Here is a 72089-nt window from a genome sequence, read left to right on the forward strand (position 1 = left end):
TTATTCTATTTTGTATAATTTCAGAATAAAGAAAACGGTAAAGTTATTATTCATTGAATAATTTATTGACCACCTGAGCAATCCATTGACGACGAAATAGTTTTTATAGTAACAACGAATACGCGTTTCTCAGGAACGTCAGAAGATTCTTATTTTTTAATTTTCAATAGCAAGTGGCCCATAGTTGTAGTGTTTCCTCTTTGATAGAAAATCCACTCAAAAAAATTTGAAAGAAAATCCACCCAATAATGTTGTTACTGGATAGCAAATTGACTGTTACGGCCACCGCGTATGAAGTTTGACAGTTACCATCAGTCGCCCGGTTCCCATGAGCTCATCACATTTGCTGACGTTTGTTCATGTTTTATTTTAATCGGATTATTATGAATTATCATAAATATTTTCAAATTTATGCTCGTACAGAAAGAAATTTGAATGTTATTGATTCAATATTTTTGACAATGGATAATTCGGATTTTAAATTTTTATTTGTATTTATTGTACATATGCTAATAACGCTTTTAGGGGGAAAGAGTTAGTTGAGAATGGTGCCAAGAAAAACAGCATTGCTTTGCCGGGTAAGGGACAGAAACAAATTATTGCCAGCGGTTCTTGGCTAGAAAAAAAGCAAATTGAAAATGGCTTAGATGTCAAGAAAGGATTATTACAAGATCAACGAATCGAAAAAAGGTTTTAAAATTTACATACGTATATATTTTTTTTTTCTTCAAATTAATATATTCAATTTTTATGTTTTATTTCAGAAATATCCTCTCACACGCTGATTGGATAGAAGAGTTACAAAAAGCAATCGTGACAGAAAGAAAAGGTCCACATTGGATACAACTTGGTCATGTTCAGGATAACAATCTATATATACTTCCCGAAGAAACGCTATATTTAATGGAAATTGTAAAGTTTTTCTATATTATTCTTTCTTATGTGAGCCGTCATAATTGAAAGTGGCGTAATTCCACCAGAAAACATTAAATATAATGTTTTGCATTTAACAATATTTAAAATACGTTCATTCTGGCTTTCCAAGATTCTGGACATATCGAATTAAAAGAAGTGATAACAATTTGTGAATTAAGCTAAATAGAAATAGTGTTTTTGGAACTGAAAATTGGACTTCCTCCACTATCAAATATAACGGCTCATATGTATGTGCAATATACTTTCAAATACTGATTTTCAATTGAATATTCTTTTAGAATGCACTGTTTCTCAAATATGGTGGTGTACCAGTGTCAATTCAGCAAGCGTATAATTTGCTATTAGGAAAATCCGTTTCGTTGACTGAATATAGAGTTTACTCAGCTCTTTCTAAAGAGGGATATAAGCTAATGCGACATGATGATAACAGAATTTATTCAGATTCCGTTGCTGAAAAATTTCCTGATAAAGGGTGCCCTCTTAAAACAAAATTGTCTAATTCTGAAGATGTTAAAGAACCTACTCAGGAAATTAATACAAATTTAAATAATGGATTATCTGATAAAGAACTTACTCAGGAAATGACTACAAATCCAAATAATGGATTATCTACAAAAGTGCCTAATCTGGTGTCAAAACAGCTACCTGTAGCAAGTTTGAATGACGATGAATCCGTTCTTAACGATGAGAGTAATAATCTCACTGAAAGTAATAATTTAAATCAATCAGTTGGACCGACAATCACTAAGTCTGACGATAGTGATGATTGCATGGTAATACACATAGATGTTGAAAATCGCAATGATAATAATGAAATGAAGAGAAAAAGGGTAGATGATGTTGATTGCAACACTAAAAGAATGGCTTTAGAACAAATTGAAAATGCGTCAGATATCATTGAGGTTGAAGATTTGCCTATATTCAATAGATTGAATATATTGGATACCATAGTAAATTGTTATAAAAGAAATATTATCATTGTTCCTGCTCCAAAGAGCGTATTTATACCATCGCGTATTTCTTTACTGAAGAAAATTTATGTGGTCAATCTAGAAAAAGTATCTCAAGCTGTAAAAAATTTGAGTGCACCGCAGTTTGTAAATAATTATATTGGAAATAGTGATTCCAATGTAATCAATACTATACAACGTTTTGGTGGAAATTCAAGGTATAGTAATAATCACCGTGGCGATGTTTATCAACACAATAATCACTTTCTGAACAACACTTTGTTTTTTAATCACATATATCAACAAATATCAATAAGACATTTCAATTGTAACATGCACTTTGAGAGATTCAGCTGTTTTGGAAATTTTATTAATATGAATTTCCATGATGAATTTGTATTTCCGAGATTCCAAAATCAATTCAATACCCCTAGATTATTTCATCCATTTCTATCGAACAGAAATTTGATGTATCAAAATCATAACGTCAATCCAGACAGTCAAAATTTGGTATCACAGTCGAATAGACGTCCATCAACGCTAAATCCGAATCCATTTTCTGCAGCTTTTCATAGACGGCGACATAAAAAGAATCGTAGATCCTCCCAAGGAACCCATCAGGTAAAACCTACTGAACCGGTTGAAACCGCTGTTGAAAGCAATGAAACAATACCGGATAGCACCTCCAGTCCAAATTCTAGTGATGAGAAGTATACGTGTTTATTACTGAAAGCTAAAAACATATTACCACAATGTGATTTTAATACTGTGAGACAAAACGACGCAGTAAGAAATACTTTAGTCGATATAATAGTTAAATATAATTCATATTTTGATTCTAATTACGTATTAAATGACAATTTAAAACGGAATAAAAGTATTAATGACAATGTAGTTTTACCGAGCGTGGAATCTACATTGGAAGATCATGTAGATAATGAAAGAGTAGTTCAACTTAGCTCCGATTCTGAATTATCTATCGATTCTGTCTCGGAGCCTGTCACCTATGACAAAAATTCAAAGAAACCGGGGAGATCCAACTATGTCAGCGGTCAATCAGTTTCTTGTTCACACACTGTATCAAGTTCAGATGATTCTGATAATGATAGAGTACAGAATCAAACTAATGTAGAGGCAATTGTATCAGAAAACGTGATGAATTCTACGGAAAAAGACAAAATGAATACTATATTTGGTGGATGGTATAAAGAAAACAGTTGGAATAAACCAGAGATCACTAGTCTTAAACCGAAAAGAAATTTTCAAATACTTAAATTAACTACTGCGTTTCTTAATAGTGTTAAGAAATTTAGTCGCGATCGCGAAAGCAATGTTCAAAGCTGGAAGCAAGCCAAGCAACTGTACGATACGAAGAATTTGCAAGACGCGGTTGCAATTAGTGATGATGATGATATGACAAGCTCGGATATTAGATTACCTACAGATTTGGTCAATAATGATGTGACCATTAAGATTGACAAAGTGGAACCGCTCATTAGGCCGCAAGATTGTAAATGTGTTCAGTCCGTGTTGAAGAAATTGCAAATCGTAAAACCTTATACGATTGACGGTTCTACTAGTAGTCTTTGCCGAGAGGAGATAAAAATTTTGTACGATGTCTATATGCCTACACATAAGAATTTAAAAAAATCTTCACCACCTTCTCCAGCGTACTGTGTAATCGTTTATAGGTAAGTTCTTCAAACAAATATTTAGATTTAGTTATTAGCTTTGGTACAAAAAAAAAATATTTTTATTTTATGTTTTTCTTACAGCCACCAGACACCCATTCCATCTGCGGAAAAACTTGATTTAATTCGATTGAATATACCAAAAAATGTAAAAATACTATTTGCTGTCGTTTCTTTTGACTCTGTGTTTTTCTTGCAAATGGAAAATGTACAATTGCCAATAATTTGAAATGATTGAAACAAAATTTGAGATTAATTTCAATTACATATTGTATTTATTATGTATGTTTGTGCAATGTGAATTTGTTATGTATATTTTTAATTAATACAAAATCTATGCTGTTTGTAGATAATGTTTTTCTTTCAAAATTGATATTTATATTTTAATGACCTGTGAGAATATTTGAATGAGGTTTTAAAACAAATTTGTATGTATAAAAGGTTTTTATTACAATTTAACTCCACTACATTGTATTAAAAAATACTTGATTTTTTTTTCTTCTGCACATTAAAAAAGGAACTTAAAATATAATTTAAATATATCAAATTCTGGAATGTATGCAAAACAGTTAGGAACGGAATAAATATTTATTCGCAAGATAGTTTTAATTTATCACACTTCATTTGTTGAATATAAATCTTACGAGTACATCAACAATATCAAAATTGATTCTTTAACATGACTTTTTTTTTTAATTAAAATCTGTTTCTTCATACATACATACAAGAACAAGGTATGATAAAGCTGATACTTGACTGGTGATGGGTAAATATGTATGTAGAGACTTAAAAAAATGTCACTCAACTCGATAACAGTCTAATGGTGGACGAACAGACGCCGCTGTTTATCAAAAGCAAAGCCCAGATTACGAAGACTTGAACTTCTTCCAGAGTAATAAAGAGAAAGGATGAAGATAGTTTCTCTGATATTGTCTAAAAATGGTTGCTGACTGATTAATAAATGGAGAATCTAATCTGTTGAATTGACTAATATATACATATGTATAATCCTAAAGCTCAATTATTGTTTAGCGTTTATTACTAATGGACTAGTTCTGATAATATAAGCAACTATTACAATAGTAATTTATTGATGAGTTGATATTATTTCAGTAAAATATTACCAATTCAAAAAAACAAACATCTAAAAAAGAATAAACAATGTATTCAACAAAAACATGAAACAGGAGAAAATAAATAAATAGTTATATAAATTAACTTATAAAACGAATATAAATAGAAACATTGGTTATTTTGTACGATTATAGTATTATTGACTATATGGTTAGAATAAAAAAGTTATTTTTACAACTAAAAAAACTTGAATTGAGAAGCATTTTGTTAATCTAATGAAGCTTTTATTTAACAAGCTTTTTGTAATTTTTTTATCATATTTAATTTTATAAAAATTGTAAAATGTTATTGATCATTCCATATATATTATATTATATGTATATATATATATATATAATCATTGTATAATTAGTAATTGCACTATTCTGGCATGCAGGTTTGCACTAATTTCTTATTAATTTTATCACTTCTTAGCTTACACTGTTAAATATTAACTTATTGCTATATCAATATGGCCTACATACAAAATCATGCAGAACTCTCATGAGATTTGAGATTCAATATCTGCAAAATTGGCATTCATTGAAAGTAAATACATTTTTGAAAAACAAATTCCATTTAATGACATTTTGTAAGAAATTCAGTATATTAATTATGTTCTGGTTATTTGGGTCAATTATTTGAAGTGATTTTACATATTAAAAAAAATGAATGAATGTACATAAATATACAATACATTTGAAATATTGTTCTAACAAAAAAAAAACCAAAAACATTTTGCCATTATATGCATCATGATATGCGCAATACTAAGTGCATTTACGATATGTCTTGCATGTACAAAAAATTAAAATAAATTGTTATTACATATATACATATGTATGTAAATGTTATATGGAATTACACACCATGTATTAACAGTAATAAATCAGCATTAAATAAACTGAAGCTGCTAAATTTATTTTATAAAAAAATGTAAGTATATCACAGAATTATGCATATGCGCTTATATATTAGAATAATAATTTGCTTTCTTCTAAATTGGAAATTTTAAGTACACTTCAAACCTTGCGTAAATCTTAGTAAATAATAATGAAACGAAACGTGGGATTTAAGTACTTAGAAAGATTAGAATAAATAATAAAATCTGAATTTGACTAACTTTTTAAAATCAACAACCAAATATGTAATAGGAAAAAGAGTCAACAATTGGAACATTAAAACTATATCAAATTTATAATATGTAACATTCGATAAATAGGGTTTATACGCTTGATACATTTCAATGCGTACTAGTAAGCCAAATAATACGTTTTCAAAAAGTGTTAACATTGGCAAACATAAGGTTAAACATTCTTTATAGGTGTATATATTTTTAAATTATCTATGTATTTATTGAGATGAAGTATAGTTATTGCGAGTATTCTATATTTATATATTACGATTGAGTATTTTTAGATTTAATTATTTGTATCCCTGTATTTTGAACAAACTTTCTTAGTTCATCAAACTTTGAACGGCTTACGGGGAAAATAAATTATTTTGTACTTCTGCAGATTGCAAGCCTATGTTAAATTTTACAGACTATAATATAGGTAAAAAAAACATTAAGAGTAAATCTCAGACTGAATTATTGATATGAAGAATGCAGTGAAAATATTCTATAGTAAAAATAAACAGTTTAAAGCGAAATGTTTTGGATTACAAAAAATTTAGATCTACTTACGAGTCTAAACTTTTATCATTATGTGTAAACAAAATGTGAACATTCAATATAGAATAATCAAATCGTGAAATTGAAAAAAATATGGAGGGAAAAATTGAATTCGTTGTATTGCAAGTATTAAGAATAAAATGCGAGGATTGAGAATTTAGAATTTGATGAACTCAACTGAGGAATACATTAAATTTAGCTTCAATTCGACAATTACATGCGTCATCTGAGGTACATATATACATATTTAAAAAAAAATTACGGCCAACCAAAGTTAATACCGGTGATTTGATAAAACCTCTGATTAAATGGTCTGTAAAATTCTCTTAGTCTCTCTAAGGCAGTTGGATTTATATAAGGATGACTTCGGCCTTTAGTTTTCCCTAAACAGTGAGGAAAAGATCTACCTTCCGATTTAAAAAGACATGGAAATCCTTTAGTAGAATTAAAGTAGAAATGTTTTTCAGTTACAACTCGTTTTAGTCCCAAAAAATCCTGTAAATAAATATTCATATTGTTTATATGTATGTATGTATGTATATGTAGTAGTAGGTAAATATGTTTACGTATGTAAAGTGCATAAGAACCTGAACTCTGGCCATTTCTATAGCTGGGTCTACAATAAGTCTCTCTCCAGAAATGAAAAGAAGTTGCGAAAGTGGGAAGCTTTTTAGCCAACGTTGCAATGGACGCACATAGACTCCTAAACGAACAGGACCCCAGGCTGTATCGACGGTTCCCGATAAAGATCCATTAATAAATGCCAATTCTTCAAATTTTTTCATTGATCTTTTACTACAATTTATTAAAAACAAATTTACACAAAATTAAAATTATAATTTGAATTTAATTATAAAATTGGTTGTGGCTATTTGTAGGTAGTGTATCTGCGAATTTTCCGTCACTTTACGAGTTCGAACAAAATTTTAAGAGGTTTAAAACAAAATTCGAACAGTTTAACAAATTTGACAGTTCACGCGCATGCGCAGAAAGCTTTGCGCCTGTCGCAGATATAGTACCTGCAAATAGCCAATAATTCGCAGATACAGTACCTGCAAATAGCCAATAATTCGCAGATACAGTACCTGCAAATAGCCACAATCTATAAAATTTAGATACCTAGCAGCTTGAGCATAATCGCTGATGGCTCTTGTGACAGGATCTCGAACGACTACGAGTAATTTCATTGATGGATTCATATGTTGTACTCTTTTGGGCACTCCTTTTGTGACGAAATAGCTTGGTGTTTTTTCCATAGTCAGTTGTCCTTCTAAAGTTGGGGGCATTTGCTGTCTAAAATAGAAATTACTTACTAAATTAAACCAGAAGTAGATGGACACAGATCATATTACAATATATAAAGGGTAATTTACCTGTACCACTGAAATCCTTTTTCATAGTACCTATCAAAAAAATGAATTTCCGAACCAGCTGCTCTTATATCAGGATGAAGTCTGAAAATTGAAATAAATCCACTTATAATATTACGAATATTTATGAATAAATATGATCAATATAAGTAAACTAGTGTTGTGCCCGTTGATTTCAACGGGTGGTTTCGAAAAGGAATTGAAACACGAATAAAAATAAAGTTATTTGTAGTATATTGTATAATGTAAGGTAATTTATAGGGGCACGCGCACGTAATATTAATCGTAATAAAAGTGGCACATTATACACTTAGCAAATCAACCCGTTCGAAATGATGAATGAATGTGTGTGTGTGTGTGTGTGTGTGTGTGTGTGTGTGTGTGTGCCCTAGGGGCTTCGCCCCCCCTCCCCCACTACCACGCTTCTCGGCGTCTTGATTACTCCGCTGTGATTGGTTCCCCATACTGGTTGATCGTCCGTCACAAACATACAAACATACATACATATTTAGCGACAGTCGGTTTTCATATTTATTATATTATCTTTACTTACCTACTGAACTCAATTAAAGCACGAGTACCGCCCTTTTTTACCCCAATAATAAGGACATCTGGAAACTTTCTACTGGGTTTGAGTCCTTGCTGTCTCAAAAATCTGTACTTCGGAGCTCCGTCAGATTCAATTAAATTTATATCACCGATCAACGGAACCACTCTGACTATAGTTCTTGAATTTTGTAGGTTGAGGTGAGGTGATTTGGTCACCTTATAATTTATAAACGTGTGTATCGGATGCTATTTTTAGAAAACAAAGAAATTAATAATAATACTTATGAGAAAAAGGTACAAATTGGTTTTGAATATCAAAATAATCACCCTTTTTAAAACTTTGCCAAGATTTGACACCAGACAAGAGTTGAACGAAAATGATAGATATAGCATGATGAAGCATAGCGATAATGTCACCATGATGGAGCGTCGTGAAACTTGAGACTGCCATAGCATTTCTGAATGTTTCAGGAATTTCAATATCCATCTGAAACACAAAATTTATTCAAATTAAGAAAAATGGTACTTTCCTGTCATCGCAGTTCAAAAATATTATTTTCATTTGTTAAAATGAAAGGCATTTTATTCAATTATAAATGACATGACGGAGACCAGAACACTCTTATACAATTCAAAAGTGATTTGAAAACGTCATCATAAAGAGGCGCTTATTTGATATTTGACATGTGTTTTACATCTGTTTTATCATCTGTTTTAGCTTAAAGCTACAAACAACTTGACGAACCATTGCACATTTCCGAAATGAATTCATCAGAAACAACAAACAACGTATTCAATAAACATCGTATTCAAATAAGCTTTTAACTCTCGTAAAGGGTAGGTATAATTAGCTGAAATCACTATCGTCGGGTTTCGGCTTCTGTTTCAAAGTCAAAGTCAAAAGTTCAGAGTTAAAAATATCTACAGTAGAAAAAAATACTTGCATGAATGGGTACCCACTTAATAACGATCCTTTTAAGTTCAAGCTTTTAAATGAAACCTTTAATAAATGTATTTTTCGATGTAAGAAAGTTTTGCTTCATGCTCAGTAAATGTTCCATTGCCAATGTCTTGGTACGGTTCTGGTCGTAATTATAAGAGTATATAATCGAACCAGTTTCTATATTATCCTAAATTGCCACCATCAACGTTTTTGAACTTTGACCAAAAAACACTTGCACATCTCCCGATATAGTCTGCCAAAGATCCACTATGGAGGAGGCACTCGGCTGGCGTGGATTGCGCTTGGTGAATAAGCTCTCGTCGATTTCGACGACGACACCTTTGCTGCCGATCTTCTGTTTTGGCTGCTGTTTGCGCAAACTTCCAGCATGTAATTATTTCAGTCAATGGTCGTGTTTTTGTTCATGCCCGATTCCACGTTGCACAGTTTGCCTGACGTCAATTCCTTGGACCAGAAAAAAAAACCGAATGGTTGCGATCAGTTTGCAATGCAGACTTTCCGCAATTCCATGAAATACCCAAAACATGGTAGAGCTTCATCTCGTGACCGTCTCGTTAAGAAGGACGCCTCGTTCTTGTAATAATTGTACAGCTTCTTTTTCGGTGCGAAGCAAATTGAAGACATTCATTTTGATAAATGAAGAAAAATTAATTTTGTATGAAAATATTAAATCAAATGAAAAAAATAATTTTAACCCGCGATAACAGGAAAGTAGCAGTAAAATTTATATTCAGTACAATACAGAAAAAATGTATAAAAAATATAAAACTTTATGGTTGGATAAAAATATAAATAACAATGTCTAAGTTTAACATTGATGACTGAAAGTCAGCACTGAAAATGTATTTGATTATAAGAAACTAATAATCGAAAATCTGGAAAATCAATCGAGTATGAAATGAGATCGTATTCGTAAACAACAACACTCGTATAACCTATAAACGTAAAGTTGAGCAAAGTGTAAGGATGCCGTGGGCGCCTCAAATGTGTTCCGAGGATGAAGGGTCGTCTGCGATCAGGTTTCCTGACGCAGAACGCATGATGGCGGTCGAATCGACGGCCATCCACAGCTTCCTACCACCCACCTCCCACCTCCACCCACCCAAAACACCCACACTTGTTTTGTCGATAATGACAGCTGCAGTGCCGCACTCGCGACATGGCAACATTACAATAATGCTACCATTGGGAAAAAACAAATTAAAAAATAATACAGAGAATCATCAATTTTCGTCACTGAATTCAATATGGCAACAAATTAAATGGTCAGTATTTTAAGCAATTTCGGTAAGTATATAAATCAGTTTTGAGCCAGTATTGTTAGAATTATATAATTAAAAATGTCAGTATAAATAACAAATAAAATTCGTCAAATAAAACTTACCAATTAAACATTAATACTGACCATTTATGTCTAAATACTGGCCATTTAATAAAAATACTGACCATTAATATAAATATTGACCTTTTTTATTATTTATATTGACCACTTGTATAACGAACGATGGATACTGGCCATTTAAAATAAAATCTATACTTTTTAATACTGACAAAAAAAATTTAAATACTCGAATTTGAATAATTCGAATTTTCATAATAAAATATTCTCGAGAAATGAGAATCTCGAAATTTCACAATAAAATATTCTCGAGAAACGAGAATCAAAATTTCTCGAGAAATCTTGAGAGAAGATTTCTCGATCACAACCTCTAGTTGCAACTACGTTTGCATTCTAACAGATTGTGTGATAACATTTAATTTTCAAATTTATTCTTACCTCATATCGAAACAAAAATATAACTTGAAGAATAGTCTTCAAGTGGTTGCGTTCGTCCAGATTCATTTATCAGATAAACTCGACCAGATATATGTATAAAGTCCTGGTTTGTTCCTCGTTTCCACTTATTTCCCCATTTGACAAAACCCAATATTCATTTTATCTGTTGGAGTTTTTCGAGATTAGTGGATGCCACTATTTTTAAGCCTTATATTTTAGAAATTGTGGTCTTTTAACAAATATGTTGATTTTGTACAGCAAAGAGATTAAATATACGGGTATTTTTGCGTTCTCAAACCAAAATTGGCATTTTTGTACTTATGGTCCTTTTGCCATGGTCGATATGTTATGTAATAAGTTTCGTGAATTTTTAAATAAGTAAAAGACGTACGAACCTATTGAGAAATTAGGGTTCGGTGATTACTAGTCAAATGTGAACCGGTCACAGGACAACCGGTCGCTCTAGATCGGTCACACGTGATCACCCGTCACACTAAAACTGGTCACGAGAAAACTGGTCACACCCTAAAATCGGTCAACCAGTTTTCTCGTGACCGATTTTAGGGTGTGACCAGTTTTCTCGTGACCAGTTTTAGGGTGTGACCAGTTTTCTCGTGACCAGTTTTAGTGTGACGGGTGATCACGTATGACCGATCTAGAGCGATCTAGTTGTCCTGTGACTGGTTTACATATGACTAGTAGTCCGTTTACCGAAATTAGATCCAAACTTATACAGGGTTGACAAATGTTTGTTTAGACCAAATTTTCATTGGCGTTTGACAGTTTCAGTGTCACATTGACATTTCTCACTTTTGACAGTTGACTTGAACCGTCATACCGTCGAGATGACGGTTCCGCCGCTGTGGTCTGGGGGAGGTGGGGGTGGGGGAGGAGCTGGTGAAGTGGAAAGCAGTGGAGGACCTGATGAATCTCGTTATCGTCGCCAAGCACGGTTGTTAGCTCTCCGTTGTCGCCAAATTGCACAACACAACACACGACTCGTCAATAGGTTTATATTCGTTTTCAATATGCTCTATTTTATTTTCCATCATTTAAAAAATGCCTTCGTATTTCAGGATATATCAAGTTAAAAAGTTATCGAAGCGGTATAAGAAAGAAATAAAATTCCTTATGGCGAGATTAGATACTCACGGAGATGCATTCAGAACCGTCGTAGCCGAAGAAGACGTCAAGCCGAATATATCCAATTTACAATATTCAATGGGACTGAACGTTGTAAAAACGGACAAGCATTTGTCTAATAAGTCTGCAGTTGGCGATAAAAGTATTCCTCCAAAGAAAACTCAAAAAAAGAAGTCTTCGAGATCTGATAAGGTGGGTGGATTTGAATGCTTTCAAGATACATATTTTTCATGTACATAACTAAGTGATGCAATAATTCCAGAGTGACAAAGATCGCGCCGCTTCCAAGAAGCAATTTAATCCACTGCTTCAATTTAGTCAAGAGCAACGGCCTCTGGTGATAGCTGAGAGTAGTTCAGATTTAGCTTTCAGTGATGCTTCCAAACAAGACAAAACTCGTCTATTGACAGCTAAGTGGAAAGCTCTATCGAACGAAGATAAAAAAATGAAAAGCAAAAATAGTTGAAACAAATTAGTCTCATCATATTTTGTACCCATTAACTGACCTAATTATATTTAAATTGTGTCTCATTAAATTTTATTTAATTTAAGATGTGTATTTTAGCTCGATTATATTGATTAACATCTAAATAGGTTAAAACCAAACAAAGAGTGTATTAACTAAATTTATCTCTTTAATATTTTATTTGAAATGAAAATAAATTTTAAACGGTAGTTATATATTTATTCCGACCAAAGTACATACATGTATAATTTTTCATTTATGAAACCCAAAGTACGACCATACTTTTCCCTTAAAAAAATAATATGAAATCATAATGTGCGCTCATTTGAAGTTATCCTTTACTTGGCGAAGGTTTCCCATTGTAGCAACACCTTCAGTGCATCCAGCAAATTTTTGAACATCTGGATGGTTGACTCTCATAAATGGATTTATCTTCTTTTCTTCTTCTATTGTAGATGGAACCTAAAATAATTAAAAAATATTTATTACTGTTATCTAAAATTATGATGTAACATGTCTATATAAAACATTATTATTTATTAGCACATACCGTGGGAAGACTTTCTTCACGTTTCAATTTTGCCCATGAAATTTTATCTTGAATATCTTGATTGTTCGGTTCTACATGATTGCCAAATTTAAGATTTTGCAAGGTATATTCGTGGCCACAGTATACCTGCGTCGAGTCTGGTAGTTTTCCTAATATTTCAATAAGGGCGGTATACATTTGTTGTGCTGTACCTTCAAAGAATCTTCCACATCCACCAAGAAATAAGGTGTCACCTGTATAAACAAACGTCTATTATTCCATTTACACAAAAGTATACATTTTTTTATTATGTTTATATTAATTTACCAGTAAAAACAACAGCTTGGTCATCGGCAGAAGATGTTACATAATAGCAGATGTGACCTGACGTATGGCACGGAGTTGCTAAACATTTGATGTTTAAGTTTCCAATATTGAATGTGTCTCCATGTTTGACCATGTTCGTTAAAGAACCGATACGATCATCGCCTCCGTAGACATTAAGAGACTTCATTTTTGCGACTAAATTCGTATTACCACCAGCGTGATCCCTATTTCCAATCGAATTAGTAAAGGAAATATTTAAACATAATAATGTAGCATTTTTGTAATCACCAATGATGATGAGTGGTCAGAATGGTCTTGAGAGTTACGCCTTCTTCTTGAACGGCAGCGATAACTTTATCAGGTTCAACAGGATCGACTACAGCTGCATCCTTGGTGACAGGATCGATCAGTAGATACATGTAATTGTCTTGCAGAGCTGGTAGTACGCGAATTTTCATCATGCCGAGTTCTTGCACAATTTGACTACTGTGAGTACCACGGCCAAAGTTCTGAGCTATTGGGACGTCACGATTTAAAGCAATATATTACAAAATAAATAACGTAATGATGTTATTATAAAAATTGAATGTCTTATTTGATTCTTGTTATGTATTCGAGTGTAGTCTTATCAGTTGTTGGATATGGTTGATGAATTACCTTTGAAGTAGATAGCGGTCAACTGTTGAGAAACCGAGTTTGGTAGACTTCTAAATATTGAGGCAAACATTGAAAATAATATTTATTCCAAATAAATCATAGGAGGATTTATAATATATAAAAGTAAAGAGATATCGAACAAAACACAACTGCACAGAAAGAGCCGGCTAGACGTCACCTCGTTTATTATTGCTGATCAGTGTTGCCATAGAGTAAAATTATATGTAAAAAAAAAACTAAAAACTTAAAAGAAAATCTCTATTGTGTAGATTCTATTCATTTCAGTCAAGTAATTGGCTTGGTTTATATTAAGAAATAAGTTTATTTTTATAAATAGAATTGAAGTTATACATATACATACATATATACATATGTATATAATGCAAACATATGTATATATGTGATTGGTCTCCGTGACGAGCCGGAATGTGAAATTACCGAAAACGCAAATATCGGAAGGCAAAGATCGAAAATCGAAAGATCTTAAGTCGAAAGATCAAAAAAAAGGGTACATGGTAAACGGTACATACTCACGTACATACTCACTTAATTTGCGCGAGCAGGATACAACAGGAACAAGAGGAACAGGCTTTTCCTCCCGTATTAATGTGCGCGCGCAGAATACGGGAGGAAAAGCCTGTTCCTCTTGTTCCTGTTGTATCCTGCTCGCGCAAATTAAGTGAGTATGTACCGTTTACCATGCACCATTTTTTTTTTGATCTTTCGACTTAAGATCTTTCGATTTTCGATCTTTGCCTTCCGATATTTGCGTTTTCGGTCATTTCACATTCCGGCCCGTGAGGTAGACCCATATGTAATATATTAGTCATCCTAAAACCATTGGTTCTTATTTTTTTACGATAAAAAAATCAAATGGCCAATAACCATACAGTGACCTATAATGTTTCCCTTCGCCTTTATAATTGTTATAATAAATGTTTTATAATATATATCAATACCGGAAATAAAAAAAAGTATTTAAGTGCCATTTTTAAGATTTTGAAATACGTCGGTTTTTACATACCTCTTAAGGTCTGTTCATACCTATCCAGCACGACCCGTATCCTGCAGGTGTCCTGCAGTGCGGACAGTATTCTTTGGTACATTATATGGACGTATTCATACTCCATTCGCGCATGCGCATTTACGCATTCATAAGCGTCCATATAGAATGTACTAAAGAATACTGTCCGTACTTGCAGGATTCGGGTCGTGCTGGATAGGTATGAACAGACCTTTATTGTCAATGCAGTTTACAACTATTGTATGAAAAATACAAACTTGCTTTTGACATATGTGCACTGTTAAAAAACGGTTTTGGGGACTTGGACTATATTTTAAAAACGTATTTTTTAGCATAAAACTGATTTTGGATTTTTTGGCACTTCGGTTCTTTTTTATTTACGGTATTCATATATTGAGAATCATTGACGTGAATGATTCTCAATATATGAATGTTTGTGCCATGAATGTTTATCTTGTAATGCCTCCAGAATATTAAATCATGAAATTTTAGCATTTCATGAATCATTTTCAACAATTGAGCTTACCAATACCGTTTTAATCTTTCTTTTTTTTTATTGTAGCGGATAAAATTTAGTTTGGTTTGTTATTTATTTATAAAATTGATTTTATTTACGAACTTACTGATATCTTATTTACAATATAATATTTATTTTAAAAAATGCTCTTATAATTTAATAAAAATTATATCAAGAGAATAAAAAACAATAAGGAAAAGAAACATTTTCCATTTTTAAATGAAGTAGCAATCAATATTGACTTATTCTCCACGTGGACTTCAATTTTTAATTTGCATTGTCTTATTGTATCATTACTATTTTTTTATGTTTTTGTCTTACTATTATTTTTATATATCATTTCCGTTTCCGGTATCATATGTCCGACTATAGTGGTGCTTTGGTACAACCTGTAAAGTGAATGGTCTAATTTTTTGTTTTAATAAATAAAATTTCATTAATGTATTGGATTTGTTTTGATTGTTGAGATAAAAAAATATCATTCAAAGTCGCCAAATTTTAAATTATATTAAACTGTAGTACTCATAAAAAGAGCTAAGATTAATTTTTTTAAGCTTCAAAATACTTTTAATCTATTTGGAATAAAAATTATTATTATTTATTATAAATAGGAGTATACATAAATAAATATATATATTCTCAAATATACTCGTATATATGTACATACATATATATGTATGTATAGCTTTTAATTGATAATATCTGGTATTCAATGTCGCTATTCCACAAATAGGATTTTTGAAAATGGATTAAGATTGTATTGAATATTGCAAATTAATGCGGCGAAAATTTAGAACATCAATATTGAATCAAATAAAGGCATACGAGAAAGTTAAATAGCAGCATTACGACATACCCAAGTACTTTGAAGTAAAATTGAAGTCATCACTCTGAAAAGTGTGTTTGTAAGCAACCAGGAAACACTTCGTATGATAATTCGGTACGATAGTACGAAGCTGAGATGTATCACAATAACCGTTATTTTAAATACAACAATATAATGGGAAATTTGTCTAATAAATTACGCAGTAATTGCAAATTAGTACTATGTATAAGACGAATCGAGCTGATTTTTATTTTTATTTATATACATAGGTACATATAACGTTTAGTCCTTTATTTGTGAAATTCACTTGCTTCATGCTAACAACCAGCGTCGTCCTTTTACCCGGTCAACTTTTCGACACCTACACAATTTCGCATTCTATTCTACGTTTATGGGTAGAGCAAGTTTTTCAAACTAGTGACCCAGTGGTACATATTCATATCGGAAAATCGACTTGAATTATTGTTACGAATTTTCAGAAGTCATGCGAATCCAAACAACTATCGCAAACATTAGACAGCTGTATATTTAGATGTTGCTCACAGAATTGACTACTTCCTTCGTGCTGATGTCGGGTTTTTTCCTTTCTATTTTGCATACAAACGATTTGTCTGGAGCATGCACAAGCGTTCATGAGGTTCAACCGGAAAATGTTCAGTTTTTGCCGCAGCGAAATACATCGTTTTTATATGGATACAGATAAAAAATGCTTTGAACTTGAGCGTTTTAAACCGGTCCGAATCGTACATAGCATAATTGAAGATTCGAGCGAAAGATAAGGGTGCGTTGCTTCGATGGGAGATTAATAATGCATTTGTGCATCCCATCGCGTGGGATTGCGCAACCCGAGAGGTCAAACGCACAAAGGAACGCACAACAAGAACAAAACCTCTCAGTAGGGGATCGTAAACGAATCATCGAGAGGCATTTCACTTTGGAAAAGTGTCTAATTTGTATTTTAATGATATGCGCAAGAGTGTCGGTGTATTAGCTGGCGAGAATGCGGAAGATCAAGGATGTTCTTTGCCGCGTGCAGCGGCAGTCCAATAAAGAATGTCCTGGCTCTTTGCATGTATTATATGTATGGATATTTGCATGGGAGTAGAACACGGAACCACGCTGGTATTGCTTTCCAACGGTTTCGTGTTCACGGTTTTAAATTTCGCATGCGCTTTGCTTGGAAGTGTTAATGCGTCGGGTTTCATCGCACTTTGTAATCGTCAATTATCAAACTGCCTGATAACCTATCCACTGCTTTATTTTAATAAGGAGTAATTGTAACGTGATCTGTAATATAAAAAAGATTCCATACAGTGGCGTAATTACTATGACGCGGGGTATGCGGTACATGCGGGTCATTGTGGTCACCCCAATTTCGTAACAAAGGGTTTCAAAAAATATAATATTATTTTTGTGTATATATTCATTTGGAAAACGACCAAAATAAAATGAAATATATAGAACAATAATAAAAAAAGTACCACTGGGGAATTTCTCCATTAAGACATGCCAATATTAATAGAATTTATGCGAAATTGATAAGAAATACCTGAAAATATGGACGTCCTAGTTAAAATAGAACAATTGGACAGTTTATTTTTTTATGGAATATGATCATAAGCGCCGCAGGGAGACTATTTCTCAGAGAAATGTAATATTAATAGAAGTGGCTTTAGGTGTTCTTTTGTTGTCAAGTGACATTCTGTCCACGGACAGATCAAAATAATTTTAGCATCAGTCATATTTGAGGCTTAGTGCTCGACGTATGTCCGATAAAAACTTCTCTGTTTGTTTATATTACTCGCAAGATGGGCAAGCATCGGTAAAAATTGCACAATACATTCAAAAACACACAATAAACAACATGGGATACATTTTTATAAGTAAATTGATCCGATTGTATTCCGTGCGATGTAGCGTATTTATAGAGACGTACCGCGTACAATTGACAACAATTATTTATTCGTAAGAGCCCCTCTATTCTTATAACATCTCTCTGCTATTTCCCCGAAATATACCAATATTAGCAGTGGTGGATCAAATAAATGGGGGGCCCCAGGCGCTTTTGAAATTTGAGGCCACCACTTTTTTCATTTGGATTTTACAAAACTATATTTTATTTATTTATTTACTATATGTACTTGAAACACAAATAGTTTTTGGAATAAAATAGGTACTATTTTGAAATAATATGTAAAATATAGTATTAATTTAATTTATTATTGGATTACAAACGTATATAGACAATGATAATAATTTGTAAGTTGTAAATTTTGGTAGAAAAGGCCGAATGTATGATAAACAGCCAGATAATTACATATGAAAAATGTTTGATAATTTTTTGTTTGTTATTACCGAAATTAGCTGAAAAGTGCTGACTAGGGCAGATTGCATTCAATTTATAGATTCATTGATTTTAAATAATTTATATATCATTTTCTATGTCGCAGGCGAATTTTTTACTGAAAAGTTAGTTTACGCAGCTTTCTAAAGATCTCGTAGTTTTTAAGCCTCGTAACTAAAGTAAAACGAATTACATATGTATATCATGCAAAAATGCTTCTGTAAATACTCAAAAATGTTTAGTATTTAAAATAAATTAGCGCATATTGTATTTATTACGCTATCAATTATCAATCTATGTACTATAGATTAAATAATCTCAACTACAGATTTTTTCGAAGCTGCAATGCATTTTTAACAAAAAATACGGAAATTTTATAATTGGATCAACGGGTTGTCGAAAACTTTGGATTTTTAAAAATGAGTTTCTGCAAACCCTCGGAAAACCCTCGGACAACACTGCTTGTGGTCACATATGTAGATATTTAAAAAAAAAGTTATTAAGAAAATCAATAGCTGAAAACAGACTTCAGTATAAAAAAAATTAGCATAAATCGTCGCGGTTCATAAGCGTTCGTTATATATGTATATGTACTAATATTTTAATTATATCCCAAAATTCGAAACGCAATTCAGTGAGTCTTCGTCTCCGAGTCGTTTTATTGTTTCTTGTGATATGAATGCGTAGCATTTGTCATTATATTTATATTATTTTAAGAATAATTAATTACGTTGTTCTTTAAAAAAAGTGTCATATGAGATTTAAAATTTGTAAATTGTTTTATTAAAAAATATTCGTTAAAAAAATTATCGTCCTTCTTTTAACTTTTGCATGCGAGCCAAATTTTTCCAGTAATGCCACGGAATTTTCATGAAGATCTATTGGTAATAAATAAACCTATTAATTTGCTTCATTTTTATGACTTTTAATTTTCTTTTCATATTCATAACATGGAAATAAAACTTATGCATTTCGTTCTCATATCTCATATCTACCGTTTCAGATTACTTGGCAGTGCTATACGTGAATCCTATTGAACAGTTACCATACGGATGGTTTATAACAAAGCTGAACAATCAGAAGAAAGATCTAAAGTTTGTCTGCTGCCAAACTAAATGAAATAGGCTTTATAGAAGTTGCTAATACTCGAGTCCCTATTAGCTTATTATTGTAATAAGTATTGTGTGTTTAAATAAGAGATAACATTTGTTTTTCACTAGCTCTCATACAGCCTTGTTTTCAATCGATTCAATGCTTACTGAGAACAGAGCTGGGTCTACATAATAAATATATGTATATTAAATAGTTCAAGCAAGCAGATTTATCAGTTGGAAGATAAATAGATCAAGCACATCATTGATGACAGTACAATAGATAAAAAAACATCGAATGGATATTTTATTTTTATTTTTTATACATATGCCTTTCTGGCCAATTACAAACATCGATATACAATTAGCACTAGCTGAACCCGGCATGCGTTGCAATGCCATAATAACGTATGCAATTTCCGTTCCCGTTCCCGTTCCCATTTGTCGGTAAAACGCAGGCAGCGAACACGTTGGTCGCGACGCGAAAACATTTAAAATTATAGCGTTGCAATGAGACTCATTCCCGTTTTTCCCGTTTCCGTTCCCAATTTTGGGCGATTATTTTTCACAGTAATCTTCCCGGACATGCATACAACAAATCCTCAAAGTTCCATCGTAATCGGTTCAGTGGTTTAGGAGCCTATTCGAGACACACACACACAGACATTCATTTATATATATATATATATATATATATATATATATATATATATATATATATATATATATATATATATATATATATATATATATATATATATATATATATATATATATATAGATTTTTTACATATATTGTATATCAGCAAATAGTCTTGTGGTGAGTCGGCAACCAGCAGCGTGGTCTAGTGGTGAGTGTTGTATTCTTTCGTGCAAGGTGTCACGGGTTCGATTCCCACTAGTCTCGTTGGCCAGACATTGGTTTGTCGAGTTCGATAGTTTATTATCAGAATTTACCAATTTTTCTGATTTTCACTGAAACGGTTCCTTTAAAAATTGGCTTTTCTTCTCCAATTTTCTATTGCAAACCTTGAGTTATTATTATATCTCAGGTTTCGCCAGATTTCTCTCCATAGATGTCTCTGTGGATGTTTATTGAATGTAAAAATTCGTATTGTTACATGAAAAAAGTTATTGATCGTATTTGTAATGTCTGACCATAGATGTCAGGTTTTTTTTTCGATTTACATGTGTATGTATGTAATAATGATGTATTTAATATATGTAATATATAATTTATCGAGTCTTAATCTGTTTAGCACTCTCGCTTTGAAGCAATCTGTTAAGCGAGTGTGCATGATTAATTGAAAAAAAAATTCGAGATGCTATAAACTCGATATAGGAAATATTGCCAATTCGGTGGAACCGTTTCAATGAAATCATATAAATTAGCAAACTTTGATAACTAACAATCGACCTGGAGTCACATTTGCAAGGTCTGGCCAGCAACACCGGGCCAGGGAATGAACCCATGAGCACTCAGTTGAAAGCAATGCACGCTGACCACTGAACTGTGTTACTGGCTATTACAATATATATGTCACTTTAATTTCAAATTTATAAAATTAAAGTGACTTTCCATAGAATCAAAAAGCGACGACTGATTTGGAATGCAATGGTATGCAAAGATCTAAATATTATGAAAAAACCTCAATTAATCGATAACCTAATTCTTATTAACAATGTTGTACATATATATGCGGGTAAGAAGATAAACAATTAAAAAATGTTAACACATTCGGAACGAATTCAATGCTTGCGGGGAATTTGAAACGATACGCATACAAAGGCTATCGTTGTGATTTTATCGCATAATTCGAATATACTGCGTTGTAAAATGCTAAAGATGGTCCTATTACCATTTTGCTTCAGATAGTACACAGAGAATGTACAAAAGAAGTGGACGGCGACCGCAAAACGCCTCGCCGACAGAAATGGCAGAAGATGATGCTTTAAAATATATCCTATTTTTAACTTTAAATCGCCTTAGGAGTCTACTGTGTAATTACACAGGTTCAATATTCTGCGCTTGATACGGCAAAGAACGAGTTTATTGGAAGCTGTTCGTGCAGAGTGCGGGAATACATCATTTGCAGGATGTAGTAATATCCTTTCATGTTACGTAGGTAATTTTTTCATCCCGAGAATGTAAGCGATTAGGTTACGTTACCAAGAAAGTATGTGTGTTTACATTTTTTCTGCCAACGCTTGCACATATGTACTTATTGAATCAATAATATTTAGCTCTATATAAAACTGCAGATAAAATGAGATATAATAATATAATCTGTATATTCTTGGGCAGTATACACACATACATATATGTACATAATATAATGTGGGCTTAAAAATCTTGAGCAGTAAATTGTATAATAAATTGTGGGTCAACAGTAGTCGTCATCAGCATAACAATGTGGAACATACATAAGTGGTGACCATATTTGTGATATGTGAATATGTATTGAATATGTATTAAAACTGTACTAATAAATTTTCAATCGAAATAAATGTACTTAAGAGTTTTGACTATTACGAAATTTCAGCAGATTGGTAAGCATAAGAGATCCGAATACTACCGAAACCGGTACTACCGAAACCGGTTCTGCCGATTTTTTTATCTCAATTTCAGCCTTTGGTAATACCGGTAGTATTATATAAGATAGACTACTGGTAGTACCGAAATATAATAATTTCAATTTTATGTTTTGAATTTGGAAGAAAATGTCGATCGGCTAGTTTGTATAGATTAATCGAAGAATGAGTCAAAAATCAACATCTTTCTTGACCTGCTATTCAAAGGAGTCGCTAAATGTGTCATATAGTATATATTTTCGACCAATGTGGCGCATTAGGAATTCATGTAATACCACAATGGTCCAAATTTTAAATAAATAAATTTAAAATCAAAGATTATGTATGCCAAAAATATAAAGAGTATGCCAAAAATATCGTACTATTTCCAAAAACATATAAATATACATATATTGATTTATAAGTGTCTATTAGCAAATGATAATATAATTAAAGTAATTGATTAAAATATTTTTTTATTAGCCGACAATAAACTTATAATCAAATAATTCATATTTATATTGGAAATTAATTCGATTTTAGTACACAAATTTTTGAGGCAAATCAATACCGATAGATACCGGTACTACCGACACTGGTTTTTTACCGATACTACTGACACTGGTTTTTTCGCTAGTGCCGGTAGTTACAAACGTCGGTATTTTTGGAATTCCAAGACTAAGTACATATGTATATAAAATTATTAGGGAAAATTGTATTATCCTCTACTTTCGATTTGAAGTCATGGATTTTTCGAATCTATAGAATGTAGGCCTGGCGAATTTTGTTGGTTTTCTTTAATTAAATATTGAATTGAAATAAATAATATATAAATCGAGATTATAAACATAGGTTGGAAAAATGGAAATTAGGACAGAATCTCATGCTCAGACGTCTTCCATTGAATGCTAATCGAATAGTAGCATCATATGTCATTTTAACATTGAACCACTTGCATTGTCGCATTGTCCTTGACCTGTACCAGCATTGAATGGAAATTACTTTTCCAAAAATAATTCAACCGCCTTCCAATACCACTCGTGGAGCTTCCGATCCCTTTTTTACATACATTTCTTAAAATGCGTCATATATTGACTATATGTACATATATGTAAATGCAAAGGCGATAATTAAAATGGAATATTACGATACGCAAACACCACATTTCAAGTATTGAACCAATTAAAAGCAAAATGTCCTCGACGAAAAACCGCTATACTTGGAGTGTTTACATTATCGTTCTCGGAAAGCATTAAACATGTACCCTTCAGTGTGAATACATGTAAAAATGCGGTTGACAAAATAAACACCCCGATGTGGACAATAACGAATCATTGCAGGAAAAACGGTATTCAAAACGTCTTAACACCCCCTGCTTAAACGACGGCTACCGATCGGTCAATAGTTGCGGTCAAATGACTAAATTGCATATCCATTGCAGGTTAACAACCTCTCTTGGATTTCCGGCGCTCTTTCCTTGTAAGTGGCAGATTCGATTAGCATAACTTGGTAAATTAAGTCATAATTCATTTATTATAACTACAATGTGTTGATTTTTACATTTTTACATTTACATGTGTTGTTTTTGTTATTGGAAAGGATTTTTCACACCGCCAATGGATATGATGGCAATGAACTAATAAATATGTGTAGCAAAATCACGGGGTCCAAAACCTGATCGTATTGTTTTCTTGGACGTTAAAATATTATTGTAATATCATAGCTGTCCATAGCGTTTGATAAAACTTGGTTTTATAGATGTGAAAAAATATGGCAAGCCGACAAAGCCGCAGGCGAAAATGTTACATGCAATGTAGAAAGATTAAAACTTAAACAAAACCAATACGAGATGTGAATAACAGGAATTCTTTTGCAGCACATCAGTAATAAAATTTACGGTTTTTCTATTCATTATATTATTCTGCAATTTAGAACGAAAAAAATCGCAGTTCAAAAAGTTATACAGCTTCCATAGGATTTGTATACATACATTTCTATGAAACCGTTTAAAGATAAAGAAATAAAAATATTTGTATGTAATATATTGAAATATAAATGCATATTTCATTACGAAATCAATTCAGTAAGACATTTGGTTGTTTCATTAAAAGATTATATTATATTCATAATTAAATAAAATTTATGAGAATAGATAATAAAGGCCAAATACAGATATAATATTAGTGTGCTCAAGCTTTTTGATTACATCTCATGAACGAAAATTACTGTAGAGCAGATTATATGCCCAATTGACAAGATCTATGCGGTTTAAATAAGATTATCGGTATTATTCATCAAAAGAGCATTCCTAACAGTAAATCATAGATCAAAGTTTATCAACATAGATATAGGCTAAATCTTCATGTTTAACCACGTAAAATACGCATTTAAAATAAATAATTAAAAAAATATATAGCATGCAATTTTCTGAATGTCAATTTCAAATGTTGGTTCTAATTTGAAATTTCAATTTGGTAAATATTGAATGTGATGATTAAACGAGTCCGAAGAACGGAGGCTGGAGATACCGGTTCATCATCGCGATGTCAGTGAAAATATGACGGATTTCGTAAGGTGCATATTTTAGATTTCATTTTAATATTACATATGTACATATATATATAACAGACCGAATCGCATCAACGTGTCAACTTTGATTTTGTCAATGGAGCGAAGAGCCAGCGAAGGCTATCTGTCGAAAACTCGTATTTTTAAATGCACTTGACCACATCAGAATCGAAACTAATACGGACGACGTAATCAGTATCGGAAATAACTGTTAAAATGCTGTTACATTTATTACGTAATATTATATTTTAATAATATACGAAAGGTATATATGCATATACATACATACATACATACAATGTATCGGTGTGTTCATTGCAGCGTGAAATGAGAAAAAAATATTTCACATTTTCCACTTGAATGACTAACATAATATATAGTATCAATAAAATGTTCGTATATTGATTTTTAGTTCTTTTTTTGTCGCTAAAATAACACAATGAACGGCTTTTCGCATTTCATAAATATGCATGAATGACAAGTTTTTTTTATTCTTGTTTGTTTCTATGATCAATCAAACAAATTAAAAGAATGTTTTTTTTAATCAATTAACGTCATTTCTTTAATAATCAATTTAAGATTACAAATGCAATACCTCTATGAATATATTTTTAAACGGGTTTTATGCTTACTCATTCGTTGAACTCTTTACATTCAATATGAAAACTGTTCTCATATAAGAAACGAAAAAGTTTTTCCCGTAAATCAAGTTAATAATGTAGATACATATACACACATATGTATATACGTGGAACATAAAAGCTTGTTTTCTTGTGTTTTATTACGATGTTACACAATATTTTGCACGTACTCATCTTCCTACATAATTTGGGCACATATTTCGCATGTTTGATACCTATTAAGTTTTTCTTGTAACCCGGTATAATGACATTCAATGATGTATTCTATTCTAGATTATACATACGCAAGGATACGAAAATTCATGTATGTATTTCGTCATAAAAAATTACGCCTGTGTTCTTGAGGTGTAAATTTAAAATTTATTATTGTACACTATCGCAGTCTAATTGTTCTCAACTTCTTCGGCGTGTTGTTTTCGCAACGTGTACGATCGGAATTCTTATATGATGAATAAGATCACATTGCTCTATTTGGATGATGTGAAAATTTGCATAATTTTCGTATAAAAATCCGAGGCGTTCCAATCACTGTAAATTGTTTAACCGTTATACATTTTTATCCTGTCTAAGACAGATACGCAAATTTGAAAGCTACCAGCAATAACAATTTATAACCATTTTTAAATTAGGCTTGCATTTTTGACACGTTGCCTATTTATGATTTATTTTATCGAATATGAAAATCCTGTCGTGGGTGGATATACATACAAAAACATAATTCATATGAAACCGATCCTCAAAGTTATATTGTATCAACAGTAGATGATTTCTTATTATTATTATTTTTATTTTGAAGAAAATCGTGAAATGAAATTATAAATTGTCGATAAATATTATGATAATCGTGAGTAATTATAATGTGAACTCGAGGCCAATTCCTGTTAATGTAATTTTATATATATGTATAATTTAGTAAACGTGTCGGATTCATCGCAGTAAAATCGTTTAAAATATCGGGTTTTAAATAAAGTGTTTCGAAGTAAATTTTCCACTCGTCAGTTACGCAATTTCTAATGCGTAATAAATCATTACAAAATAAAAATGGTGAAAATTCAAACTAAACACAAATGTAATAGGCTCGTCAAAATATTAGAGACAATCGTGTAATTGCTGAAAATGATCTCGGTTATTTAATTACCGACAATGCAACAGATAAAATTCAAAACTAATTTAGAAGTACGTGCGGAACTTGAAATACTAGAGTAATTACAACAGGACGATATTGTAAAATTTGTAGATTAGTAATTGTACAAATTACATACATAGTATACTCTCTGAGTGCGATCTTGCACGTATACATTATAACGAGGTAAAGATTGTGCTTATTATTATTAAGTTAATTTTTTTTGTTAAACTCTACATAGTATAAAAATCACTTAACACCCGAGATCAACGAACTCTATTTTTTATAGGTCGTAAATTGATTTTTTACTATCCTCGACAAAATTATCCGATTTGAAATACTTTATGGGACCGTATTTAAGAATGTACAAGTTAAAACTTAGAAATGATATAAAAGCACGATATATTACGATAGTGATATGATTTGTTGATAGCTTGTTGTGTCGCAGTTTAATTGACCGTAAGACATGTACACGATTTTTTTTTGGCAAACAACGCCTGAGGTAATCACGAACGGAAGTAGAACTGAAGACGTTCTTTCGGAGGATAAAACGTGTTGTTTTTTTTATGATTGACATAATAGATTTTATTCAAAACATGATCCATCATCATTTAACATTGCAAGCCGATGATTGTTTATTTGTACACATTTTATACACATACTCGGTAACAGAGACGGCTTGAGAATTTATGGTGACTAAGCTCATTCATCTTTTATCACGTTAGTATCACTGGAAATACTACTAAGAAAACCATTGATCGCAAACCTCTGATGTTAACTTCAATCACGAAGATATTGAAATCGATATGAAAACCAAGAAAAGTTAAAGTTTGATCAGGAAAAATGTTGAATTCCAACTGTATGTATTTATGTATATTTCTTAGTGTAGGTACTTGCGGTTTACCATATCTTTAAATTTTAAAAGTCTTCCACGGAAAGTTTTGGAAATATATATTTTTATTTTTACATAAATATATACCAGGAAGGCCTAACAGGTAAACCCAAAATGCGCCTTCCTAGCCAATTACAAACATTGAAGCATTTTTTTATTACATAAATCGCTAAATTTAGAGTTGCTGAAGAACACGAAATTAACTATTATTAATTAATGAATTAATCCATAGAGACATCTATGGATTTAGACTTGTACATAATTTTTTAAATATTGTACATATATCAAATTCAGATATTGGTGACATCGTGGGTTGGATGGTTTTTGCCAATTTGATGGAGGAACCGTTTCAACAATGAAATCAGATAAATTGGCTAACTCTGATAGGAAACGATCGACTTGAAGTCACAAATATCCAAGTCTGACAAGCAGCATTAAAGGTTAGCACGGGATCGAAGCCGGTAACTTCTCGGTGCTTAACATAAACGCAAACTTTATACGTTAAATAAATTTAAGTTAATTTCATCCTAACTGAAGAATAATGTTCTGATGAAAGTACTCTAAATATTGGACGAAGTATAATATAAGGTTAAATGGAAATGATCACAAAAGTAATTCCTAATCTTAATATTGATTATATTTTTTATTCAATGAAAATGAGTCACGAAAAATGAAACCAAATACGGCCTTTGTTTTAAATTCAGCCCTGTCGTTGTTTTATTTTTTGTTATAAACAATAAGGCGTCAAATCACATGTCTAGTTTTTTCTTAGCAGATCTATCGGTTCGTTTAAATTACATTGAAGTGGAAAAAATGAAGCGAAATTTGTCTTCAAATATAAATCGCACACACACGCTTCAAAAATTGAAGGACATCCTGAATTAGACTTGGCGTCTAAATAATAACATTTCCCGAGTTTTCCGCAACACGGGCATTGTTCTTGTCCGACCGGAAGGCTCATAACAAATCACCGGCAATTAAAAGAAGAACGCGTGCAATATCGCCATATACAAATATGCATATATGCAAATGAGATATTCGAAAACATATTTTTTTGTAAAAAAATAATCAGTTCCTCGTCGGCACTAGCTCAAAAAACTCAAATAAAAATTAAATTAGCCGCATGTTCAAATACATATGTACATACGAACATATATCGCAATCCTTCGATTGTTCGATTCGCCTTGACTTTGGCCTCCCGTATCCGTTGAGCTCTTGAAACCGTTCATTACGAAGTCACAATCGAAATTATTGAGACCTCAACAACGGCCACGGTCATTACCGTCGTTGACTTACGATCGTCGTTGAATACGCCCTGTACATTCGAGACAATGATGAAGTAGACGAGATTATCCGGCACCGTCTCTAAAACTCTTAGAATAGACGATCTTGCTAAACCGGTCGCATCGCGATTCCGTGTCCATCTAATATTTTTAACACCGCAAAAAATAACTGTCGTTCCCTTCGCATGAGTCACACGGGGATGAGATAACCGGGAAAAACTTTCAATATATTACCATGGGATCGACCTCGTTCACTGTACTGTTTGTCTTTAATAACTAAACCGAAGTCACGCAATATCTTACTTTTTTGACGTAATCAAATTTGTTTAGTCATCTTTGACTACTATCAATCACGATCGATGATACCCAAACAATTTTCCATCAGTTGATGAATAGAAGTGCGAAATTACCCTGCCAAATTGATTGAAGTCTAAAACGTGATTATTCAATATCCTATGGTAGTCAAAATATGTTTAAATCGATGGTAAACAATACAAACAATTAATCAGGTTTGATGGATCACATGTAAACGTATACGTGATTTCTAATGCTGCTACTTCACTATAAGGCTATTTCGAAATTATATTGGAAATATTTATCACTTTATATTTACATCAAGTAATTATTCTAACAGTAAGAAAACAATTAAAATACTAGGCCACCGAAATGTTGAAATTTTCCTTGTAGATGATCAGTTTTAATCGTGAAGCGTGTAAGATAATAATTGACGTAAATGTAATGTAATGTAAATTGACTATCGGTAGATTTGTGTAAATCAAATCGTAAAAGCACTGATATTTAAGTATGTATTATAGAGTAGAGATTGCATCAGAGAGTAGACATAAAATAACTTGGACGAGTAAGACCATCAGGCAATGTTTTGAGATTCATCAAAGAACTATGTAAGTTAATCAACTTCAAGCCAGTTGAGAGATTGTTTTAACTTAAGGATATTAATTTTATATAAAAGTATACTCAATTTTAAGATTCAAAGTGTGAACAAAGCACGATATATTATGTAGAGTGGAAAATCGTAAAAAAAAACGATAAAATTTCACCGGCAATACAAGACAGGCTTTTCTTGGTTTGAAGAGTTGGACGAAAGAAAAAACATTTTTTTAAAGAAGGCTTCGGTTATTTGTTATTTGTAATATTACGAACAAAACGCATTTAACATTAATGTTATGTATAAAATATACTATGACCATTTATAAGAATTGTAAATAGGTTTTTGATCTTTTTTCTTATTATGTTGTACAACAATGATCGCTACGTGGTCTATTTTTGGGAGTGAACCTTTTTTTTGGACCAATAAAGGACGAATACCAGTCAAGAAACTGATATTTTTGTTGCATATCAGTTTCTTGCATCCATATTAGTCTATAAATAAAAGAATGTTATCAAAAACAAAAAAAGTCGATCATTAAGAGGGCTGGACACCAGCGCCTTGTCCATACAAACGTACTATACTTCTCCCTTCCTCAATTATGGCATCAGAGAAATTATTTTTTAATATGCTATGGATATCCATCATTGGGTGCATCTATCGCTTTATTTTTTTGATTAATTATTTTTTATAGGAGCTAGGAGACGCCAAACATCTATAAAATCGCCTCTTTTTTACACCCACGAAAAGAGACCAGCGTCCTTATTTAACGGTCGATTAAAAAAAAAAATACGCCGATAGTTGTACAGAAAATATCTTTCTCATACCGATGATGAAATTTTTTTAAAAATTGGTCCAGTTTTGGAGAAGAAAATAAGAGAATACGAAACCTCGATTTTGTCGATTTAAAATACGTATTATCTGGTGGAAGCGCAACTGTCGCATTCAATCAATATATACATATGTTGATATATATTGTCGCATTCACTCAATATATACATTCATTCAATATATACATATATCGAAGAAAGGAACGGCAACAAAATTAAGATTTCAGGTTATTACAGCCCTCTTTATCAACTTGAACATTGAGTGTTCCTTTCAAACGATAAAGCGATAATACATTATCGCAATATACCTATTGTACATAAACCATATTATCAAGATTTATGTAAGCGACAAGCGCAACACAATTTGACTTAAACTTATTGTCGAGACAAGTTTTAATAGGAAACTCGTCAGTAGGCATAACAGTACCGCGAATTATTAAAGCAAACTTGCGAATTGTCCAGTTTCGCATAACGGGAGTGTCCTTACAAATAGGTTTGGTTAACACTGCATTTGCATGCCGTACCAATAACGAACAGACAGCCACCACATTTTAACATTTAATCAGTGGATATATCCAATTGCACATCGCGAAAGCGTTCAGTCTTTCTTTCCACTATACATACATACAATTGCGCGAAAGCACCGAGAAAATTGAGGACATCGTATGTATGTGGTTAGTGGTAACGATGTGATGCTGCGTGCACAATCGGTGCATCATCGCGAGCACGTTTTTCGCATAATACTTAAAATGATAGAGGGTTCACTACGCTTCGTACTGTACCTACATATGTATGTACGTACGTATGTATAGATGTGTGGGGAAAAAATGCATAATTCGTAGTCGATAGTGCGATGATGCGGTATGATGAAACCGGCCCAGGTAGGTTGGTGGTTGCATCATTGGGTGCAAGTGCAAGTGCAGCGGCCTCGCGCATTGCACCGCGCGCAAAACAACACCACCAATGTCAATGCCACGCACGCAATCACTATTAGCAGTTTTTGCGTATACGAGACCATCCATCGCACAGATTCTCAACATTCTCTTCGAGCAGTGGTAGTTATGAAAATTAGGCATATGCCCCGTAGGCATACCTTCAGTGCATCCTATGGCATTGATAAACGTTTATAAATTTGGATACAATATGTATTGTAATTTTTCAATGTGCAGGAAAAAATCATATCATATACATACATAATGATTTTTTTCTTCATATACATATTTACCGTGAAAAAGTCGAAAACATTCGTTTATCATGCATACATATGAAAAATGGTTAGTATATATTATATATCAGTGGTGTGCGGTAAAACTCTCTCTCCCCCCCCCCGTCGTACATCCTCACTTAATTTGCGCGAGCAAGATACAACAGGAACAAGAGGAACAGGCTTTTCAAAAAGACAGATAATTTCACCGAATGCCACTGATATATATTATATGTATATACGGGTCTACGTGACGAGCCAGAATGTTAAATTACAGAAAACACAAATATCGGAAGGCAAAGATCGAAAATCGAAAGATATTAAGTCGAAAGATTAAAAAAAAGGGTGCATGGGAAACGGTACATACTCACTTAATTTGCGCGAGCAGGGTACAACAGGAACAAGAGGAACGGGCTTTTCCTCACGTATTCTGCGCGCGCACATTAATACGGGAGGAAAAGCCTGTTCCTCTTGTTCCTGTTGTATCCTGCTCGCGCAAATTAAGTGAGTATGTACCGTTTACAATGCACCCTTTTTTTTGATCTTTCGACTTAAGATCTTTCGATTTTCGATCTTTGCCTTCCGATATTTGCTTTTTCGACCTTTTCACTTTCGGTGCCGTGAGATAGACCCCATATTTACATATTATATATTAGCCAGCAGCATAGCTCGGTCGTTAAGCTTCTGCTTAGCGTTGAGATGTGCCGGGTTCGATCCCATGAGCTGACCTCGATTGAAAATATTTTTTTGATTATATCTGTAGTGCTGCTGATCAGACTTGGATATTTGTGACTCCAGGTCGATCGTTTCCTATCAGAGTTTGCCAATTTTCTCTGATTTCATTGTTGAAATGGTTTCCGGTAAAATTGACTAAATATCCTTCCTACCTACTATGTCACCACTATTTGAGATTGATTAATGTGCAATAAAAAATTATGTACAATTCATAGATGTCTCGTTAATTTGGGAGTTTTATCATTGTCTCGTAATTCAGCGACTTGTAATGACTGATCAATACTGCTGCTTAAGTTTCGGATCTCATTGAAACCGCTACGACACATACATTTCTCCATATTTGTCAATCGACTTACTTTAAGAATGTAAGCACGGCGTAGCTCACTGGTTAAACCATTACTTATTAGTAGAGAGGTCGTGGGTTCAAATCCCTGCCGGAATCGAAACATTTTCCGGTTATTACGAGTAGGTGGTTATTAAATCCAGTACGAATGGTTATTAAATCCAGATCGACCGTCTTTTATTAGATTTTTCCAATCCATATAACTTAATCACCCCCTCTTTAACAATAGCCCAAGTATATTGATTTTTGCAAGGATACATTTGCTTGCGGTTTGTTATTAATATATATATGTACATAGACCTACATTGTATAATTTGTTTGGGATACATACATGTGTACACAGCTAGTCATTCTGAGTCACCTGTCGATTCTGAGCATATCTACATATTTATTTTATTTATTTTTTACGTATGTATATACCAGGAAGGCCTTACAGGTAACCCCAATGCGCCTTCCTGGCCAATTACAAACATTGCAACATTTTTATTATACAAGTCGATGAATTAAGAGACACTGAAAACTCCCAAATTAACGAGACATCTATGAATTGTACATACATTTTATTGTACATTAACCTTACTCAAATAGTGGTGACATAGTAGGTAGGAAAGTTTTTAGCCAATTTTTAATCGGGAACCGTTTCAACAATGAAATCAGAAAAAAATTGGCAAACTCTGAGAGGAAGTGATCGACCTGGAGTCACAAATATCTAGGTCTGACCAGCAGCACTTCAGATACACTCGGAAAATTTATTTTCAATCGAGGTCAGCTCATGGGATTGAACCCGGCGCCTCTCGGTGTTAGGCAGAAGCTCAACGACCGAGCTATGCTGCTCGCTATATATGATGATATGATAAAATTAATATGTAACGACAAAGTTTTCTTTTTTTTGATAGACAAAGGATTCGTGTCAAAAATTCAATAGACAAATCGCATGAATGACCACCATTACTATACTGGAGGTGTCAGTGGAATCTGAACGTATGTCACGCACAATATTGCACAAGGAATACTGTTCGTTATAATCAAGTTTCAACGGGAGATATACATATGTAGAAAGAGTGTGTACGAGTTAATATTGCAAATATACATATATAGTATAGGAGTATTTAATATTAAAGGTTATGTTATATTATATTCATATAAAAAAACATACTTAAGTATGTAGTAACCAAAAAGTTCAAAAAATTAAGTTGTTTCGGTAATTTTTTTAAAGTCATAAGTTTGCTGTCTGTCTACCTGACCCTTTGGTAACGTGAATGTGGGCGATGAGTCATATTTTATAGTCAACGGTCAATGAGAAAATTAAGAGAGTGAAATTTATTAGCATAAAGTATCATATAAAATTCATATACATATATATAATACATATAATATATACTGGAAGCGTTAAGACCAAACACATAACATTTATCAGATGAAACGTTTAAGAGGAAATGTCGTTAAACTATTATAAATATCTTTGCTTTGGAACGTGACCATCAATGTAAAGTATGTTGACTCAACTAACAAGCCGAGAAATTTACGCTTTAAAACATCTCAAGACTACAGTTACCCTTATCTAAAATTTACATAAGCAACGCGTAAATATACCTAATCAATAATTGATTAAAATAATCACTAGCACTGAGTACACACCTAATCAAAATTCAAAATTATCATTGTCTTAAAGCTCATTTTTCAAAAGCTCGAAGTTTAAACTGTGACAAAGATCGTCTATAATAAATGTGTGTAAAATGAACGTGGCGCCGCCTAGTTATTTTCATTTTTTTTTTTCGCCAAACTCATCGTGCAAATTAACGGCATCCAAAAATGTTGTTTTCGTTAAACGACCACGTAAAACTAGACAAGCCTCACTGAATTACGAGATCTGATACTGCGACGATCCCACAATAAATTAACCGTTACATTAGAAGTTTACCAAAGTATAATAATACACTGCCATATTAATATCAAAGCCGGACGCTTTAATTTTTTATCCCCGAGCTAAGAAATGATCTACCGGCGGAAATACACATTATAATATAATTCAAGAACAATGAGTTGTTTCTGATTTTTTCAACTGAAAATCCTGAAGTCGACACGATCACGACAAGGTATAATATCGACCTTTGCGTGACTGCCTGCATATCAACGGTTATAACGAGTGTGTTTTTCGTACGATAACTCGACGGCAACGTCGCGACTTATGCAAAGATTTTCCGGAAAATCCCGCAAAAAACACTCGGCATCTTTATCGACGAAACGATATCTAGGCGAGGAGTGCATTAACCGACTTATCTTACTATTAGCCAGCAGCGTGGCTCGGTCGTTAAGCTTCTGCTTAACACTGAGAGGCGCCGAGTTCGATCCCTTGAGCTGACCTCGATTGAAAAAGAATTTTTCTGAGTATATCTGTAATGCTGCTGGTCAGACCAGGATTTGTGACTCCTGGTTGATCGTTTCCTATCAGAGTTTGCCAATTTTCTCTGATTTCATTGTTGAAACGATTCCCGATTAAAAATTGGCTAAAAATCCTTCCTACCCACTATGTCACCACTATTTGAGTATGATTAATGTAAATATTACAATAAAAATGTATGTACAATTCATAGATGTCTCGTTAATTGTCGAGTTTGTCAGTGTCTCGTAATTTAGCGACTTATGTATATAATAAAAAAATGCTGTATTGTTTGTAATTTGGCCAGGAAGGCGCATTGGGGTTTACCTGTAATGCCTTCCTGGTATGAAATAAAAATAATAAAAAAAAAAAAATCAAAAAAAAAAAAAATCTTAATTCAACTACGATTCAATTCATTGACTATAATGTCGACGATTAAAAATCGTGTCACCGTTTCGTCGACTTCACGCAAATTTTCCGCGTAAAAATAAAAATAAGTTATTGCATTCAATTTAATTAAAATATTCAACAATTTTAGTATGTGCAGTATTTTTTCGAAGAAAAATATCAATAATGTGATTAAAATGCAAACGGTAAATATTAAATCAATACGCTTAATTAAATATCGATGTCTTCATCCTTGTCGAATAATTTGTATGATTAATAATAATAATATATTGAAAAGGCGATAATTTATTCTAAAAATTTAGGCCTCATAAATCAAATGCCAGCAGTATAGCTCGGTGGTTGCGTTAATGCTAACTTCCGAGAGATTCCCGGATTCAAGCCCTGGGTTTACTTTGATTGAAAATAATTTATTCGGAAGTATTTCTGCAGTGCTGCTGGTAAGATTTGGATATTTGTAAATCGATCGTTTCCTACTGGAGTTTGTCAATTTATCTGATTTCATTGTTGAAACGGTTCCTCATTGAATCGGCAAAACCACCCTAACCGCTACGTCATCACTATTTGAACATGATTTCATATTTATCTAATATATAATTTGGAAAGAGACTTTGTATGTATGTACATATGTAACCTTCGTTTGTTGGGTCGTAAATCAGTGACGTCATCGAACAAATAATTCGATTTTATTCGATTCAAAGGATTCGAAATCCCCGGGGGCAAAGGCGCATAGGCTGAAGTCGCCTTCGCGCTGGAGGCGAAGCCCTAGGGGGCGCAGCCGTGGAGGGCGCAGCCACGGGGGTGCAGGCACCGTTCTGGTATACATATAATTTCGTATACATATAATTTTTTATAAGAGACTTACTTACTTAGAAAATAATTATGTTTGTTTATTCGTGACAGTCAATTTAATAAAAAAACAAATGAGTATTCAAATAACTTTAATAAAATGTTTACTATTAGATTAGTCATGCTCAAGCGGTTTATATTACAAATACCGAGCAAAGCCGGGTAATACAGCTAGTAATCTATAAATGCACAAGTTTAATATCAAGTTTCAAAAATAAATAAAACTCAGGTGATAGTCAAATAAATCAGGTATTTCGGATCAAAATTCAAAAAACAGATAATATTTTTAAAAATATATATATTAGATATATACAGTTAATTTTATATATCATCAACATCATCATATACAGCCACTCGTCATGCACTACTGGATGAATACCTTTATAACACGCTTCCAATCGTTGCCACTTTGGGCAACCCTCGTCCATTTCATCCCGTACATTTTCTAATTTCACCCACGCATCTCCCATGTGGCCTTTTATGCACCCTTTAAAATTTTCTCAGGTTTAATTTGAGCACTTCTTTCAACCACCTAACATCCGCTATTCTGGCTAAATTTCAGTATCTTTATTATTTTCATTACATCAACTAATTTTATTTATTTTTTTTTAGTTTTGCACCATTGTGGCTTTACAAAAATAACCCAATGCGCCACATCGGCCTACATAAGAATAAAAAAAAACAAAAGCAGAAAGATATAATAAAAAAATCAAAAGAAAAATAATACGTAAAAATGAACATAAGGAAAAAATAAAATACACAGGTATAAAATACAAATATCAGAAAAACAAAATACATAGTAGGGAATATCTTGCATCCAAAGCCGGCACCGATATTCGTATAAGAACTAGCTGTAAATACAAAACATCCCTGCTAGGCCCAAATGGAAGAGAGAAGATCAAAATTCCACTTATACGTCACATCAAATTATGAAAATAATGATGAGCGCAAGCTACCAGACAAATAGGTTAAAATAATCTCCGATAACCTACGCTCAATGAGTCATATATGTAGCTCCAACTTGTGGGTTTCAATACCAAAATATGTATGTCGAACATTAACGCACTGTATTTTCCTTTCAACTTCGCACGATTGAACATTGCACGAAACTTGCACTTAAATTTATTATTTTTAAGCGGCCGTAAATGCAATTAATGCGAATTTATTCAAATCGGTCCTTTTTAAATCGGCGAAAGAGATAAGACCCGATCGCATTATGTATTACATCCACTTGGACGATGCACCGAGAGGCGGCAACTCGTTTTTACACGAAAATTACGTCATTAACAGTTACATTTCCACGGATAAAAAAATGTTAGCGAATTCTGAACATTTCCCTCATTTGAATTTTAGCACGCGTAATGGCGAAAAAACACCAGCATACGAGTGAAAAAATATTTGAAACACGTTAGATTAAATAATGTTTGTAGGTACACGTGAATTGTCGATATATGTATGTATGTACCTATGCGTGTAAAAAAGTGTTTGCGTAAACTAGGCGATGATTTTACCAGATTTAAAATAAAATAAATCCGCGCCATCATCACGACCCAGACCCATCATCATCATCGCGTCATAATACGAAGGTTGCCGATAATTTCCCTAAACATGGATAACGAGCACGAGCATGGACACACGGTTGGCCATCGCTGAACACTCACCATTGGACACGGTATGGCACCTCGGACAACGTCACCATACTCTCTGTACAATGCGTTTAAAACGAACGTGCTATTATTGCAATGAATTTTTCAACTCGCAGACACACGACATTAAATAATTCAATTTGCGGCGAAGCAAAGGGTTAACGATCTCGGCGAAAAGACAAACGATTGTGGAAAATAGCGACTGTCTTCTCGGCAAATGATCACTTTTTCACGTCTATCTAATAACGTCTAATATAATCACTCAAATTAACGACTGCTGATAACCGAAAAGCGTATGCCAGCCGTGAAAATGTGATATGTGATTTATGAGCATATTTATAGCGAGCATTAATTTATGTGAATATTTCAAAGTATGCGCGAAATTTTTTTTTAATAATAATCTTAATACAATTACGAAAGTATTTATGTATTTCGGGTATGTAAACTTTAGGTGTGTTTTAATTCATTTAGGTTTGATTCAAAGAATTGACGACGTGTAATAAAATATTGTACAGGGTGATGAGTGCGTTTCAAAGTCACTTTTATATGGTAGAAAGATTATTAAGGGATAAAAACACTTATGTGGATAAATAAAACCATTGGACGGCAGCGAAGTGATTCTATTAAAGGTAGTGAGATATGAAACAAATCGTAAAACTTGATAAAATTGACTGATTATGTGGAAATATCTGTAATTTTGCATTTTTAGAATAGAAAATATCGCTTTTATGGGGTGGTTAAATATTACATTATCTCAGAAAGCGTACGACCTCTCAATTTCAAAAAGTCTGCATTAATTTATTTCTGTTTGTTTTTTCGATTTGCTCTGTGACTTTTTTTAGTTTGTTTTTTGTGTTTTCAAAAGAAATTTTTCAGTAACTATCAAAAGTAAATTTGTGTATTTTAATATGGGGAAGAGGAGGGGATTTATAAGAATATTAAAATCAAAAGTTTCATTTAATAAGGGACTTTTTTAGCACTTTGTATAGCTCTGTTAGTTATTATTATATTTGGAAAAATCATACAAGCAAATGAAGAATATAAAATAAAAATCACTTATTTATTGCAAACGATATTTCATTTTCGAAATTGCATCTAATGTAATTTTATATATGTATGTATCTACACAAAGTGACATTTATATGTATGTACATATGTGTATATTATATATGTATTTTTTAAATAAATAAATTATTTTCATTACATATACATATGTATATGAAAATTTGTTTGCAGAAATATAAAATTTGATTAGCGTGACCATATTTTCCAGGACCCGTAACGGGAATTTTATAAATTTTCCCTCAAATAACCATTGATATTGCCAAGGAATTATATTTTTTTCAAAATGTGCAATTCTTGTTTACATAGTTTACATACTGGAAAATAGAAACGAGATAAAAAATATATATTCTCGATGCTCATGCACCACAGGTTGATTTTTCTCTGAAACGAAAAATGAACTACAAATTTTACTCGGTTGCTTTTACTTGCAAAACATATGTGCAACTAAAAATTGAAGTAATGTAAATTTTACCAGAACTTTCAAGATATTGAAACAATACAAAAAATTAAATAAAATACAATATTGTATTTTACAGTTATTTCAAAATAATTATGATGAATATAATAGAACATAGCGATTTTTTTTCAGAAACATGTAAAATAAATGAATAAAATATTTACATAAATGTTTAAATGCTTTAAAATTGAAATATTTATGTAAATGTATATTAACATTATAATATTTTTTTAAGAATCAAATTGATTTGGAAAAACAAGGACAAATCAAACTATTTTACGAAAACGACGCGCATAACGCAAAGCTCGTATAAAACAGGGACTAGCCTGGCCAAAACGGGACGAATGGTTACCTTAAATATGATACAAGAAATAAAACTTACTTTACAATCCCACCCCAAGTGCAATAAATATCTAAAAATATTAATAACAAGTAAATAAATTATGTATTTATCTAAAAGTGGCATTGTGACCATTGTGGCATTACAGGAACCTAATAACCTAACCCAAGGGCCTAGATAATAAAACAAAAGAGGGAGAAAAACAAAAAATAAATAGATAGAACAAAAGGCAAAAACAAAAAATAAGATAAAAAAATAAAAAAAAGAAAAGATAAAAAAACAACATTTAACACAATCATAAAAAAACAGTAAAGTAATAAAATAGCGGATAAATGAAAATTTAAATGAGTAATAAAATACAAAGATAATTTAATAAGTGGTAAAAATACAAATATACAAATATTATATTAAATAATATAAATAACAATGATAATAAAATATAAATAACAAGTCCAATACAGTACCAATAAAAACGGCGATAAAGTCTGCATAAAAATAACAAACAATCCAAAGGTTCATTAAAACAAGAACTTCAATTTATAACTTAGTAGTTGTTTTACCCGGCTTCGCTCAGTATTCGTAACAGCTTAAACGCGGCGAATCTAATAGTAAATATTCATTTGTTTTTTTATTAAATTTATTTGAATCGTAAAAAATATAACATTCAACCAATTGAACTGTCGTCATAAAAATCTTTGTTTTGTTTCCAACCAAAGACACTTACATATATACATACTTACATACAAATTGTCTTTCGAAATTATATATTGGATAATATTTTTCTGTAGTGCCATGCCCTTCAAGAACATTGGTAACTACATACATACATAGAATTCCCATCCGTATTTTATATCAACGGCTGCTCGAAACATTTATGACATTGGATATTTAAGTTAAGTGCAAAACACACTTCTTAAAAATTAGTTTAGATGCATACTGTATACGTATTTATGTGTGTGTGTGTGCGCGAAGAGCAAGCGAGATAAGAGCGAGGAATCGAAGATGTCAGCAAGTGTAGTGGTTGGCTGCTGGCTGGCCGGACTGCTAACCCTCAGGTAGGCTATAAGTAACCGATGCTGAGGAGCGACCGAGCACAACACCACGAGACGTGACCTTCGAAACAACCAAGGCCGGTCCGGGAAACTCACCGGAAAATTCGCCGGGAAAACTAGCGCACGACGCACGAAACCCACCAGTGAAATTTCAGATTCGATCAGTGATTTTTTTCGAAATTACCAAATTGCATGCAAATTTGTACATTATAAACATTCAAAGTGAACTAGACGAAGAGGAAAATTTTCACGTAAAAAAAACAGATTGGCCTATTAAAGGTAACCGTGTTAAAATTAATTTAAATAATAAGTGTTATATATATATATATTTTTTTTTTTTAAAAGGAAATTTAAAGATTTTCCAACTAAAAAGATACACACTCAAATTGTCGGCTATCATTTTCACACAGATAAAGCATTCAAACTATTTCAATTGTTCTTTGGATTATGATCAAAACTAATGTGATTTTAATAACCGACATTTTTCTGCATATATTAATTAAGAATACAACCATTGCTATGTATATGAATCTTTTATGATACATTTGACATAATTTTAAGTTTTAATACAACATACAGAACATTCTGATGATACTCTTATATAAATAATACTAGTATTGGATATAATTGGAACCAATTTTTTCTTCGTGTAAACAAAAAACTATATCATTACGGATACACCCATACATAATAATCCATTTATCAATATTTTTTTTAGAAAATTATAAGTCTCATCCTTTCGGTTTCTCATTAAATTGTATGTACTACAGTAAAAGTGTAATAATATCAATGTTGAAGAATAAAACCCTTTTATATAAACTTAATACTACTCATAAACCAAACACGATCGGTTTAATTTAAAGTGAACGTTTAACCAATTGATGGCATAATATACATAAATCCTTTGAATAAATAGACGCGATAAAACCATATGATTAATATCATCGATTTTTTTTAAATATTAATTTAACATAACGGTTCAAGAGTTGATATACGACAAATGTAAATTAGTCATAAAATTTTGCAAATATTTACAATTCTTTCTATTGAGTCATCATTCGACATAGTGTAAAAAATTCGTAGGAAATACATAAAGCCAAATTTATAGATCGATGTTGAATTACATATATTGAATTCAGTTTCGCTTCATCTTATGTACATACATTCTCTCGACCAAGTCCTATGGGAAAAGAGCGAAACACGATGTTATTCAACAATAGACTAATACAATGTATACCGGATATATACAAAAGATGATCAGGGAAGGTCAATGTACACATCAAACGTATCCATACGCGATCGTGATTTCAGAATCGATTCCATTTTATCCGCCACTACCTATAGATTACGATTGTCACAAGAAAATACGAGTGCACACAATAATAAACGCTTAAAAGAGCCGGTCGTGTCTCATGTTCGCTTTTGTGAATTCGTAACAATGCCCAAATGGTTCAAACGGACGATGCACGTCTTCGCGACACCTTGAAATGGACCATAGAAATTTATGCAAATACTCCATACTTACGCATCTCGTTGGATTTTCGCGCGCCGAACGAACAATGCCGACCCTAAAGTTTTAAATATAATAATTTTCCCGACGACAGTCGAATTTGGAAGTGCATATTGTGCACTTATTAGTCGTGCGGTGCATTCATTGTCTCCGTACGATGTTTGAATTGTGTCACGATGTCTCATAATGAAGTGACATCGATAAAGTAAAAATAAAGTACGCGAATTTTGAACAACAATGAAACATCATTTGGAATGATTCAAAAGTGTTTTTTTAGCGCACACACTCACTTCAATTTAAGTGTTACTTATGTAGATATTTTGTGCGAATTCATTTTAAAATAAAATGCGCCGCGGCGCGGAAACAATACGTATCGTGACATGAGACAGTGACGTACATATGTATTATATGTACATTAAAACGTTCAAATATTCAAAAATATTTCGTTTCGATACTAAAATATTAAATTTTGCACTCCCTTCAAAAATATTATAATGAAATTTGACCTTGTGTTCCAAGTTCACATTTTTTCGTCTTTTTTAATGATTTCATTGGGTCTAACCTTATTTTTTAAATCACTCAAATTAACCCAAATAAACCATCCGAATTCCTGAAAGTTGAAATGAATATTAAAAAAATCCCGTAAATTATATATAATATTATATGAAACTAAAAAAAATGTAGTCCGTTATTCATATTTTCATACACTACATACATATGTATGTATATAGACAGGAATGAAGTTTTTGAAGGGATTTGATTTAATAACGAAATTTTAGATTTTATATATTTGACCTAACTATGTAAAGTATATGCTGCGTTTATACGTATGTATGTATATATATTTTAAAATTTAAATTTGAACAAGATCGAAAAATATTTAAATCATGACCCGTTACGATCTGTTCTATTTTTTTCAAATATATGAAGCATTAATGTAGTCCCAAAAACGAATCAAAAATGTTTTCATGATAATAATTACTAATATAATTTTGTAAAAAATAATTCGAATAATAATCTGCAAAAATGCGCTCTTGATATGAGCCTCCTTAATTGTAATAAAATTTTGCACTGAGAAGAAAATTATTCGTCAGATTCGAATGTTGTAAACGTATGGCTTGTTCAGTGACTTGAAATGTTTTCGATCAATTATTATAATAAACGATCAGTAATTTTGTCGGTCAGTAGACAGTAGTCAAATAAATGATCAATCGATTGGTCAGTATATTATATTTAACGGTCAGTACTTTAATTAAACTTCAATTGCTTCATAATATGAATTTTTATTACATATAGTACACAAAGTGAAATGATTTTTCGATAATGATCAAACTGTTAATATTACTGTTTAATATTTAAAATGGAAATGAAAAGTCTCATTTTTGAATCCTGGATGTATGTACATATTTAAAAATTATATATATATATATATATATATATATATATATATATATATATATATATATATATATATATATATTTATATATATATATATATATATATATATATATATATATATATATATATATATATATATATATATATATATATATATATATATATATATATAGTGTGGGTCTATCTCACGGGCCCGAATGTGAAACGCCCGAAAACGCAAATATCGGAAGGCAAAGATCGAAAATCGAAAGATCTTAAGTCGAAAGATCACAAAAAAGGGTCCATGGTAAACGTTACATACTCACTTAATTTGCGCGAGCAGGATACAACAGGAACAAGAGCAACAGGCTTTTCCTCCCGTATTAATGTGCGCGCGCAGAATACGGGAGGAAAAGCCTGTTCCTCTTGTTCCTGTTGTATCCTGCTCGCGCAAATTAAGTGAGTATGTACCGTTTACCATGGATCCTTTTTTTATCTTTCGACTTAAGATCTTTCGATTTACGATCTTTGCCTTCCGATATTTACGTTTTCGGGCGTTTCACATTCGGGCGTTTCACATTCGGGCCCGTGACGGAGACCGATATGTACATAGTATACATATGTACATATTAATTAAGCCTATCTATTCAATTGAAATTTTTCTTGTGAATCAATCATTTTGAGAATCACACATCGACTATTAGTATTCTCATTAACAATTACTCACAAGCCAAAAATAAATTTATCGGCAATTAACAATCTCAGTGTAAAATGAAGATCAATACGGAAAAAAATTAGGAAAATTGTCATAAAATAATTACAGTACGAATCAAGCTATCTCACAGACTAACTGTACATCGATTACGACCGATCGAACGAAAACTGCTCTATGGAAATTCACGTGGGTGGATTCGTACTACGACAAAACTGGTCCGCAGGACTCGTCCTCTATTTGCCACACATATGCCAAATGTGGCAAATGTGTAAACATTGCAAATGAGATTGGTCTCACGGCACCCACACCTTGACCGTGTTCGCTTCCCTTGTGTTCCACTTTCCAAGTCCAAGTCCAAGGCTGCTTGCTAATCTTGAGCCCGAAGATAGATCTAATGTCTAATAATGCCGAATTTGTAACGGTTACGCACGCGTGACGGGTTAATGCGATCATTTCACAACGAGCGTCAACAGATAGATGATGGTCTCATCGAAACGATCGATCATTCCGATTGCGTAAAACTTCGAGTCGTGTCGAAAAACTTCAAGGCACCCGAATGAAAGACATCACTATGAAGAACTGGTCAAGTAATATCAGATCAAACGGTTCGCATATGTAATGGCACTTGCATGCTTCTGATCATTAGGTTTATCTATAATAAATAGTTTGGATTCGTCTTTACAAAGCACGGTTATATATTTGTAGGTACATACTACATACGAGTACGTCATTTACAAGCCATTGCTCCACTAATTGAAATCGTTTTTTTTAATCGTGGTTTCTTTACTTGCATAGAAGGCAAGCAAAAAAAAAACGCAACGAAAAACGTTTAGAAAATTCTTATAGTGTGTGTCTTCTATACCACGCAAAACTGGATCACATTTGTTTGTTTTTCAATGCTCCTTTTTATATCAGTATAAAACAACGTTGGAGTGTTATATCTTCAACATTTATATAGGGTTAAATACAAGGTGTTCAAGAAGAACGTCCTATCCTAATTCATGCAAGAATATAATAACATATTTTATATGCACTGTATTTATAATTGACTAGCTTTCCGTTGAAAATCGTGTCTTTCATTTGTTAGACATTGTAGAGATGACTGTAGTTTACTACTGACAGTAGAACAGTACATACATAGTTGTGATTTTGAAAAAGGTTTTTGTCAATATTTTACATCGAAGAATGTAAAGAATTGATGTGTAATATTAGCACGGATATATGGGCCGCTATATTTGAAAGTGGCATAAGTCCACTTTTCTTCATTTCGAGAAATACCTCGCAAAACATTAAATATAATGTTTAAAATTATTTATAAATACTGGTGGCCTGTAATAAGTTTTGATTGGAGATTCTGGACATATCGAATTAAAAGTAGTGATAGCAAATTGTGAATTAAGTCAAACTAAAATAGTGTTTTGGAATTGAAAATTTGATCGCCACTTTCAAATATAACGGATCATATAATATATTAAATTATTGAATCAATTGGAGGAATAATGGTTTTGATCAACTCCGAAAATTGAAAGTTTGTTACGTCGTTGACTTTGTGTTTTCAAACTAATATTTAATTACACTAAAATTTGTCTTGATTCTGCAAAAGAGTAGTTTTAAATTATATCAAATCTCGTATAATCCCGAATAGAATTAGAATTAGAGTTTTAATAAAATAACTTTTAATTGAGTTCCTAATTATATGTATGCTGTTTCCTTTACTAAACAAGGATACAAATTTTAGTATAATTAATTTTACGAAACCTAGCAGTATAACGTATACATTTTATTGTATACTTATGTAAGTATGTACATTATCATCATCATGTACAGCCAATAGTCATCCACTGCTGGATGAAGGCCTCTCCAACACGCTTCCATTTATCTCTGTTTTGCACCACTCTTGTCCACCTCACCCCGCATATTTTTCTAATTTCATCCACTCATCTTCCTTGCAGTCTCCCTTTCAACCTTTTACATTCTCTTGGGTACCATTTCAGCATTTTTTTGGTTTACCTTTCGTCCATTCTTCTGGCTACGTGACTCACTATTGCTATTGCTATTTTAATCTCTTCAATACACTACCCTTGTCATACTTCTCACCCACCTATTCAGTTTCCTATATCTCCTCGTAATGCCGAGCATACATCGTTCCATACTTCTACAGCATTACATACATATACATAGGTATGTAGAAAACTGTTCTAGCAAATGAAATCATCTGAACACATTTCCGATTAAAATATACACTACGCGCCCAAAGCGTTACGTGTTCCAAATATTTACGCAAACAATAGTTGCAATTTTAATGAGTACATAATACGAGATGCACTCTCTGTGTATTATACGCGACAAAAGTTGACCTTAATCTTGACATAGTCATTCCATTGTCTTCAATTCGTACATCGTATAACGGATTTGCAATTTTTTCTAACTTTAAATATTTCGACCCACATGTGGGAAAATGGTATCGAACATATGATTTCGGATAACAAAAAAATCGCAAAGGAAAAGTACATAAATGGTTTTATTAATGCATAACTTAACTAAGATCGGTTTTAGTCGTATACAATTATAGGGATAAAAAACATCCTAATAATAAAGCTATACATATATCGATGAACTTGCATTTACGACTATCAAACTGGAAAAGCCTGATCGTGCCGATGATTGATAGGCAACGATTAACTATACTAAAAATAATTTGCAGGCGTTAACTTTTTATTTTGCAACAGTAAATATCCAAGAAGAAAACTACCTCTATGAATTTTCCATCGAAAACAACAATAATCTTTATTTGAATATAAATTTAACAAACACCTACGTATGTTTGTTTAGTAGATACAAATATATTATTCCTTATCTTTAAAATGTAAATTATAGATATGATATACTAATATCTAAGCATACAAATTTGATTTTTCAATAGTTTGTTTCCAACAATTAAATATCATTTATTACAAAAGAGTCACCACCACAAATTTTCATTGTCTATTATAAAACTATCTTAAGAGTTTAATCGATCTATAAATGCATTTAAAATCACATGAATGAAATTCAACGATTCAAATCAATGCACAGCTAAAATTTCAACCGGTTTTGCAATCGAAAATGTGCACTATATAAACGGTTATCAAAATTTATTGATCGTTTTTAAATCGTAGTGATAATTTCAATACAATTCCGAGTGTAAATGAAATGCACGTTTGTTCGAATTAAATTAACGCTAACGATTCATGCACAAATTGCATTTTAATCTGTCTTATTAGCGCTCCGAAATGGACAACACCTGTGCATAGGGATAAGAAATCGTAACGAAAAAATTTACAATACAGAGATAATAAGCACAGCTGTTAGCCGAATTTCGTAAACAAATTAGAGCTTAAATTGTTTAAAATAATTAGTAAATTTATTACAGTCGTAAAAATCAATACTCGAACGAGTGAACTTCGTGCGATTTTTTTTTACTTCAAATACGACAGGTTAAAACTATAATTAGCGGTTAGTATGGTAGTCGTTGTTTTGGGTCAAGATCAAGATCCATGCTCTGCCTTTTTTCGTTATGTTTGAATACGTTTTTTTATTGTATCGAATACAAGGCTCGGATTATATTAATTACTTTATACGAAAAGGTATATATATGTATATATATTTTTCATACAAGGAAGAATTTAAGTATTCTATAAGCATCCACGTCATCTAGAGCGAAGTCTATTATCAATATGATTATTTAATGTTTTATACATAAGCGATATATCGAATCAAAACGAAGATCGTCCAGACATCGCCGTCTACTCGGAGCCAATAAACAATTAATGAGAAATATGAAACGATTAAAAAAATTAAAAAAATCTATACATCTTGTATCTCGAACTTGGAATACAAGGCAATACATTTCAATTAGCGTTTACATGTAGTTGTATGACTCATTCAGGTTTAGTCAATTATTTTTTCAGACCACTTTAGGAACTGATTTAATTAAATTCGCAGCATGGCGGTTATGCGAATGACTTTGATGTCGTTGACATCATTTTGATGTGCATTTGTGGCGTTGAACTTCGGAGCAATCTCACGCCAAATTATATGGTAATTCTACGGGAATATCCTCTATACATAATACTTGCAAATTTAAAAACAAAAGCTAACACTGAAACATCACCGCATGCATAATTTTAATTTTAATTTTACAAAATTATACTACAAAGCACATATGTATGTATAATAAACACATCCTTGTGTGACCGCTGAGAATAGACGGTCATTTCAAATAGTTTATTTTACCTGTTTATGGTTGTGTGCCTATTACATACATATACAACAAAGCTAAGGACAATAACCCTGCTGGGTTGTGGTAGTGTAGTTTTATCTCATATCCGATTGACTAGATTTACGATGCGAATTTCGGCTGATGCTAGTTCGCAGTTGAGAGGTTCTTCACCCAAGTTCAACAAAATTGGCCAGCGTAAAAACATCTCTAAAATTTACGATCGCATTCCCAAAGAGCTCAACATAATCAGACTATACTACACATCCTGTAAGATCTTCAATATTGGCGATACGCTTGTAAAAGAACACTCGCGAACGAATACTCGTACAATAAGCAGTGTGATCATCATATTTTATGTTTATTGCACATTGCAAGTCTTATGTACATTGTACATTGCAAATACTTTTTTATGTACATTGCAGGTCTACCGATGGTTTTATGTAATTTATCAAATAATTGATTGAAATGTTGAAATTGAACTACCTTTGACTATTTCTTAGTTGAAAAATTCACTGAGAATTTTCCCCCTTTTCATTAACAACCTGTTACTATTCGTTGTTAATGAAAACACAAAAAATCACGTATTTTTACTTACCGGAGTGGAGACTAATCAATCTTTACTAAGTTTGACCCACTGAATTCTAATATGACAATGATTTTTGTTGGTTTTAATTCGTTATGAGATATGAACGTTTACAATGGTTGAGTTTAGATAATATTAAAATTAAGAAATAAAAAATCAAAATCAATAGAAAAAACGTCCGACTATTGATTTCAGTACTCATTTTTGGCACAGCAATACTGCAAAAGGCAAAAACCTGTAAAAATGATCTAGAGGTAGGACCGGAAGTGTGCTTTTTCCGGGAAACGGGGCGTTTTGGATCTATTTTCCAGGAAATAGAGCAAACTACCAAGCTAGAGTGCAAAACAAAGGTTCATCAATAAAATGAATAATGCACTACGAACAATAAACAAAGAACGGCACGCTTCCGGTCCTACCTCTATTCATATCTCATAAACTAGAAGAAAACTACAAAAATCTTTGTCATATTCGAATCCAATGTGTCAGATTAATTTTATTCTTAAAACCATTTGGCATTTTTATGATTCAATATAATATTTCCTTCCTTTAGTACTTTCATTCTTTCAGGTACATACATACATATATTCCGGTATTAATCGCATGTTTCTTCATAATTTATTTATTTTTATAATAAACCGTTTTGTGACATTAAACACAATATATTTAAATACAGATGTCACGAAAAAGATAGTCAAGACTGATTTTGTACGACATTTTTAAAAATCAATGCAAAACGTCAAAACTGGTAGAGGATATCACATTTCACGCTGCTCTGAACTGTCAAACACCGACTAATGCATCACGATCGGAATTCCAGAGATCGTTAAACTTTTTCAACCTTCCCGAAAAGGAGCGTCGTCGCGTTTATATAACATCCTTCGGAAAAAACAAAGACGGGAGATGTTGCGAAACCAGTTCTGGACGAAGCTGGCACAGCATCGTACGCCTTTTTTCCACCGTTCCGCGAAATCCACCCTTCTCTATCACTTTTGTTTATTCATTGTTTTTTATGTTTTCTGTTCCCGATTCGTTTCGAAACCGACGCTCGTCTATGAAAGGTTTTCCGAGGACGACAACCTCAAAACCGGTCACAGATCGCGTCCGATATGGGAAAGAGAGCTCATCCCTCTTCGTCAGATGATGCGGTTTTCGATTTCATCGACACCGTATCGAGATGAAAACGAAATTACTCCATTATTGCGGTCACCCTAGATTAAATACAAAACGCATTGATTCCCACCACTGAGATCAACGTGAAAACAGTGCAAAAGATCTTTAAAACAACCATAAGTTGGAAGTCACGCGCGTGAGCTGCGACCGTAATACATCATCCAACATTAAACACCCTTTAAACATATTTTTACACAAAGATCCCTGTAAAAGCATTGACCTTTCAAAATTGATGAATACTCAACAATTCCTGCAATCTTAAGCTACATAAGTGCATTAAAGTTCACACTTAATTTCAACTATAACATATTACAATTTCACTTTTAATATGCTGTTTAAACTTTAAGTCAAATATTTTGATAATTATAATCGTACATATGTATATAAAGAAAATACATGACCAATAAAGTTCGTGATATCCCGTTTAAAGCTACGCGATTGTATAAATACATATTTTATAGTGAATTATGACAGTTATTCATATGATTTTAACGCTTGCACATTATGTATGTACATGCAAAGCTCGCATATTATGCAAATGAATCTTGAAATTTTCCCAGAGAGTCTTTCAACCCCTAACGCACATACCATCATTAAAAAGCAACACCGTCCGATTATCTCAGATGGCACGACAGTGCAAAAATAAAATAAAGTGCGGCCTTTTAAACCAGTCTAGTGTTACTCGTGAGCTTACCATACGCAGGCAAAACACTTTAATTAGCAGTCGAGCTCGTGATGCATGTCCTATTCTTAAGAGATAGAGAATTTATACGCGCATTTCGCTCTAGGCTCGGGCGGCATCCTCGGCCTATGCCAGAGGCTGCACGGCAACAAAGGCCTTCGAGACGTCCCGATAATCTCGAGGCGATTGCGGGAAAGTGTGACGGTTAAATGGCGGTGACGAGCTTCGAGATAAAAGCTCTCTGCTCCGGTTAGGCAGGGTTAGGCTAGGTGAGGTTAGGTTAGATTGGCCGCCGCACTTAAATATTCCCATGCACAAATAAGGAAATGAATAAAAGATGAGATCAAAGCCAGTCAGTGTGTCCATTACGTGTGTTCCATGTTCGCCGGTGAAATGTTTAGTATTCCAGAAAATCAGCATACGTAGTTCCCGTGGTCTTAACGAACGCGCAGTTTGTCTGTTCGACGATGGGGAAATCGGAAAAGTTATAATTGGTTCACACATTTCAATAATATTGTAATGTATGTATATTGCCGATTTTTCTGTCATGAATATATGTACATATTTACATCCTTCTAATATATAATTTCGAAAGAGACTTTGTATGTAACTATGTATGTAAGGTTTAATGTATGTAAGGTTTGGTTGAGAGCATCGAAAACAAATGAAAGTTTCTATGACGACGATATCGATATTATTCTTTTTCGATTCACATAAATTTAATAAAAAAAACAAATGAATCTTTACTATTAGATTAGCCATACTTAAGCGGTTTATATAACAAATACCGAGCGAAGCCGAGTGAAACCATTAGTATATTATATTTACCATGGTGCCATTACGGGTCTCTGACACCTACATATGTATGGCCAATTTTTTTTTAATTTATTCCATGCTCACTCGTCTTTACAGATTTCTTCAAAGAGACGAGTGTGGTATTCAGAAGTATTAATTATATATATATATATATATATATATATATATATATATATATATATATATATATATATATATATATATATCCAGGGCCGCCGAGAGGAATCCCGGGCCCTGGGAAAAATAATTCCGGGTCCTGTTACAAACTATAAAACATATCTTATAGATATATTTTTAATATGCGTGGATTGAAAAATAATTAACATTTAGCATTAAATAAATACATGTACTTTTATGTAGTATAATATAAAATTTCAATATTGGTTATTCGGACGCGGGGCCCCTCGAATAGTCCGAGCCCTGGAACTTTACCCCGGCACCCCCCCCTCTAGAAATGTTTGAAAAATACTATAATTTTGACCATCTTGACGTCTTATGGCAAGTGCCCTCAAATATTTCCCTTTCCGCCACCCTCTCGTTTTGCCAGATGTTAATTGTTTAAACGCCTATAACTTTTTTTTTTCCCACTATATCTTATAAAATTTGCATTATAGATTATCATTATCACTCATATATGTACATATATTTTTATCTATAGAAGAGGACATATTTGGAGTATTACTGCAGACTACTATTAGTTGGACTTGGGTATTTGTGACTTCAAGTCGATCGTTTCCCATCAGAGTTTGCTAATTTATCTGATTTCGTTGTTTTGAAACGGTTCCTCATCAAATTGTCAAAAGACATCCCACCTACTAAAACAATCTGAAAATCTGCAGTTTTCACAAGAAATTTATCCGTTTTAATGAAAGAATCAAACTGTACATTATCCCTTCTCTTGCATTAAACAATTCAGTTCAAAACTATACCACTGCTACGACAATGATTTATTTTAAAACATGTCAATACACCTATTGGAATTTGAGATGTTTTTAATTTGTACTCGTCAATGATAAATTATTCATATATATACGACCCAATATAATTCAAATGTCCTGTGACTAATTAATACCTCCTACCGTCAAATATAACGGTAGTATATGTATATCGAGACGCCAAAAACAAAAAAAAAACAAATAAAAAATTATTGACTGGTTTTTCCGCCCGTATTCGCAAAGCAATAAACTCCACCGCATGATAAATCATTTCAGCCATATTTAATTCCTAGCTGCGTCGATGAAAGTAACCAAAAAAAAAATCTAATCACTACATTCGACGAGTACGGGTTCATATCCCGTTGTTCGTCCTTCTAAATAATTTAAAACACACATCAAAATTCATATATTTATTATTAATACTGCGCGATGATTTTCCTCGACCGACTTATTATCATCAAATACATATACATATATATGCACATACATAAACCAGTTTTAAAACACGCGAATGAATGCGCGATAATTTTTAATCGCATACGAAATCACATGAGGGCATTTCAATCGATTTTGTTGCGTGCATCGAAACGCATTTCAGTGCAATGCATTTATTGCATCGCGCCGAGCTTTGAACCCCGCCCAAATTAATAACAACAACCCACCGCACGAGACGTTCCTCACTTCTGAATGAAAAAAAAAGTCGATTCACGATTTCGCCATTAAATGTGTAAACCTACGCATTTGCGTGATATATTGCGAATACGGCTTCGACGGACAGAAGAAGATCGTCCGCGGCCGCCAACAATGGACTCTCGAAAGATTTGTCGATTGAATTGTTTGACATTCGCTCGGAGGACAATGGAGTCGGCTTTTTGTGTAGTTTTCAAGTTCGAGGCCAAGGACCTCTCGCCGACACTTTCCGCATTGACGCGAACCGGAAAATCCGATGAAATTCCGACTTTTTTCGCCCCGCCAATTGAGACCTTCAGAGCGGACCCAATTAGAGCCGAAACTTTAATTACGACTTGACATCACGAGATTCATTGTGATTGAAAGTATTGATTAAAAATATAAACATGTATGTACATACATACGACCAATTTGACATCCATATGTATGTACATAAGTGTATTGTTCGCGAAACGTAATAGTTTGACATAAATACACGAATCGTTCAAGTATAATGGCCTCTCAAAAATTCGGAATGAGAAAACTCGCATTCTGTCTATATGAAATCATTATTCATAAGGTATAAAAAATGAAGTCGCACTTTTTTGTTTCTTACTTTTCAGTTGAATATTTATTATATCCACCACTAGCGCATTGTAATTTGTATACTTTGATTATACCCATCATACACGATAAATTCACTAAGCATATATTTACGTCAACAGGGTGTGCGTGAAGTGAAGCGTTTGAAATATTTTTATTTAAATTTTATTCGTCATATTGATGCATATTAATATTCAAAATTGAGGAAACTAATACTCTAAAAGCATTATCCGACTATGAAAAAGATTACATGCGAGGAAATTTCACCAAAAGGTATTTACAAAAATATTTGACCGTAGTAATTCTAAATTGCTATTTTGATTACTTGAAAGATTTGCTACAAAACTACATACATTCATGGACAAGTATAGTATTTCACTTGTGAAAAACCTTTTAACCGAAAATACTATAGTATCTGAAACAGTCACTACCTGTATCGTATTTTACAAGGAATTATCATCTTACTTGAGATGCTAATTATTTAAAAAATATATATGAAATTGTTCTTTTTAATTCTAACCAGTATTTCGAGAGAAGTGGATTGAAGAAGATTAATTAACTGCATCTTCTTTTATTAAAAAAAAAACACGAGAATCGAGTAAAAGGGACAGGGCTCAGATTGTTTTAATACATTTTCAAGGGTCGGAATAAATGGAAATTTCCAATCACCTTAAATAATCGCGATGTGTGGTCTAAATGACACTAATAGTATATAGAGAGAGTGGTCCTCGTGCTCGTGGTTTCCAGCTGGGAAGGGCGTTTCTTCAGTTCCTTATTAATTCTCTTACAAGTTTCTCTTACATTTCTTCAAATTTGGGAATCACCGTTATCGATCACTGTCGATATGAAACTACGTCAATACACGGATAAAATATCGCGGAAAACACTCCAGAGGGTGATTTTTGGCCTGAGTATCATAGCTCAGGAATAATTTTTTTTAAAATGTGTAAAACTATCTTAAAATAAACACGCGTGCGTACTTCTCTGGGTGTTTGTGTCACCCTAAATGAAAAAATAATACATATTTAAAAAAAAAAAACAAAACTTTTATTTTAATTCAACACCTCGGGTGAAAATTTTTTAATAAATATTCAACAATAGCCGTATGAATTCACCGAATAAATATTATTTTAAACGTGCCGACGTAAATAAATATTTATTTTAAGCCCTATTTTCCACAAATTCTACGAACAAAAAAAAGCTATTAAAAAGTTATTTTTTCTTTTTAAAAAAGCTTGGTAGGGGAGGGGGGCGGACTACCAAGCGTTTAGCCCTTCCCCTACCAAGCCTTTTAGAGCGCCCCTCCCCTCTAAAAATCCTTTCTTCAACAGTGATGTAGTTTATCACTGCAATAAATTATCCACCCGATTCAAACGTCAAACTAATGAAAATTTGACTTAACTTTAATGATAGAAAAAGTAAAATCAACATAAGAAATTAATACACAAAGACAGTAATCGAATAGTAAACAAGAGGATACAAAAAATACTGTTCATTTGTATGTATGTATTATATGTGCATATTATAAACTATTCAGTAATGAACGTTTGTTTAAAGTATGTTTGAAGCCTAAGCTAATATTACCGTAAGTATTTCAAATGTACATATTAAACGAGTATTCATGAAACCTATTCCAAATATGACCTGATGGATTTTTGGCTACTGAGATTAGCTACATCCTTAACATAAAAACTTTTTTTAATTTGAAGCAATACTAAGCAAACCAAACAAAAAAACTAGCCTGACATTGAATTGAAAAGGAAACAATCAATCATTCGATTACACAACGAGAAGGATATACATACATATATAATTAGTACTCGTCACAAGAACTATGTAGAATGAATACCTATAAAAATAAGTATTCAAATTATATAGACTTTCAATCGATCGTATTATAATCCAGATTAGCATTAGAATGTATACGAACGTATTCAAACAGTACTCGTCGTCAAAGAATGGGGGTCACACGGTAAGAAGGCTTCACGGCGAAGAGCTTTCCTCTAACTCACCTGTCGATTAACATAAGAACGCGCACGCGAACCCACCTGGAAATCAATCATCAGCCGGATGGAAAAGGACCCGGAGGGAAATCCTCGATCGTTTTCGCTCATTTTTCTTTTCGTTCGACATTATCCACGGTCGGGTTTAACGACCCTGACCGTCAGCCGGCCGGTGCTTGCGATTTTCACGTTGCGTCACCGTTCATTATTTCTGCGTCCGACTGCTTCGAGAAAAAAGCGGAAAAAGGTGTTAAATTTAAACGCGCCGACGGGTGTCGAATGGCAAATGAGTGCGGAGTATATATGTATGTATGTATGTATGTATGTATGACCCACCGCGAATACTAGGTTATTTGGACGCGGGCCATTTGAGCTAAATGTTGTGGAGTACGCGGGTACTCTCCGGGTGGGTGGGTGGGTGGGTGCGCTATGGAGCTGTTGTGTTACCTCATCTTTATGCCACGACCTCGACCTCACGATATGTTTTTGCATTATTTGCACGCCGACCCCGAAAACTAGATATTGACGTGCGTCAAATTCGACACGATTCTCAGGTGCTGGGTGCAACTTGGCAACGCGAAAATCTAATGATTCATTTATATCAAATGTTTTTTGACGCACCTTGCTGGTCTGTTTTGCTGGGGGATTTCTCCACTTCAACTTGCATGCCTTATCTGAAAAATATATAATATTTTTAATATTAGTTTTGATATTTTTTTTATACATGTGTAGGTACTTTATAGATGAAGAAGTCGGAAAGTTACATATGTATGAGGAATGCCTATCTGAAGTAGACTATATATTATATTATGTTAATTTATGTAAAAATCCGTTAAATTTTTATGAAAATTTATGCTGAAAAATATTCACAACATTTCACCTAACTTAATTGCTTTTATTTTATACCTACATATATACATATGTTACAGTTGAAGTGTATCTTCCAATTTTAATACATTTTGAGTAGTTTGAATTTATTCCTTCTCCTTGGTACCAACTACCGTTATATGTAGTTGAAAGTGTCTTTCAATTGTAATATATTTTGACTAGTTGGAATATATTCCGTCTAAACCACGTTAGTTGATTCATATGGCGAATTACATTCAAACTGGTCAAAATATATTACAACTTAAAATGCACTATAAGTTGGCACCAGGTTAGATGGAAAGGTTAGGTTTTCGTGAAAACATCACTCGACTAGTAAATTGAGTTGGAAAGTCAGATTTTTGTTGGGAACACATTCTTAACGTTATCGTAATGCGATACTTATTACCATAATTTATAATATCTAGCAAATACTAGCGCATTTTTGAATTTTAAAGCATGGGAACTGTCAAACATGTATATTATATTATGTATATAAGTATGTATGTATATTACAACTGGCGCACATTGTTGAAAGTGTATTTGCACTTGTAGGGCTATACTTTACTACTAGTTGATTTGTATTCGAATATGAATGACCTAAAACGCCAATTGGAATATATTAATACTGAAAGCTTGCTTCAAATAAACAGGCAAAAGCTGTTTTCAAATAGACAACAGGTTTCGCATGAAACTTTTAGCTATCAAAACTTTTGCCCTGTCAAAACCTTTGAGATGTCAAAATGTCAAGTATTTAAAAGAGAAATCCCATGTAAACGTTGCTATAATTGCCGTTTCCACATATATTAAAAATATTGCAACCCAGGGTAAGCATATACTATACATAGATGATGGGACATACGATTGAGATTGCATAATAGTTTGTGCATGAACAAACTAAGTACATAGTTCGTTTATCAATTTTTATATTGTGTTCACTAAAGCTGACTATATTGATACGTGTATGAACAAACTAGTATTTTCATGAACGAAATGTACACTAGTACGTATGATATAATACAAAATTTTACTCAAATTTAGATCCATTTTAGGTTAGATTGTATGTGTATGTTTCAATAAGAATTTCAACAACAAAAACAATGAATTGAAATTACTACAGAAAAGTTTAAATTATAAAATGTTTTGCAATTACGCTTGGGTTCACTTTTTCGCTGATGATTTCAATACATTTTTTAATAAATACGAATACATATTTTAAAGGCGTAAAACAAATAGATATCCATTTTCTATAAAGCTACTAAATTGATTTGTTCATTTATTTTATTTTAAATTTGAAATTAGTTTCAAATAAATAGATTTCAAAACATTGAGTATTTATTTATATTTAATGAACATATTGAAATATACAAATCAAGCAAATATTATATGAATGTATGTCGAAATGTTTTCATCAATACTTTTTACGAAAATAACTGTTGATTGTAAAACGTAAATTGATTGACTCACAAAAAAATGTGTATACACTTTGATTTACACACGGTAAAAATACGAGACTCGTATTTATTGCATTATTAATCAGTACAGAATGATTAAATTGAACCACGACACATTATCGTTGTACATTGTTAACATTGGAACGCGGGATGCAACTCTGCAGCTACTGAACGATCCTCTTTTGCAATGGAAATGATTTTTCGCGTACGCAGCTCGCATGCCAATGTTAACCCTTTCAAGTCGTACGAAAGACGCGCCTATACGACATCAAATAACACTGTAGATCTCCAACTTGACGATGCGGTTCACGATCGATCGAATTCTTCCAGTTTCCTGAAAAACCGGAACGGGAATCTTAACCGTTGCTCGAACCTTTCTCCAAGTCTGTGTGGGCGGTGACAGATTTATCTGTTATTCGTCGGGTATCCAAAGAAACCAGGAAACTTCGTCACAAGTGATTGTGAGGAAATGAATGGTCCTTGTCTTCGTGTTCTTTTGAATTTGATGTAATTTTAAACGTACGTATGTGAATAAATGCAAGATTTTTCATTGTTGTGTAATGCATATTTGACGATGATTCGTTGCAATTTTATGCACTCTCACTTTTCCTTAAGCCGATTTCGTACGATGAACCTTTCAGTTTTGAACATTGGGCTTCTCAGAATACATTATGATGAATTTCGACGTGCAAAAAGTGCATCGATCAATACAATATATGCTCGCACGTCAATTACGTTGCATTTTGTACATGATTTTTGTTCTTTCAATGATTTTTTTTATTGTTTTCAGACACAGATGTTTCGGCTGTGAACTGCCAACGTCATGAGAAGATTTTCCGGGTTCACCATGCGTGCTTTTCCCGTCGTAGTGCTTTTCCTGATATTTTCACTAACATCCGCCAATGAAGGTAATCTTAGCAAGATATGAAAAAAATCAACAATTATTTCATTGATATAAATAATGTCAATTAAATATTGAACGAATTATTCACCTCATGAATTGTTGCACAATGGATATTCAATTAAAAAATTGCTCGGTAAACAAGTTTTTATTCAATTTCATATCCTTCAATGGAATTATTATTTTTTTATTTATGGATCGTTAGCGTCACAATGTAATTGATGCTTAGTCAATATTACGACAATGAATCTTGAAAAATTAATATTTTATAAAAAATAAACAAACCCATTGAGCAATAGGCGTGAGATGGATGCGAATAGAATAGCATATTAAAATACATATGTATGTTGAATTGAACTTCGTGGCGCATAATTTTAAATATAATATTACCGTGTTGCGAATTCTTTATAAATAGCTTCGATCATTATAAAAGCTGGTCTCAACACGGTGGGGTCTTTTGATAAATAACAACCGGTGTAGTATATAACGTATAACTTATCCTGTATATTTTCATACCTCTTGAAAAGCACCTGCTTATGTTAAGAAACAAGCGTAAAATTCCAAGGGGTATTTTCTCGTGAAGGATGAAGGTCGAAACAAGAAAATGCAAAGCTTAGTATTTTTCTTCTGTGCTTAAAAGTTTTGACTTATCGGTAACATCGATCTTTGGAATGGATGAAAAGAGCTAAAAATATAAAAAAAACATAAAGGTTTATAAGGCGAACAACATTTTGCTGGATCCTGTATTCCCTTCACGGTATATAAACGAGTTCCCGACATGTATTGTTACTAAGTTGAAAGATGGGACTTTAATCTTATACACATTATAAATGACAGGAGATGAAAAAAGACGAGGAAAGATATTGAAAATCAACTGCCATGTTGATATAATAAAATTATGTTTAATTTCAGCGAATGTAACTTTTTCGCCAAATCAAAAAGTTTTTCGTCCATGGTTTCCTGATATTTAATTGACATTATTTATATCCATTTACAAGATATAATAAAGAGTGATAAATACGATAATAAATATGATAAAATAATTTAAATAAAAATGGGGACATTTAATGCGCATTTTATAAAACAAAGGCGCAGTTTATCATAAGAATTTCATAAAATTTGGGTGAATTAAAGAATTTATAAATGTACAAAATTTAAAAATAATTTAATTAGTATAGCATTCTTATAGCAATGCGGGAAGCTATTTTCACAACAGATTTAAACAACCAAAAATGAATGAAATGCGCATTAAATTCAGCATTAATGCTGAGCATTAAAGATCTCGCATATAGAATCGAATTATTAACTCGCGATTTATTAATCTTAATAACTCGCGAGTTATTAATTATTGAATTAAACTGCAAATTTGTTTTAGTTGAAATCATGGGAATTTTTCAATTCTACCTTTAACTGCGCATTTTAAAATTATTAAATGATAGAAAAAAAATTTCATACTACAAATAAAATATTGCTGAATATTACATTTTTTATCTAACAGACATTTATTAAATGCGTAATTTCTTTTATTCTAATGTGAAAATGATTCGTTCTAAAGGGCAAAGTTATTTTGTTAAATGCACCGATAAATAGTACCCAGTAAAAATTTAAAAGGATACGTCATTTAATATTTGTACTTGTATTGGCTTTGATTATTTAACAAAATTCTATCATTTTCCAATATACGAGTATGTGGTAAAATTCGGTTTAAGCTGACCTTCACAATTTTCCGCTTAAAAAATAAAAACAAAAGCTACACTTAAGTGGCTGAAATGTAACATAAATCGTCAGTAATTGACTGTAAAAAATCGCCAAGAATATGTTTCAAGTAAAATTTAAATAGAGAAACAATTTGGAATACCCCAACAGTAATGTGGTATATTCAAACTGAAAGTAAACGTTAAATAATACATTGTAATTCTTTGAATACTTACAACCGTATTCATAAATAATAAACTAGGAAATTCCATAAGCCTATATGAATGTACAAAGTCATTGTACATAATTTATGGTAGCATCATGAACAAACAGTTAAATTAAATAAGGCAAACTTTGACCGAAGATTACCCATTTTGATCTCGCACAATATCATTATATTATACGCGACAAATTTACGACCGAATGAGAACATTGTTTTGAAAGGTATAAATTTAAAGGCAACGAGTTTTTGTTAACATTTATACGCATAAATCAAGCGATACACACTTCACTCGAAAGGTACGTCCATTTTCCACGATCTCGAATAAATTTATCACTTTTGGGCGCATTGCGATTAATATTCTTTTTTTTATAAGTGTGTAGATATAAAATAATGTATTTGTATCAATTCAGAGGTGTTTTGCGAAATCGATTTGTGCAATGATCGACCACAAAATTTTCACCGCATTTCCTGTGTCGTTTCATTCACCCTTGAAATATACATAGTGTCGTTGCAATTTTATATGAAATTCTCTCACGTGCCAATCAGATTTGTTTTGTACGAAAGTTTGTCTCGTGTAACGTTCAATTACAATAATGAAAATAATAGTTCTGTAATAAAACCAGTTTGTCCATCTTTCATCTCTGATATAACCGCGTTGTAGGCTCGTTTAACTGGTTTATAAGTTGATGCACCTTCAAGTCAACGCAAATGCATCTTATTTTTAAATTGCGCAATTTAAATATTTTTAATTAATCGAGCGTAAAAGACAGCAGTGATTACGTTGCTCGATTTTAAAGCGTTTCGGTTTTTTCTGTCGTGCGTATTTTTGCGAAGAACGTGACAAGGAATTGGAATCATCAATCTCTTTTTCTACATACATATGTATGTAGTATATACCAGTCTAAATATTGTACATCATCAGTCATTTGGAAGTTTAGCGTGTCTTCATATCATTACGTCATTTGTCATTATGATTCACCAAACAATTGTTGCTATTATTAAATACACCTGATCAATCGCAATTATAAAAGCATGTCTAGATAAATTGTTTACAAGTAGAAAATTACGTTTATAGATGTCGAAGATTATTCATACATCGAGAATGAAGAATATCCACACGAGGATGAAGACTTTGGCGAGAGGATAGGAAGACGAAGATATCTATCTAAAAGTTCGGGACAATCATCGAAGAGTTTCAAATGTCCATCTGAAGGTTTTCATCCAGATCCAGATGATTGCACGGTCTTTTATAGATGTGTTCCAAGTGGAGGTGGATTTATTCCGTTTTGGGTGAGAATTTTTCTTTGAAAATAATATTACACAATAAATATTGACTTTAATCTCATTTTTCTATTACTGTTTTTATAGTTTCAATGTGGTCCTGGAACAGTCTTTGATCCAGAATCCAACATTTGCAACCACCCAGGGAGTACTAGCAGGGCAGAATGTGGAGGAAAACAAAAGCCTTCTACGAGTGATTCAGATAATGAAAATGAAGTAGAAAATGGTGATGACTATAATCATCCTCCATCTCAAGCCGCATCTACAACTACTACTACTTCTACAACCACAACTGCACCTGCTACTTCGAAAGCGACTACGACTACGACGACACAAAAACCGACTACGACAACACAAAAACAAACTACGACAAAATCACCATCGAAACAAGAATCATCTGGAAATGATGTGTGCGTTTCCGATGGTTTCATGGCGGACAGTAAAAATTGTAAACGTTTCTATAGGTGTGTCGATAACGGAAGAGGAGGTTATACAAGGTATGAATTCTCTTGCAGTGGAGACACAGTTTGGGATCAAGAAATTCAAGGGTGTAACCACGCTTGGGCAACTAAAAATGATCGTTGTAGAAATAAACAATCTAACTCACAAAATTCAGAATCGCAAAGCACGACCCAACAAAGTACAAAGGCTCCAACAACGACAACGACCACACAAAAAACAACACAACAACCACAAACTACTACCACGAGAACAACTCAAAAAACGACTTCTTCAAATAATCAGCAAGGATCGTCCTCGTCCAGAGAGGACCAAAATTCGAAATCGACTACTACACAAGGTACCACAAAACGTCCGACAACAACCACTTCGAAATCTACAACAGAAAGTCAAAAGGGAGGTGGAAATGATCAATGCCAGGAGAGCGGTTTCATGGGAGATTCAAAAGATTGCAAGAAGTTCTATAGGTGTGTTGATAACGGACAAGGTGGTTATACACGTCACGAGTTTTCTTGTGGGGATGGAACTGTGTGGGATCAAGAAATTCAAGGTTGCAATCATGCGTGGGCTGTCAAGAACTGTGGTGGAGGTGGGCACGGTAGTAGTGAACCTGAAAAAAACAAAGAAACATCACAAGGATCACAGGGAACTACCGAAAAACCAGAAAGTAATGAAGTTTCAAGTGAAACTACAACTAAGAAACCAAAACCAGAAAAGAAGCCACAAACTACAACAACGGAAAAAGTTGTTCAAGAAATGACGTCAACTACGCAAGCATCCCAGAACAAAAATGAGCCCGGAGAAGAATCGAATCAACCGGCAAATGATGAATGTACACGCGAAGGATTTATTGGCGATAGTAAAGATTGCAAGAAGTTCTATCGCTGTGTAGATAATGGTATGGGTGGATTTACCAAGTATGAGTTTTCGTGTGGAGACGGAACTTTGTGGGATTCAGAAATACAGGGTTGTAATCACGCTTCTGAAGTTAAATCATGCGGTGGTTCTGGCTCAGGCTCAAATAGTTCTTCTGGTTCAGGCTCCAATGGTTCTTCTGGTTCAGGCTCTAGTGGTTCTTCAGGTTCAGGTTCCAGTAGCTCTTCAACGGAATCAACAAGCACTTCTGGTAATGGATCTAATTCTTCAACCGAAGAAAAAACTGAAAAATCAACAACTCAAGCAAGTACATCAACCACCGAAGCATCAACTACCACAACCAAATCCGAATCAACTGAATCCAATAAAGAAAATCAAAGCAGTTCTTCCGGTAAATGTGAGTCCGAAGGCTTTCATGCAGATCCAAATGATTGCAAAAAATTCTTCAGATGCGTGGATAATGGGCAAGGTGGATATACAAAATATGATTTTGCCTGTGGAGATGGAACAGTATGGGATCAAGAAATACAAGGTTGTAACCATGAATCAGAGGTTAAAAATTGTGGAAAAGGAAGTTCTGGAAACTCTGGAAACAATGGAGATAATGGATCGAAACAAGAATCTACCACATCATCAACATCGTCATCATCATCTTCGCCATCGTCGTCATCAACCTCGTCGACTTCAACAGCAAAGCAAGAAACAACTACTTCTTCGTCATCAGCAACAACTACGCAATCGAGCACAACAGGATCCAGCAGTGGGAAATGTGAATCTGAAGGCTTCTACGGAGATGAAAATGATTGCAAGAAGTTTTATCGATGCGTTGATAATGGACAGGGTGGTTATACCAAACATGAATTCAGCTGTGGTGATGGCACTGTTTGGGATCAAGAAATTCAAGGCTGTAATCATGATTACGCAGTAAAGAATTGTGGTGGAAAAGGTAGCTCTGGAGACAATAATGAAAATGGTTCCAAACAAGAGTCTACCACCTCCAAATCAGAATCGACGACTGCATCTGAGACATCTTCATCAAAACAGGAAACGACAAGTTCATCTCAGACAACGACAACTGAGACGGCATCATCAACTTCATCAGGTTCATCGGGTTCCAGTAGTGGTGAATGCGAATCTGAAGGTTTCTACGGAGATAAGAAAGATTGCAAGAAGTTTTACCGATGCGTAGATAATGGAGAGGGTGGTTATACTAAATATGAATTTAGCTGTGGAGATGGTACTGTTTGGGATCAAGAAATTCAAGGATGTAATCATGACTATGCTGTGAAGAGCTGTGGAGGTAGTGGAGGTAGTGGAGGTAATGGAGGTAGTGGAAGTAATGGAGGTAGTGGAGGTAATGGAGGTAATGGAGGTAATGGAGGTAGTGGAGGTAGTGGAGGTAATGGAGGTAGTGGAGGTTCTGAAAACAATAAAGAAAATGAATCTACAACTTCTAAATCAGAATCAACTACAGCATCCGAATCAACAACAAAACAAGAAACGACAAGTTCATCGTCAACAGCTACAACAGAAGAACAATCGTCAGGTTCCAGTGAAGAATGCGATTCTGAAGGCTTCCACCCAGATCCAAATGATTGTAAGAAATTCTATCGATGCGTAGATAATGGTGAAGGAGGATATACGAAATACGATTTTGCTTGTGGTGATGGAACAGTTTGGGATCAAGAGATTCAAGGATGTAATCATGATTACGCTGTCAAAAGTTGTGGTAAAAGTGGAAATTCTGGTGAAAACAATCAACAATCATCCACTTCGTCATCTACAACCGAATCATCTGAATCAAATAAAACAACAGAAGATTCCTCAAATGAATCAACTACCGAAGAACAGAAAACAACCTCAAAAAAACCAACAGGTTCAAGCTCTGGTAAATGTGAGTCTGAAGGATTTTATGCCGACCCAGATGATTGCAAAAAATTCTATCGATGTGTAGATAACGGCGAAGGAGGATACACCAAATATGATTTTACATGTGGAGATGGAACTGCGTGGGATCAAGAGATTCAGGGATGCAATCATGAAGCTGAAGTTGAAAGTTGTAAATCTGGTAGTGGTAGTGCTGGTGGTGGTCAAACTACCGAAAAAAATAATGAAGGTGACGGAGAAACAACTACCAGTAAATCAGGTTCGACGACTCAGAAATCTACAACTGAAAGCTCGTCTACAACAGAGAAGCAGGACTCTGGTTCATCGTCTGGAGGAAAATGTACATCTGAAGGATATTACGGTGATGAAAATAATTGTAAAAAATTCTATAGGTGTGTAGATAACGGGAAGGGTGGTTACACAAAATATGATTTCACGTGTGGAGATGGAACTGCGTGGGATCAAGAGATTCAAGGATGCAATCATGAATCTGAAGTTGAAAACTGTAAATCCGGGGGTGGTGGTAGTGGTGGTAGCGGTAATCAAACTACCGATAAAAATGATGGAGGTGATGGAGAAACAACAACCAGTAAATCGGATTCGACAACTGAGAAATCCACAACTGAAAGTTCGTCCACAACAGAGAAGCAAAACTCGGGTTCATCATCTGGAGGAAAGTGCACATCTGAGGGATATTATGGCGATGAAAATAGTTGTAAGAAATTCTACAGGTGTGTAGACAACGGAAAAGGTGGTTATACGAAATATGATTTCACGTGTGGAGACGGAACTGCGTGGGATCAAGAGATTCAGGGATGCAATCACGAATCTGAAGTTGAAAGCTGTAAATCCGGTGGTGATGGTGGTGGTGGTAATGATGGTAGTGGTAATCAAACTACCGATAAAAATGATGGAGGTGATGGAGAAACAACAACCAGTAAATCTGATTCGACAACTGAGAAATCCACAACTGAAAGTTCGTCTACAACAGAGAAGCAAAACTCGGGGTCATCATCTGGAGGAAAATGTACATCTGAGGGATATTATGGCGATGAAAATAATTGCAAGAAATTTTATAGGTGTGTAGACAATGGAAAAGGTGGTTATACAAAATATGATTTCACTTGTGGAGATGGAACTGCGTGGGACCAAGAGATTCAGGCATGCAATCATGAATCTGAAGTTGCCTCATGTAAAGGTGGTTCAGAAGAATCGTCATCAACGACATCGACAACGGAATCAAATGAATCTTCAAGTACGAGTACAACAACAGAATCGTCGTCTTCAGAGGGCTCTTCAGGAGGTCAATCTTCAACTACAGAGAAAAGCAAATGTGATAACGATACTGAAACTGAAAATGACATAAATTGTCCGCATGCAGGCTATTTTGCACATCCGAAAGATTGTAAAAAGTTCTACAGATGTGTTGATTGGGATGGAGATGAAGGTAAACGGTATTCCGTGTATCACTTTGAGTGTGGTGAAGGTACCATATGGGATCCTTCTCTAGACACTTGCAATCACGAAGAATCTGTGTATCCACCGCGAAAATGTTCAGGAAATCAAAAAACTACGAGTACTACTGAGGGCACTACTGAAGGAACGACAGAGATGACTACCGCTATGGAATCTACAACAGAAACTACAACCGAAGAAGGAACTACTACGGAGCAAACAACTACAACAGAACAGACAACAACAGAGGAACAGACAACTACAACAACAGAACAAACCACGACAACTGAAGCAGCCACAACAACAACAGAACAGACTACAACGACAGAACAAACTACAACCGAAGAGGAAACTACGACAACAACAGAGAAAACTACGACAGAAGAACAAACCACAACAACAACAGAGCAAACTACGACAGAAGAACAAACCACAACAACGACAGAGCAAACTACTACTGAAGAACAAACTACAACAACGACAGAACAAACCACGACTGAAGAACAAACCACAACAACAACAGAGCAAACTACGACTGAAGAACAAACTACAACTGAAGAAAGCACAACGACAGAAAAAACCACTACAGAAGAAAGCACAACAACAGAACAAAGCACTACAGAAGAAAGCACAACTACAGAAGAAAGCACAACTACAGAACAAAGCACTACAGAAGAAAGCACAACTACAGAACAAAGCACTACAGAAGAAAGCACAACTACAGAACAAAGCACTACAGAAGAAAGCACAACTACAGAACAAACCACAACAGAAGAAAGCACAACTACAGAAGAAAGCACCACAGAAGAAAGCTCAACTACAGAACAAACCACCACAGAAGACAATACAACCGACGAAAGTACAACAGAAGAATCGACGACAACCGAACAATCCACAACGGAACAAACAACTACTGAACAAATGGAAACTACAACGGACTCCACCGAAGAAAACACAGATATGACAACCACCGAATCTCCAGAAGAATCTTCGTGTCCAGAGCTCGAAGATGATCAGATAGCCATAGTATGTCCCACCGGTTTCAGAAGGCATCCTAAATACTGCAATCTTTTCTACCAGTGTACCATGGAAGACAACGACAATCACGACATGAAAGTGGCCGTTCTGCGCTGTCCAGATGACACCATATACGTGGACAACGAGACAAAATGTCTCGAGGAATCAGAGACCGATCAGAAATGCAAGGGAGAAATAGCGGAAAAGTCCAGCTACAGAAATTTCAATCCGAGAGCTATTAATCCACCGGTGAGTAATATCAAATCAACTTTAATATAGTTAAACATTAGGCTTATTTGACAGGCAACTGAATAACTTACGATAAAATTATTTTATAGTATTTTAAACGTCATTTAATTTTAAGACGTGCAGTGCAGTGACATCTATTGAATTAATAGTAAACTTTTTCTTGTATTATACATATTTATGAGGTAAATTTTCTTTGCAAGACCAATTTCAATTCAAAAGGAGTTGCTTTTGCTGTATCACAATTTTATTTTACAATATATATATCATGTATCTTTTAATTGCGACAGGTATCCGTGAGATCTGGTCGTCTCCTGTGTCCTTCGGAGGGTCATTTCTCTTTAGATCCGGAAGTTCACTGCTCTCCAGCATTCCTGAAATGCAGAAAGTCGCTGCCGTCCCACAAGATGCAAGGCTTCATATATCAATGTCCAGAAGACCACGTTTACTGGCCAGTTAGCAGAAGATGCGAAAGGGCTTCTAGAATATCAAGATGCGCCAATTCAAAAGACTCGTGGTTCAGACGCTGGGAAATTCCCATCGAAACGGTCAACGTGGCCGTTTAGGACGATTTTAATTTGAATTTGTGTTCTAAAAATGGCGTCGTAACACCTAAATCGAATACCTTAATACGCATTAGACAAAGATTAGCTTAATCCATTTTAAGCGATGAATAAATACGAACAAGTGTGTGAAAACGTGTAGTCGTGTACGAATCGTAGCGAGTGAATGGCGAATGTATGTATGGATGTATGAAAGTTGTGATACGTACAGGATGCGGCGTAAATAAGGAATGTGATCGAATAGATGTATCTTTACCGCTGCACTTATTATAATAAGTTAATTTGTAAGTATCGTTAGATTAATTGAGCATGTTTATGAAGATCTCATGAACGCTGTCAATGAGTGAAAACTCTGACAAAAATGAAATAAAATACCTAAAATATAATAATCACCGTTCAATGTTAAGCTATTATTAAAATATATTTCAATAGCAACAGTCAAATAAGGACGAAGAAAAGTTTCACATGTTGTTTGCATTTCATAACAACTTTCACGAGAGATGCTTCTTATACATACATTATAATTTACCCATAACTATTATTAATATACTAATTAAAAATATTGTTTAGTCACAATAAATGCCATTATTGTTATGATAAAGTTAATTAAGGTATAATAATATATAATTATTATAATGTGGAATCTCAAGACTTGATATTTTTAAATGAATACAACTTTAGAAATGCAGTGTCCTAAAATTGTTGATCATAACCCATTCGTATTACGAATTAACATTGCTTTTAATTAATTTTATTTTAATTGCAAAGTTGGATTGTGATTTGAATGGGTTAGATGAAAAAAAAAATAACAATATTTTCTTGTGAGTGAATATTTTGAATTATAGTTAAAAAAATTATCTTCAATTAATAACAAAATACTGTGATATATATATAATAAATAAGGGTTTCGCAATCGATGAACAGATTAATGATTTTAAGACACTTTTCATCTTAAAAAAATTATCTTTGGTTTAAATCTTATGTTTAAAAAAGGAAATTCTTTATATAAAACATTCATTTATAATAAAAAGAATTTTCTGGGGAATTTTCGGTGATGGGTTATTCTTTTCATTTTATTTATTACTCCGTATACATATTAAGTTATGTATTTTATTACAATTTACAAAGTAAAACTTAAATTCAAAGTTCCATGTAAATCGTAATAATGGATACATAGCACCATATTTATTTATTTTATTTAAATATTCCACTATAATTTTTACCATTACAGTATATTTATTAAACTTAACCTTTAAATGTAATTTTTAACGTAATTCACATCAAATCTACGATATATATACATACATATATATATATATATATATATCTATGTATGTATGTAAAAATAATTGATGTGTGAATATACAATACAAATAAACAAAATTGAATTGATGTAATGTTTTTATTTCAAATTCCTAGTAATAAGAATCAAATACATCTAATATATAATATCGAAAGAGACTTTGTATGTATTTTTGTTTGTTGGGTTCGTAGAATCCATGACGTTCAATTTAATAAAAAAAAACAAATGAATTTTCAAATAAATTTAATCAAATGTTTCCTATTAGATTAGCCATGTTTATGCGGTTTATATTATATAACAAATACCGAGCGAAGCCGGGTAAAACCACTATTATATTATATACAAAGCTATTGGGTTTTAAATCATTTCACATACTGATGTAATTTGACTATTTTAAAGTTAAAGGAAACGTCATTATTACACAAATGTGAAAAATTCACCTTACAAACACTTATATTCTCGTATGCATATTCTCGTTAAGTACACGTCATCATTCACACCTGGTCAAATAAAATTATTATTAGTGATAACAATCAACGAGTAGAAAAATACAACTATGGCAGTTATAATTGTATAATATTGCACTTTACATAATTAAGTTTTAACAATGTTTTAATACTGTTTACCGTTGAAAAAAATATTATGCATATTTACAATCTAATATATAATTTGGAAAGAGACTTTGTATGTATGTAGCCTTCGTTCGTTGGGTCGAAAATCCGTGACGTCATCGAACAAATAATTCAATTTTTTCGATTTAAAGGATTCGAAGTCCCCGGGGACAAAGGTGCCGAAGGCGAAGCCCTAGGGGGCGCAGATGAACATTGCGAAGCCCTAGGGGTGGAACCTATGGGGGCGAAGCCCTAGGGGGGCGCAGGCGCCGGATTCTGGTATACATATAATGTTTTATAAGAGACTTACTATATATGTTTGTTTGTTCGTGACAGTCAATTTAATAAAAAAACAAATGAGTATTCAAATAAATTTATATAAAATAAAAATATTCAAATAAATTTAATAAAATGTTTACTATTAGATTAGTCATGTTTAAGCGGTTTATATTACAAATACCGAGCGAAGCCGGGTAATACAGCTAGTGTATAATAAATATAAAATCTCTTAAAAATATGTATGTATTTTTTTTGGGCTTTGGAAATTAAATAACCTTACATATTTCCATACATTGGACTCTTTTTGAAGTCAAAAGACAAACTTTCAAAAAAAAAATTTTTGTCCTTATGTTTTTTGAGATAGGCATATAACATTTTCTCTTGATCAGTAAAATTGTATGCAAGTAAAATGCCTTATTTAGAAAATTATT

General features: G+C 33.1%; 5 protein-coding genes across 6 annotated transcripts; 3 read left to right on the plus strand and 2 right to left on the minus strand.

Annotated features, from left to right (window-relative positions):
- The first annotated feature begins 271 nt into the window (after positions 1–271).
- On the plus strand, positions 272–4052 carry Tsen54 (tRNA splicing endonuclease subunit 54). Its single transcript, XM_077434640.1, has 5 exons — positions 272–351; positions 526–690; positions 765–912; positions 1215–3577; positions 3662–4052. The coding sequence occupies exons 1-5, from the start codon at positions 329–331 to the stop codon at positions 3804–3806; spliced, it is 2844 nt and encodes a 947-aa protein (XP_077290766.1). The 5' UTR covers positions 272–328; the 3' UTR covers positions 3807–4052.
- A 672-nt stretch (positions 4053–4724) lies between these two features.
- Hs3st-B (Heparan sulfate 3-O sulfotransferase-B) lies at positions 4725–10393 on the minus strand. The gene is made up of 7 exons (XM_077434641.1): positions 10184–10393; positions 8612–8771; positions 8289–8530; positions 7739–7819; positions 7485–7658; positions 6953–7160; positions 4725–6860 (listed from the first exon to the last, which is right to left on the minus strand). Exons 2-7 carry the CDS (start codon positions 8738–8740, stop codon positions 6624–6626), a joined length of 1071 nt encoding a protein of 356 aa, XP_077290767.1. The 5' UTR covers positions 8741–8771; positions 10184–10393; the 3' UTR covers positions 4725–6623.
- Positions 10394–11776: 1383 nt separating this feature from the next.
- LOC143914861 (uncharacterized) lies at positions 11777–12877 on the plus strand. Its single transcript, XM_077435238.1, has 3 exons — positions 11777–12034; positions 12102–12360; positions 12431–12877. The coding sequence occupies exons 1-3, from the start codon at positions 11871–11873 to the stop codon at positions 12632–12634; spliced, it is 627 nt and encodes a 208-aa protein (XP_077291364.1). The 5' UTR covers positions 11777–11870; the 3' UTR covers positions 12635–12877.
- Positions 12788–14353, minus strand: tzn (hydroxyacylglutathione hydrolase tenzing norgay). Of its 2 annotated transcripts, XM_077435237.1 has the most exons (6): positions 14288–14353; positions 14148–14197; positions 13779–14004; positions 13491–13714; positions 13185–13417; positions 12788–13096 (listed from the first exon to the last, which is right to left on the minus strand). In XM_077435237.1, exons 3-6 carry the CDS (start codon positions 13949–13951, stop codon positions 12956–12958), a joined length of 771 nt encoding a protein of 256 aa, XP_077291363.1. In that variant the 5' UTR covers positions 13952–14004; positions 14148–14197; positions 14288–14353; the 3' UTR covers positions 12788–12955. The 2 variants fall into 2 exon arrangements, with proteins under 2 accessions (XP_077291363.1, XP_077291362.1); XM_077435236.1 differs by lacking the exon at positions 14288–14353 and having other exon boundaries at positions 14148–14260.
- Positions 14354–59709: 45356 nt separating this feature from the next.
- Positions 59710–69972, plus strand: Mur89F (Mucin related 89F). The gene is made up of 7 exons (XM_077435010.1): positions 59710–59770; positions 62757–62971; positions 63050–65600; positions 65706–66701; positions 66753–67760; positions 67824–68905; positions 69193–69972. The coding sequence occupies exons 1-7, from the start codon at positions 59710–59712 to the stop codon at positions 69466–69468; spliced, it is 6189 nt and encodes a 2062-aa protein (XP_077291136.1). The 3' UTR covers positions 69469–69972.
- Positions 69973–72089: the final 2117 nt, after the last annotated feature.

This window comes from Arctopsyche grandis, chromosome 7 (genome assembly GCF_051622035.1).
Source record: "Arctopsyche grandis isolate Sample6627 chromosome 7, ASM5162203v2, whole genome shotgun sequence".
NCBI classification, from domain to species: Eukaryota; Metazoa; Arthropoda; class Insecta; order Trichoptera; family Hydropsychidae; genus Arctopsyche; species Arctopsyche grandis.

Coding starts and splice junctions, on each gene's coding strand:
- Tsen54 (XM_077434640.1), top strand. CDS start 329: ATGAGCTCATCACATTTGCTGAC. Junction 691..764: donor GATCAACGAATCGAAAAAAG/GTTTTAAAATTT, acceptor GTTTTATTTCAG/AAATATCCTCTCACACGCTG. Junction 3,578..3,661: donor TACTGTGTAATCGTTTATAG/GTAAGTTCTTCA, acceptor TTTTTCTTACAG/CCACCAGACACCCATTCCAT.
- Hs3st-B (XM_077434641.1), bottom strand. CDS start 8,740: ATGCTATGGCAGTCTCAAGTTTCACGACGCTCCATCATGGTGACATTA. Junction 7,659..7,738: donor AAAGGATTTCAGTGGTACAG/GTAAATTACCCT, acceptor TTTCTATTTTAG/ACAGCAAATGCCCCCAACTT. Junction 7,161..7,484: donor GATTATGCTCAAGCTGCTAG/GTATCTAAATTT, acceptor AATAAATTGTAG/TAAAAGATCAATGAAAAAAT.
- LOC143914861 (XM_077435238.1), top strand. CDS start 11,871: ATGACGGTTCCGCCGCTGTGGTCTGGGGGAGGTGGGGGTGGGGGAGGA. Junction 12,035..12,101: donor AACACACGACTCGTCAATAG/GTTTATATTCGT, acceptor TTCGTATTTCAG/GATATATCAAGTTAAAAAGT. Junction 12,361..12,430: donor AGTCTTCGAGATCTGATAAG/GTGGGTGGATTT, acceptor CAATAATTCCAG/AGTGACAAAGATCGCGCCGC.
- tzn (XM_077435236.1), bottom strand. CDS start 14,217: ATGTTTGCCTCAATATTTAGAAGTCTACCAAACTCGGTTTCTCAACAG. Junction 13,715..13,778: donor CTGACCACTCATCATCATTG/GTGATTACAAAA, acceptor GATTGGAAATAG/GGATCACGCTGGTGGTAATA. Junction 13,418..13,490: donor CCAAGCTGTTGTTTTTACTG/GTAAATTAATAT, acceptor TTGTTTATACAG/GTGACACCTTATTTCTTGGT.
- Mur89F (XM_077435010.1), top strand. CDS start 59,710: ATGCGTGCTTTTCCCGTCGTAGTGCTTTTCCTGATATTTTCACTAACA. Junction 62,972..63,049: donor GTGGATTTATTCCGTTTTGG/GTGAGAATTTTT, acceptor CTGTTTTTATAG/TTTCAATGTGGTCCTGGAAC. Junction 65,601..65,705: donor TGTGAAGAGCTGTGGAGGTA/GTGGAGGTAGTG, acceptor GAGGTAATGGAG/GTAGTGGAGGTTCTGAAAAC.